Below are 72,089 nucleotides of genomic sequence, written 5' to 3' on the forward strand. Positions count from 1 at the left end.
AGTGATAGCATTAGAATGGTCGTAAATTGTATCCTGCTTGTAATAAGGGGTATATTAATTGGTTTCGTAACTGGGAAATTGAACACATGTGGGCATCTTGATGTTTGAAATATTGACCCTTTACTAGCCATTTTTTCCAGAATTTCGATTTTTGACTGCTTCCAGGAAATAAAGTTTAGCCATTTTAGCATTTTTTTTTATTCTCATATGCCTCTGATTTTTCTTTTTTTAGTGCTCCAGATTTTTAAATGTGAATTTTTTGTTATTTTGATAAAACTTATGCATGCAATTTCTAAGTCATCCATTTTTCCTTGAAGGCTTCCATTAAAATGTGCGGGCTGCCTATAGAAAATAAGCATGTGAAAATTCAAAAAAAGTAACTTCAAAAAGTTATGAAAAAGACTTCTCAGTAAATAAAAAAAGTCTTCTCAGTAAATAAAAAGGTACGTGGAAAAATCTGGTTCAAAATAAGTGTTTACTGCCCTTCAAAATGTGTTTTTTATTCTAAAAAGTTGATATTGTTTTACAGCAAAAAAAAATCACAAAAGTTAAACTTTTGTACATTAAAAATCGAAGCAATAGTTTCCGAGATACCGTAAACCGGGGTGACATTGATATGATCTCAATATATTTTTTGAATATTTTCCGAATGTTAAAATTTTTCTCAAGATTATTATTTTTAAAACATGTAGGGGAGAGTGGGGAGACTTAATCCCCTTTTTTGTATCGCACATAACTCTGTCAATTTCTCACAAAACTGTAAACTTTTTGCATGAATTGAAAGCTTAAACATTCATCTATGTTTGACTAATAAGGGTATTTCATCAGATTAACTCTTCGAATCATGCCAGGCGTTTTAAAAAAATATTTTAAACGGGCATTTTAAAAATGTTAGGGGTAACTTGATCCCCCTTTCAACATTTTGAAGAAATCTTAAGCAAAATGTTTCTTATTCATCCAAACTTTTAATTTTCTATAAGTTACAGCAATTTCACATAAAACCTGTACGTTTGTGTTCAAAATATAACAAGTTTAGTATGTAAAATATTTAAAACTTAAAATATTATTTTTTAGACCAAAATTAAGCATGTTTACAAAAGCTGGAAATTTTTGTTTACAAAACTTTTGAAAAAAGGTTCAAACTGCAGTAAGTTATATGTACAACTATAATAAAGGAAACTATGTATGAAAACCCAGCCCAATCAATTAATCTTGAAGCTGATTCCAATGACTGTAAAAATGCAGGGATCAAGTCTCTCTAAACGCACTTTTTTAAACAATTTATTGTAAAAATATTATGACGATAAACTTAACATCAAATGCGTAAGGGGTTTGGAGTTGATCAGTTTATCAAACAATTCATGTATGAAAAATATTTTTGTGAATAATTTTTGAGTGTTTTCAATACATATCAAAACAAAGAAAAAAAGATCTCTTGAAAGTTTTTTGCTGCTCGTTTCAGAAAAATGTGTGTAACTCAATATAAACATTTTTTAATTTTTTTCTTTGTTTTGTACAATGAGTTTTAGTTAATTTCGCACAACTTTCTAGAACAAAGCTAATTGTTTTACCCACATGCTGAAGAGATACAGGCTTGGGATCAAGTGTCCCCGGGGATCAAGTCTCCCCACTCTCCCCTACTGGGGTAGGCCACACAAGGTCCATGCACTATCTTTGAAAAAAACTTTTTTCAATAGTGCTTCAAAAGATAGTTGGGTTGAAAATTTTTATTTTGAATTCAGCGGTGGTTTCTTGTTAAAATTAAATTTTAGGCGATAACATTTTATTTCTACCAAATTTCTACTTCAAATTTCAAATTTTTATGGTTGGAAATATTGTCTTAAAAAAACAATGTTTTTATTTAGTTAACTTAGTAACTAGTTTTGTTTATAAAATTATCGATTCATATTGCATTTTAAACTCAATTTGAAGCACGAATCCAAAATTTTCACATTTTATTTGAAATTTGTTGTACTTAAAATGCTTATAAATTTAAAGTTTTTTTAATTCTGTTTCAAAAACATATAATATTTATTATTTACAAACTTTTGTTTCCTAATGGAAAATTGTTCAATAAATCCGAAAGTTTAATTTTTATTGAGAATATCATGACACTTTGGGAATATCAAAATAATGCTATCCATCAACATTTTCATACTTAACTAACAATTTAAACTTTTTCAAATGTTATGAAAACTTCTTCTTGAAGTACTTTGAACACTTCTTTGCCATGGTCAGTATGATTCCATAGCATTTCATGCGTAGTTAATTTGTACTCTCCCTTTTGCGGAAAAATCTCAAACATATCAAAGTCACCCGGTTTTACGGTATCTTAAGTTAAGAAACATGAGCTAATATGATGACGATGAGAACAAAAATAAATTTTTCACAGATATTCAGCTCTGTCTTAGCAACCAGCAGTCCAGTTAACAAAGACAAGTTGAAGGAAATTTTATGAAGCGTCATGCAATATTCATCATTGATTTTTTTTTAATTTCACATTTAAATACATTTTGAGCAACTCTCTACGAAATCGGCCGATTTCGACCATTTTTATTTTTTTTTTTTTGTATTTATTTAATTGACTCAAACTTTATGGGGGCCTTCCCTTTGACCAAATATGCTAATTTGTGTCATTGGTTCACCCATACAAGTCTCCATACAATTTTGGCAGCTGTCAATACAAAAATGGTATGTAAATATTCAAACAGCTGTAACTTTTGAGTGAATTTTCTGATCAATTTGGGGTCTTCGGCAAAGTTGTAGGTAATGTTGAGGACTATTGAGAAAAAAATAGGTACACGGAAAAAAAATTTGAGGATTTTTTATCAACTTTTTTTTTCATTGAAACTCAATTTCCCAAAATACGTATTTTTTTATTTTCGAGATTTTTTGATATGTTTTAGGGGACGAAAATCCGCAACTTTTGAGCCATAGAGAAACATGGTCAAAAAATCTGCCGCCGAGTTATGAATTTTTGAAAAAATAGTGGTTTTTGGAAAAAAAACGAAGTTTCATGCAAAAACAAGTTTGACATTATTTTTTTCGAAGAGATCGGAAAATTTCACGATTGTTTCATGTAATAACATTGAAAATCGGACCATTAATTGCTGAGATATCGTCTTTAGAAAATGGTGGGCTGTTTGGGTGAGATTTAGAAAACTTCAATTTTCGTGTTTCTTTTTCTTTAAGCCGCTGTATCTCAGCAACCAGAGGTCCAATCTTCAATGTCTCTTAGACAATTTTATAGCAAATTTTCTGAACTTTTCAAAAAATATATTTTTAGAAATGGTCACTCATGGTCACTATTTTTAAAAATTGAAAAACTGCAAATATTTCGCTAAAATCAAACTTTCGGTGGCTATATCTAGAAAACGGAGCCCTTTATCAAAAATATGTAAAGTACTTTTCGATTGTAAATTCAATTTTGCATTAAAAAATAATGTCAAACTTGTTTTTGCATGAAACTTCGATTTTTTCCAAAAATCACTATTTTTTCAAAAATTCATAACTCGGCGGCAGATTTTTTGACCATGTTTCTCTATGGCTCAAAAGTTGCGGATTTTTGTCCCCTAAAACATATCAAAAAATCTCGAAAATCAAAAAATACGTATTTTGGGAAATTGAGTTTTAGTAAAAAAAAAGTTGATAAAAAATCCTCAAATTTTTTTTCCGTGTACCTATTTTTTTCTCAATAGTCCTCAACAATACCTACAACTTTGCCGAAGACACCAAATTGATCAAAAAATTCACTCAAAAGTTACAGCTGTTTGAATATTTACATACCATTTTGCCTTCCTCACTGAGGTAAGGCTATAATCCTGCTCTAAAAATGAACTTCGTATAAAAACGTCGTAGACCCACCTTCATATATACATATCGACTCAGAATCGAAAACTGAACAAATGTCTGTGTGTATGTGTGTGTGTATGTGTGAGTGTGTATGTGTGTATGTATGTGTGTGTGTATGTATGTATGTGACCAACAAACTAGCTCATGTTTCTCGGCACTGGCTGAACCGATTTGACCCGAACTTGTTGCATTCGACTTGGTTTAGGGTCCCATAGATCGAGTTTTATACAGATTGAAGTTTCGATAAGTAGTTCAAAAGTTATGTATAAAAATGTGTTTTCACATATATTTGGATCTCACTTAACTGTATGTAAACTAGTGCAACGAGTGCAAAACATTGAAGATCTGGCAACCCTGTCTCGAGATATGGCCACTTAAGTGATATTGATGTACTTTTTTGAAGCCGGATCTCACTTAAATGTATGTGTACTATGTCCGGATCCACCATCCGACCCATTGTTGGTTAGGTTATCAAAAGACCTTTCCAACGAGTCCAAAACATTGAAGATCTGGCAACCCTGTCTCGAGATATGGCCACTTAAGTGATATTGATGTACTTTTTTGAAGCCGGATCTCACTTAAATGTATGTAAACTATGTCCGGGTCCATCATCCGACCCATTGTTGGTTAGGTTATCAAAAGATCTTTCCAACGAGTGCAAAACATTGAAGATCTGGCAACCCTGTCTCGAGATATGGCCACTTAAGTGATATTGATGTACTTTTTTGAAGCCGGATCTCACTTAAATGTATGTAAACTATGTTCGGATCCACCATCCGACCCATTGTTGGTTAGGTTATCAAAAGACCTTTTCAACGAGTGCAAAACATTGAAGATCTGGCAACCCTGTCTTGAGATATGGCCACTTAAGTGATATTGATGTACTTTTTTGAAGCCGGATCTCACTTAAATGTATGTAAACTATGTCCGGATCCATCATCCAATCCATCGTTGGTTAGGTTATCAAAAGACCTTTCCAACGAGTCCAAAACATTGAAGATCTGGCAACCCTGTCTCGAGATATGGCCACTTAAGTGATATTGATGTACTTTTTTGAAGCCGGATCTCACTTAAATGTATGTGTACTATGTCCGGATCCACCATCCGACCCATTGTTGGTTAGGTTATCAAAAGACCTTTCCAACGAGTCCAAAACATTGAAGATCTGGCAACCCTGTCTCGAGATATGGCCACTTAAGTGATATTGATGTACTTTTTTGAAGCCGGATCTCACTTAAATGTGTGTGTACTATGTCCGGATCCACCATCCGACCCATTGTTGGTTAGGTTATCAAAAGACCTTTTCAACGAGTGCAAAACATTGAAGATCTGGCAACCCTGTCTTGAGATATGGCCACTTAAGTGATATTGATGTACTTTTTTGAAGCCGGATCTCACTTAAATGTATGTAAACTATGTCCGGATCCATCATCCAATCCATCGTTGGTTAGGTTATCAAAAGACCTTTCCAACGAGTCCAAAACATTGAAGATCTGGCAACTCTGTCTCGAGATATGGCCACTTAAGTGATATTGATGTACTTTTTTGAAGCCGGATCTCACTTAAATGTATGTAAACTATGTCCGGATCCATCATCCGACCCATCGTTGGTTAGGTTATCAAAAGACCTTTCCAATGAGTCCAAAACATTGAAGATCTGGCAACCCTGTCTCGAGATATGGTCACTTAAGTGATATTGATATACTTTTTGAAGCCGGATCTCACTTAAATGTATGTAAACTATGTCGGGTCCATCATACGACCCATTGTTGGTAAGATTATCAAAAGACCTTTCCAACGAGTCTAAAACATTGAAGATCTGGCAACCCTGTCTCGAGATATGGTCCCTTAAGTGATATGATGTACTTTTTTGAAGCCGGATCTCACTTAAATGTATGTAATCTATGTCCGGGTCCACTATCCGACCCGACGTTGGTTAGGTTATCAAAATACCTTTCCAACGAGTCTAAAACATTGAAAATCTAGCAACCATGTCTCGAGATATGGCCACTTAAGTGATATTGATGTACTTTTTGAAGCCGGATCTCACTTAAATGTATGTATTATGTCCGGATCCACCATCCGACCCATTGTTGGTTAGGTTATCAAAAGGCCTTTCCAACGAGTGCAAAACATTGAAGATCTGGCAACCCTGTCTCGAGATATGGCCACTTAAGTGATATTGATGTACTTTTTTGAAGCCGGATCTCACTTAAATGTATGTGTACTATGTCCGGATCCACCATCCGACCCATTGTTGGTTAGGTTATCAAAAGACCTTTCCAAAGAATGCAAAACATTGAAGATCTGGCAACCCTGTCTCGAGATATGGCCACTTAAGTGATATTGATGTACTTTTTTGAAGCCGGATCTCACTTAAATGTATGTAAACTATGTCCGGATCCATCATCCGACCCATCGTTGGTTAGGTTATCAAAAGACCTTTCCAATGAGTCCAAAACATTGAAGATCTGGCAACCCTGTCTCGAGATATGGTCACTTAAGTGATATTGATATACTTTTTTGAAGCCGGATCTCACTTAAATGTATGTAAACTATGTCCGGGTCCATCATACGACCCATTGTTGGTAAGATTATCAAAAGACCTTTCCAACGAGTCTAAAACATTGAAGATCTGGCAACCCTGTCTCGAGATATGGTCCCTTAAGTGATATGATGTACTTTTTTGAAGCCGGATCTCACTTAAATGTATGTAATCTATGTCCGGGTCCACTATCCGACCCGACGTTGGTTAGGTTATCAAAATACCTTTCCAACGAGTCTAAAACATTGAAAATCTAGCAACCATGTCTCGAGATATGGCCACTTAAGTGATATTGATGTACTTTTTTGAAGCCGGATCTCACTTAAATGTATGTGTATTATGTCCGGATCCACCATCCGACCCATTGTTGGTTAGGTTATCAAAAGGCCTTTCCAACGAGTGCAAAACATTGAAGATCTGGCAACCCTGTCTCGAGATATGGCCACTTAAGTGATATTGATGTACTTTTTTGAAGCCGGATCTCACTTAAATGTATGTGTACTATGTCCGGATCCACCATCCGACCCATTGTTGGTTAGGTTATCAAAAGACCTTTCCAACGAGTGCAAAACATAGAAGATCTGGCAACCCTGTCTCGAGATATGGCCACTTAAGTGATATCGATGTACTTTTTGGAAGCCGGATCTAAAAAATAGATGAAACTTGCGTACAGCCATTGTTGTGAGGAAGGCTCCAACCACATAGGTGGATTAAGTTAGTTTTTGTATGGACAGCTGCCAAAATTGTATGGAGACTTGTATGGGTGAACCAATGACACAAAATAGCATATTTGGGTATAGGGAAGGCCCCCACAAAGTTTGAGCCAAATCAAAAAATACAAATAAAATCCATTTCCGGTTTTGGTAAAGAATTGCTCTTTTATTAACTCCGGTTTAATTCTTTTTAATTCTCAATTTCTAAAATAAAAATTGTGTATAAATCAAAAACTCTCCGACCGGCATATTTGTAATATAAATTCAATGCGTCTACAAAATCTGGTTTAAAAAGTTAGCATGAGATGTTCGATTTTGCAACATTCATAATTTATTATTCATCTTTAGTATTAAATTTAAACGAAAATTCATAACAAACAATTGCAATACAATTTAAGCACCCATTCAATCATCAAAATCATTTACGCACGTCTCCGAAAATCCAACGTGACTCACTCATTCAATCACCACTCCCGGCAGGAGATCATCATCACACCAAGAAAGACTTGTATGGACCGTGTCACGTCAACGACGAAGAAGCAATTTAACGGCTATCAGAGTCGCGCTATATTTTGATGAATTATCGCATTACGAAGATTATGTATTTATTCGACGTTTTCATTTCCAGTTTTCGTCTCGGGTGCCCGATTTTCACCCTTCACCCCGAAACAACAGATGAAAAAAAAAATCTATCTGTTTTTCACCCTAAGCAAATAAGAACGCGAGAACTTCAAGGGGTTGTAAAGGCAAGGGGTGCAACTTGGCCAAAGGATTTTGTTATTACTGTGGAAGCTTACGGAGTTGAGGATTTTCGGGACTCGTGCTGTTCGTTGAGCGCTTATGTCCCTTCCGTGGCGTAGCGTCAAGGGCTTGATTGAGAGTCAGTTCCACACTGCTGTAAAGGGCCAGGCAGGGGTCGTCGAAAAATCCGTGCTGCGATATGCAATGAATATATATTTTAAAGTCGGATGAAAAATAGAAAGCATCTCTATTTCGTTGTGGAATGGTGTAAGTTTGAATATTTTGTGGCTGATGCAATGAAATAAGAAGATGTTTTCTGACAATATAATGCTTGAATGTTTTTTGAATATTTTTTCCAAAATTTGCAGAACATCGAACGCGTTTGTTTGGATGACCATTCTCTGCATTTTCCAGAAGTTTGGTTGAATTTGGTTTCCGTAGTCCCAAGTTATGATTACAAATGTTTAGGTAGTCGGGCATCTACGTGTGTCAAACGCGTTTCGACCTGAAATCCTTTTGGCCAGTTGTCGCACTTACATCAGTTTTCAGGGTGTGTCAAGATTTAAACTTCTTCATAAGAAAAGTGACAACAATGACAGCAATTTGCTTCCTTTTACGGTGAAAACGGTGCACCAAACATAGCTGAAGCATTTTCCCGAGAAAAACATATCGACAGCAGCATGGGATCCCAACCCTGTAGAAGAGTGTATTTGAATGAAAACATAAAATTATTGCGCGCCGTGGTTCAGCGCCAGAGATTGAAATTCCGCGCTGCGCTACCCCCGGGTGGTGATGGCCAAAAACCATAGAAAATTCCGCCCGGGACACACTCCCCGCCACTCTTCCCGCTGCAAACCAAGCCACCATTCCAGGAATTTATGGTTTATTGAAATTGAAAATAGAATTAAGGCTTAGCGGGTGTGTTTTGCAAGTGCTCTCTCACTCTCTACTATTATTTTGAATTTGAAAAAGGGGTTTGCGAAGTGATTTTTTTAAGCTATTTGGATCACCCCTGAAGTTAGGCACCGCACCACTTTTGCTGGTGGTGATAATAGTTTTGAGCGGCTTTGGCGTGGATCGGAGATTTCGGCGGTGCCAATCGCGTGCCTCGGTGGATACATTCCTGGTGGTGGCAGCTACTCAGGGATCGTTCACACAGGAATTAGGCGTTGGTCGCTTTGAAGTTGTGGATTTTTGCGGTGGTTGATCCAATTCCCCCCGAGGGTTAGTGCAATTGGATTGTACTGGTGAGTTCAAAAGGCTAAACAAAAATGTGCGAGGCTTGTGGTGGATTCAATTGATTGGATGAGCCAATTGTGAATTTATTCAAATCATTGAAGCATACAATATCTATTTTTGAGTTATGCTTTCCAAGGTTGATTGGTTTCCAGGATGATTGGTAATATTGGTCAAAGAATTTCAAAACTACTCACTTTAAATTAGAAAAAAATGTTTTGATTTGATCTGTGAGTAGACTCAGTTATTTTTTTAAATTGTCCTACTATTTTTTTTATCAAAATCCAATCTGATAACCATTCATGTGAATCGTGGCAAGATGAAATTAGCTCAGCCTTTCCCGAGATGCGTATTTTTGAAAAAAAAAATAGTTTATGTAAAAATCGTTAACACGCTTTTTTTACGTGAGCTTTTCTTTACGAAATTGACCGATTTCGACCATTTTTATTTTAAGATTTTTTTATTTGGCCAAACTTTATGAAGGCCTTTCCTATGGCCAAAGAAGTCATTTAGTGTCATTTGTTCAACCATACAAGTCTCCATACAATTTTGGACAGCTGTCATACAAAAATGGAACGTAAATATTAGAAAATCTGTGACTTTTGAAGTAATTTTCTAATCAATTTGGTGCTTAAGGAAAAGCTGTAAGTATCAATGAGCACTTTTCAGAAAAATAACAGGCACACGGGAAAAAGTCTTTCCAATTTTTCCAAAATCCCTATTTTTTGATTTTTGAGATTTTTTATTTATGTTGGAGGAAAAAGCCTGCAACTTTTGAAAAATTGTGATTGTTGTAAAAAAATCAAAATAACACAAATTGACCAAATTGTTTCTGTAAATTTGTTTATGTAAAATTTATTTAACAATCGAAAAGTACATTTAACCTTATTTCATAAAGAAACCCGTTTTAAAGATATATCCACCGTAAGTTTGATTTCAGCGAAATATATTGACTCAGCAACCAGAGATCCAATACTCAATGTCACTTGCACAATTTCATAGCAAATTTTCTGACCTTTAAAAAAATGATTTCAGAGATAATTAAATATTTCGGTGAAATCAAACATTCACTGGCTCCCTAGTAACATTTCTATGGCTCAAAATTTTCAGGGATTTGTTCTCTAAAATATTCAAAAAAAAATCTCAAAAATATAAAACACAGATTTTGGGAAATTGAGTTTTTATAAAAAAAATATGTACGTACCATTTTTTATGGAAGTTGCCAAAATTGTGTGGAGACCTGTATGTGAGAACCATTATTACAAAATAGCTTCTTTGGTCAAAGGGAAGGCCCTAAAAAGTTTGAGCCAAATCCAAAAATACAAACAAAATCCATTTCCAGTGTTGGTAGAGAATTGCTCACGTTTCTTACAATTTTGGGCAGAAGCTGCAATTCTATTCAGGTTCTGGAAATGTCAGGATAAGTCGAGAATTTGAAAATGGGATATGAGTGGCTCAAATGTAACAAAATTGAACAAAGTTTTAGAGCATCAACAGAATTTATTAGAATTTTTTTTAATACTTAACGAAATTTTACTTTAAAAAATAATTATGACAAGACTGATTTTTTTATCATTTATCAAAATTTCAAAGGGTTTAGTTGCGTACTGAAATAATTCACCTCTGAAAAAAGCCTTTGACCGTTAAAAAAACTAAGATTATTTGAAACAAAGTGCAGCAAAATTCTCATGTTAATTAAGCTTAGCTTAATCCAGCTCAATTTTAGTAACTTTAATTACTTTACCTTCATTTATTTTAAATAGAAAATTTATTGATTATGGAACTATTTCCAACACTGATAATAGTTGAATAAATAACAAGAAATATTTGAAAGTAATTTTATTTGCAGAATTGATAATTCACATACTACGTTTAAAGGCAGGAAATTTCTCATAAAACTTCAGACTTTTCTAGTTAAACTACGCAGATACAAACTTTGTTCTAGTAAAAAAAAATACTATTTCCTTCAACAGATTAAAAATAACACATCTCGACAATTTTAAAGTTGATGACAGTAAACGCATCAGTTTTGCCAAGGTATGATAGATTTGGGCCCCCTGAACACGCTCCGATCGACAGAATTGAATTTTAGTGATTTTTTTTTGCCAATAAATAAAATTATAAACTTCCAGTATGAATGTATAAATTATCATATAAAAGAACTATGTGCACTCTCTTTTATAAATGGGAGTAGAACAAATAAGGGCGTGCGCACGATTGCTTAAGATGATTCTATACCATTTATAATCGAAATTTTTAATTTTGTTTATTGGCAAATTATTCACTAAAATTCAATTTTGTCGATAGGAGCGTGTGCAGGAGGCCTAAATATATCATAATTTGTCAAAACTGATGCGTTTACTGACATCAATTTTAAAATTGTTGAGTTGTGATATTGAAGAATTCAAGAAATATTTTTTTATCCTAGAGTTAAACGTTTTTTCCGATCCAAAGTTCAAAAAAAATGTTCCAATAGATTAAAAGTTGAAAAAACATAAAAAGGCTAATATAAATTTTAAAGATTTTTCAAGTTTGAATACTGAAATATTAATATTTAAAAAAAAAACAGAAAAGACAGCTAGACATTTTGAAGTTAAAGTCAGTAATTATTTCAGCTACCTCAAGGTATGATAGATTTGGGCACCCTGAATACGGTCTAATTGACAGAATGGGATTTTAGTCAATTTCAGGCAGATAAATAAAATCTGAAGCTTACGTTTTAAATGTAATGCAATAAGCTGAAATAACCATGCGCACCCACGTGAATCTGTGAGATAAGTAAAAATTAGTAAATTTAAAATTTTATTTCTGGCCACGAAATACACTCACATTTGATCTATCATACCTTGACAATACCGAAGCGATTACAGTTATCAACTTCAAAAATGTCAAGTTGTGAAATTTGTTGTCAATGCTTTTTTCCAATAAACATAAAATAAAATAATTTTGTATCTCTGAAAAACGCTAGCTCGCGCCTGGAGTTATACAGCCAAGACAGTGCAGTGATGGAACGTGCCGGTGTGTTCTCGGTTCGCCCATCATGTTCGTTGAAACGAACACACACACATCCTGTCAATTATCATATTTCTAGCTCCTGACAGCAGAGCCTGCGGCCGCCCCACAGACACCAGTCTTGGGCTACTAGATGTGCGATGACAGCACCATACCTGAGATGGAGGTACCTGCTGCACAGGACGTGACAAAGAGTGCATAATTAGACAACACCTTGCCTTTGTCGGCAGTAGGCGTTGGAGTAGGCGGCTTGCTCCTGGTATCTCGCCGTTGTTGTGTCAAACATTGTCTCCGAAGAACGGGTCTTCCAGGGGTTTTAGAGGGAAGGTCAGACACAATCTAGGGGTTTTGGATTATGTAATTTTTTTTAAATCAATCAAAAGTTCTCACCATCAAGTGTAAATAGATCTCGAAACAATATTTTCGAAGTAAAACAAAACTATTCCTACCTTAACACTAATCAACCTTGACCGGAGTAGGCCGTTTGGGCTCGTGTGTCGCCAGAACCACGTCGCACACGCCAGCTTCGATGACATTGAAGGGCCCGGCGTCGGGCTCCGATGCATACTAATATGTGTTCTGGGGTGTTGACACTGATGGGCCTCACGGCTCAATCTGGAAGTTTCCAACTTCCGTTCGGTTGTCAAACCGAAAGGTGTCGGAACAGCTGTACCGAGGTTGTCAATCATCGATCGCATCGCGATTTGTTCGTCCAGCATGAATCCATCGCTAATAATCGAATCGGCTACCAAGGGAAGGGAAATTTCACGGAAATTGCCTTTTATGGAACCCCGTTCGAGCTTCCAATCGATTCTGACAACCTAAAAAAAACAATTAATCAAACCGGATCGGCGTTTCAGCTTTGATCCCGCTGGGGCCTTTTCATGTTCGATAGTCGCGGCCGACCCCTTCCGTGACGATCAAGACATCATAAAATGCCCAACCGGCAATAAATCCAGAAGTCGTGATTAGTTCCTTTTATTCGGGCGCTCGGGGTTCGATCATTATGTGGCGGCACGGTGTGCCATTGGTGGTTGTTCTGGGAAGAATTGGACGGCTTTTGTGCCGTCCCGAAAGCCGCCTTTGTTCGAGCTGGGTTGGACACGTTCCGGAGCTTTTTTTTTTTGAAGTTGTTAGCGGTATAATTGAATCGTTATGAAAGTTGTGGAGATAGTATGGGGGTTTTAAGAAGAAATTTTGATATTTTGATTGTGGCAATTTGTTTTGAGTATGAAATCGAAAAAATAGATTTGAAATGTTTTAATATGAGTCTGTTCTAAACTAAAAAGAAATTCATTAAGGATAAAGTCAATTCAGCAAATATTGATCAATTGTATTCCCAGCCAGCAGAAGAATCTTATCCGGCGTCGTCGGTGCCCCAAGCGGAATCCACACATCCGGCAACCCGGCGTCCTTCCGGGCCGATCGCAGTGCATTCCTCAGTGCAAACAACACCACCACCGTCGTATTGAACGGCGGTTCGGCCGTTGCCTTCGACCTCAGCACTCCCAACGGGTTCGAACTCCCGCGAAGAAAGTTGATCCGAAAATCCACGGGAATATCCTTCGCCCCCGGTGGTTTGTAGTTCGCGGACCGATTCGTCAGCAAGGCACCGTTTTTGACGTCGTAAACCAGGGCTTCGGTGAGGTAATATCCGATGCCCATGACCAAAGCTCCTTCGATTTGACCCACGTCGATTCCTGGGCTCAAGCTTTCTCCAACGTCCTCTAGAATGTCGTACCGCAGCACCTGAACATTCCCGGTGAGGATGTCCACCTCGATTTCGGCGCAACCCAGTGCGGGGATAAGGTATTCTGGAATGTCCAACTGGCTGAAGGCCGCCTCCGCGCAGAGATCGATGTGTTTGGCGTAGGACTTCTGGACGATCGTCTCCCATGTGGCATTTGGGTTATCCTTACGGATGGGCTGCATACGATCTAGCAGCATTTCGCAAGCTTTTTTCACAGCCTGAAAGAAAGTTATTTTTCAGTCTCATTACCTTAGAACCGTTGAAGAACTCTTACATAGCTGACGGCTTCACTCGTGATGCTACCACCAGTCCCAAACGAGTTCGGCGACGTAAAGCTAACCGACGGCTTCACACTGACCTTCTCCAGTGGAATCCCCAATACAAAAGCCGTGACCTGCGCCACCTTCGTGTTTATACCTTGACCCATTTCGATGCCACCGTGAGTGACCGACACGGTTCCATCGCCGTAGAAGATCGACACGATTGCGTTCAAAGTGCCAAGAAATTCAGTAACGAACTGCGCCGGAACGATCGCAATGCCACGTTTCTTCCAGCGATTCGAGGCATTGAAGTCCTCGATGGCACGCTTTCGACTATCATATTCGACGTCCTTGCGAAATTGTGGAAGAAGTTGGTGCATTATGTGGTCCTTCTGAAGGTTAATCATTCGAACCTCAAGCGGGCAGTGTCCCGTTTCATGCGCGATGTGTTCCATGATGTTCTCGATCATGGCTATTGCTTCGGTGGAACCTGGTGCCCGACACCAAGTATTGGTGGGGGCATCCGTTTTCACCGACTTTCCAGTGTTCTTCCAGTCTTTGGAATCATAACAACTGGCAAAGAATCGATAGATAAGGTACTCGATGGTATCGTTGATTGAGTTGCCGTAGTCCTGGATGAAATCGTTTTCCAGTTTGATGATCTTCCCGTTATGATCAACCTCAACGTTGTAATCCGCGATGTTCCCGATGCGCTTCCCGATCATGGCCATGTTGGTCTCCATGGGTAGGACCAACCTCACCGTACGACGACTAAGATGGGCTGCCAAGGCACAAGCACAAGCCACTTGTGTAGCCCGTAGGGCCTTACCGCCGAAACTTCCACCCAGGCGACGAACTCGTACATTGATACTGTTCATCGGGATCAGCAACGAGTCAGCGATCGCAATCTGGACCAGATCCATCCACTGAGTTGAGGAATACACGTCCAACCCGTCCTCCAAGGGGACGCAAATACAGGTCTGGGTTTCCATATGGTAGTGATACTGACCGGCAAGCTCTAATCGTCCCTTCACTATTTTAGTTCCAGACAACTCCCCACTCTTCTTGGTAGCACTCTCAACAAACCGATCTCGATTATCATTATCCATGATCATCTTTACCGTTGCGTACACCGGCCTATCGCTGACCTTCTCGTAGCTTATACGAACCAATTTGGCCGCTTTCTGCGCCAGCTCGAACGTTTCAGCCAATATTATCCCAACGGCTTGTCCGTGGAACAGTACTTCACCGCTGCAGAAGATTTCTTCCACCTCGGACAGCTGCAACTTGGCCGTAGCAAAGTTATTGACGCCCGGAATGTCCTTCGCCGAATAGAATAACTCTACTCCGGGCAATTTCAGTGCATCCGACGCATCTAAACCGACCATTTTCGAGTGCACCTCGGTGGCCAGTACGACCGCAGCGAACAGCTCGCCCGGTTGCGGAGCAAGATCGTTGATGAACTGCGCCTCGCCGGTCGTCTGCGGCAGCGCTTCGATCTTGGGCACGTATTTCGTGAGCGGCCAGTTCTTCTCGATCGTGTCAAAGCTCTGCTTTCCCGAGGAAAGGGGACGCTGCAGCATTTGTCCACCAGATTTGTACGCTGGCCGAAGTGGGAAGCGGCCGTCTTCCGTGACGATCGAAAGGACGCACTTGTAGAACAGCGAGACGGCTAGGTTTTTGCGATACTCGATGGAGGTGTCCGGAAGGACCCAGTCGGGGTCCAGTTCGTTAGCCAGCGTGCCCAGGGCGGCTTGAAGGGTGTTGTTGTCGAAAAGGTTCTTGCCGATAAGGAGGTTTTCGGTAGCGACTGCGTGGGTGAACTGTTCGAAAAACCAACAATTATTTAACAATTACGATTTGAATCAAAGATTACCTTTGGATTAATTCCCCCGAAGCAAATCCTAGCTGACTCAACGCAATCCTTGCTGGAATTAAATTTAATCAAAAAGGCTCCATTCACGTAGGCGCGAGCATTCTGCACGGTTGCCATCACTTTGAACGACTTGAAAACAAACACGGACGGATCCAGCGCGGGAAGTGCCACATTTTTGATCACCTTCTTGGTCATGTTGATTGCGATGAAATCTTGCACGTTAACGCTGAACGACTCGTCGTTTGATTCAGCTTGAAAAGAAGAATTTAAGGTACTAATTAAATTACAAAGATTGTTAAAATTACCGATCGTTAAAGTAGCTCCAACGGCATCCAAAACGAGAAAGCAATCTGAAGGAAACTTATTGTGTTTATTCTTGATCATGAGATTCCCAGCTATTGTTCCAATATTCCGCACAGTTGTGTTGGCAACCTTGCCGATATGATCAGCCAAATCTGCACAATAGCTGAAGTTACTGTTTCTATTTGCGGTAGTTTTGAGAATGGTTATGAACTCAGCTAGCGAAACATTCGCGCCAATGGTCAACTTCTCATCCAGAGCAAATGTATGCAGATCGTAAACAGAGTTGACATCGATGAAAACTTTAAGTTGGTCGCTTCTACGGAAGAGTCCTAAAAAGAGGTTGCAGTGTAATTATAAGTCCAGGCCAAATAAAAACAAATGCTCTGATCAGAAAGTATATGAGATTTCCCGAAAGAGTACTCAAAATTGACCCTCCGCCTAAATGTCAACCCATTTGTTTGATTTTTGCGCAACTTTTGGTCATCGTCGTACCTTGCTACGCCACCGGCGCTATTTGAATTTACTGGCCGAATTTGCAAGACTTGAAGGCCTTACATACCAAAAGTTGCACAAAGATCTGGCCTACACGCCACTGATAAAAATCCTTCAAAAGATACAATTGGTGAGTGCCTCGAAATACTTGTCAAAATGGAGTGATTATCGTAAAAATCCTGATTCCTGATAGAGGATTTTTGAAAAAATGTGTTTTTTCCTTCAAAATCTACATTTTTTAAAACTTATGCCGGATTCGGATGAGAAAAATCATTTCCAACAATTTGGTGTACAATTTTCCAATAATTGTTTGATTTGTCTATGAGAAAACTGTAAATTTAGAAAAAGATAGTAATTTGAACTATTTGGCGGATTATAATCGTATTTGTGGCAAATATGCCTAAAAAAGTTGCATTTCCGAAAAAAAATATATTTTCGTGTTAAATGCCATCAAAACTTGTTCCTGCTATCGGCAAGCAAGATTTCAATGGACAGAAAATTGGAAACTTCGGCAGAATTCTGCCGAAATCAGAATAATTTTTCGCTCGGCAGAAATAAATGCCGCGATTCGGCAAATTATGAGACATTCTGCCGAATTCTCAACGAAAACTGACAGTTAATTTTCCAAAGTTTTGCATTTTTCTGCCAAAAAAATCATTTGTGCTGTTTTCGACAAACTCGAACATAAAAAAATAGTGCGAACTCTTTTGGGAAATCTCACATACACTCAACCCCCATTGGTTGGTCACTTTTTCGTTTGACACTTTTTTAGTTTGTACCCCGTTGGTTGGTCAAAGTCAAACTAAAAAGTGACGAACTGTCACTTTTTACACGGCGCTCACGCACATTATCAAAACAATCGTTTGGTAGTGAGTGTGAACTCCGTGTAAAAGGGGTGTCAAACTAAAACGTGACCCCGTTCGTTTGACAACAGTTGATCTGAGCAACTTATTTTATTTTGTTAAGTTTCTATAAGAACGCACCGTGAGCAGTGTTGCCAGCAACCAGCATGTATGGTTTCTCGCCAATTTGACTGAAAATCGTGAATATTTCGCTCACGTTGCACACCTTGTGCCATTCTCTTTGATCCGCAAAGATCATTCGAATCGATTGTTGGGCTTCACCAGCAGTTGGGCAACTTCCAGCGCATACTTGTCCAGACTTTGGACAGACCTTGCCCAGATCTTCAATGTCTCGACAAGCGTCCACCAGCTTCTCATTCGCATCAACAGCCAACGATTTGAACGCATCCAAAATCGAACGGTATCCGGTGCACCGGCAGATATTCCCTCCGAAGGAATTCTCCACTTCTGCCATCGTCACCCGACCCTCCTTGGCCTCCAACAAGCTGTACATGCTCATGACCATTCCCGGAGTGCAGTAACCACACTGAGTCCCGTTGAAGTGGGCCAACCTCAGCTGAGCCGGATGGTATCCGTCCGCCTTGTTGCCGAGTCCCTCGACCGTCAGAATGTCCAGACCGTGGCAAGCCAACACCGACAGGAGGCACTTGAAAAAATACACTTCTAAATTTATCAAATCTAAGCTTTAAAATACACAATATTACAGAATTGACCGCCAGAGTGGTTCGCTTCTTGGTCACCGGATGCGGGCCGGACACGTTGACCACGCATGCTCCGCAACCTCCCTCCAGGCACATGAACTTGGTACCCGTGAGGTGGGCATGCTGACGAATGAACGTGTTCAGCGAGGTGTCCACGGGAACGGTACCGGCTTGGACTGCAGTTTGTGGTGTTTGCCACAAAAAAAAAGTTATGGTTTGCACTTTTTCTACTGTACTATGCACTCACCTTCAAATATCTTTTTGTTTATAGTGAAAGTAACTTTTTCAACGGGGCTAAAATTTGTTCAAGACAGTCAGAGCTTGATAAGTAAAATATTACTGCCTTTCAGTATTTACCTTTGAGCTTCTGAAGATGCCCAAATGTATGATCCCAACGATGAAAACATGTTACTTTTGAAATATCAAACACTTTAAGGTATTCAATATTCAATTGCTTAAGCGTACACAGCAACCAAGGAATTTGTTGTCTTCTTATTCCAATCCTGAAAAAATGTGATTATAAAAATTTACAAATTTAGTTGTAAATGTTTATGGAAATTGTAGCTTAGGGAATGAATAAAAAAATATATCTATAATTCCCGTAGTTTTGAAGATACTAAAATGTCTTTAACAAAAATCTGAATGCAAAAATTCTGGTGGATGTGCACCGTTAAGCTTCGATTATTGCTACCAACTTTCCACACTGGCCACTCACTACTGAATGAGATTTACTAGAGCCACACAAACTTTTCGCAGGTACCATGCCCTACCATAACCATCGAAATGTTTTGCAAACTTAGGCACTTCTTGTGGTGACTTGATAGCTTTGTATGAGGTTCACAGTTTCGTGCTCTTTGCAATTTTTTTCCTGGAAGTTTAATTAAATTCTTTAAAACACTGATGAAAAGTTTAAATTTAGTGGTTTATTCTAATATTTTTTTTTTTTAAATTATAATCAAAACATGACTTTTAATGAACATTTTAATGAATGTAAAATATGCCACTTTTTGTATTTGTATTTTATCTTTCAAAAATATACCGAAGGTACAACCTTTTTTGTATACATTGACTTAAATGATAAGGACCTTATGTTTCATTAAAACTAAAAAATTAACAACTAAATTGAAAACTAAAACGAAATAAACTAAAGAAATAAAAATGTCGATAATAATAATTTTGTTCGGTCACCCTGGAATGACCCCTTTGCGCAGTCAAGTATCGTCGTAAATTTATTAACAATGTTTTCAGAGACACCACAAAAAATGCTCAAGTTTGCAAAAAAAAATTACTTCTTGGTGTTAGTCAGTTTCCCATGTGCTGCAAGTCAATTGCAGGTGAATAGTCAATGTGAAGAGTTGAATTATTAAAGTTGCTGCAAATTTACGTTCGTTTTTTTTTTTCATCTAAATCCAATTTCAAAATGTTCTCATCATTGAGTTCGTATATCTGGGAATCAACAAAAGCTCAGAGGTAAGTTTTGAAGATTGTTTTATCTTCGAAAATTTCAAAACAAGGTTTAAAATTTCAGCCCCATCGAAAAAGTAACTTTTACTATCAACAAAAAGACCTATGAGGGTAAGTGCAAAAAACTAGATTTATTTTCAAAACATCACCTATTCCATCAACCCCTCAAAACGTAGTCAACTCAAGCACCATTCCCGGGGACACCTCGCTGAACACGTTCATTCGTCAGCATGCCCACCTCACGGGTACCAAGTTCATGTGCTTGGAGGGAGGTTGCGGAACTTGCGTGGTCAACGTTTCCGGTCCGCATCCGGTGACCAAGAAGCGAACTACTCTGGCGGTCAACTCTGTAATATTGTGTCTTTTAAAGCTTAGATTTGATAAATTTAAAAGTGTCATTTTTGTAGTGCCTCCTGTCGGTGTTGGCTTGCCACGGTCTGGACATTCTGACGGTCGAGGGACTCGGCAACAAGGCGGACGGATACCATCCGGCTCAGCTGAGGTTGGCCCACTTCAACGGGACTCAGTGTGGTTACTGCACTCCGGGAATGGTCATGAGCATGTACAGCTTGTTGGAGGCCAAGGAGGGTCGGGTGACGATGGCAGAAGTGGAGAATTCCTTCGGAGGGAATATCTGCCGGTGCACCGGATACCGTTCGATTTTGGATGCGTTCAAATCGTTGGCTGTGGATGCGAATGAGAAGCTGTTGGACGCTTGTCGAGACATTGAAGATCTGGGCAAGATCTGCCAAAAATCGGGGAAAGTTTGTGCTGGAAGTTGCTCAGCTGTTCAGAAACCGATTCGAATGATCTTTGAGGATCAAACAGAATGGCACAAGGTGTGCAACGTGAGCGGAATATTTACCATTTTCAATCAGATTGGCAACAAACCGTACATGCTGGTTGCTGGCAACACTGCTCACGGTGCGTTCATGCAAACAATCTTGTTTAAAATGATTACATAGAATCATCTTTTTAGGAGTCTACCGCCGAAGCGATCAACTTCAAGTTTTCATCGATGTCAACTCCGTTTACGATCTGCATACATTTGCTCTGGATGAGAAGTTGACTATTGGCGCGAATGTTTCGCTAGCTGAGTTCATAACCATTCTCAAAACTACGGCGAATAGAAACAGCAACTTCAGCTATTGTGCCGAGCTGGCCGATCATATTGGCATGGTTGCAAACATCCCTGTGCGGAATATTGGAACAATCGCTGGGAATCTCATGATCAAGAATCAACACAATGAGTTTCCTTCGGATTGCTTTCTCGTTTTGGATGCCATTGGAGCTACTGTAACGATAGGTAAGTTTATCAATCTTTATGATTTAATTAGTAACTAAACTATTTTTCTAAGCTGAATCAAACGAAGGGTCGTCCACTGTCCACATGCAAGATTTCATCGCAATCAACATGAACAAGAAGGTGATCAAAAATGTGGCCCTTCCCGCGCTGGATCCGTCCGTGTTTGTTTTCAAGTCGTTCAAAGTGATGCCAACCGTGCAGAATGCTCGCGCTTACGTGAATGGAGCATTTTTGGTTAAGTTTAATGCCAGCAAGGACCGGGTTGAGTCGGCCAGAATATGCTTCGGAGGAATTAATCCTAAGGTAATTAATTTACGATACAGTCGTTGAACAACTTTTGAACAATATTTTTCCAACAGTTCACCCACGCAGTCGCCACGGAAAACCTCCTTATCGGCAAAAACCTTTTCGACAACAACACCCTTCAAGCCGCTTTGGGCACGCTGGCTAACGAACTGGACCCCGACTGGATCCTTCCGGACACCTCCATCGAGTATCGCAAAAACCTAGCCGTCTCGCTGTTCTACAAGTTCGTCCTTTCGATCGTCACGGAAGACGGCCGCTTCCCACTTCGGCCAGCGTACAAATCTGGTGGACAAATGCTGCAGCGTCCCCTTTCCTCGGGAAAGCAGAGCTTTGACACGATCGAGAAAAACTGGCCGCTCACGAAATACGTGCCCAAGATCGAAGCGCTGCCGCAGACGACCGGCGAGGCGCAGTTCATCAACGATCTTGCTCCGCAACCGGGCGAGCTGTTCGCTGCGTTCGTACTGGCCACCGAGGTGCACTCGAAAATGGTCGGTTTAGATGCGTCGGAGGCGCTAAAATTGCCCGGAGTTGAGTTATTCTATTCGGCGAAGGACATTCCGGGGATCAACAACTTTGTGACACCAAAGTTGCCGTTTACAGAAGTGGAGGAGATTTTCTCCAGCGGAGAGATTCTTTTTCACAGTCATCCGGTTGGTTTGATTTTGGCTGAAACGTTCGAGCTGGCGCAGAAAGCGGCCAAATTGGTTCGTATAAGCTACGAGAAGGTCAGCGATAGGCCGGTGTACGCCACGGTGAAGATGATCATGGATAATGATAATCGAGATCGGTTTGTTGAGAGTGCCACCAACAAGAGTGGGGAGTTGTCTGGAACTAAAATTGTGAAGGGAAGATTAGAGCTTGCCGGGCAGTATCATTACCATATGGAGACCCAGACCTGCATTTGCGTCCCCTTGGAGGACGGATTGGACGTGTATTCCTCAACTCAGTGGATGGATTTGGTACAGATAGCGATCGCAGACTCGTTGCTGATCCCGATGAACAGTATCAATGTACGAGTTCGTCGCCTGGGTGGAAGTTACGGCGGTAAGGCCCTACGGGCTACACAAGTGGCTAGTGCTTGTGCCCTGGCAGCTCATCTCAGTCGTCGTACGGTGAGGTTGGTCCTACCCATGGAGACCAACATGGCCATGATCGGGAAGCGCATCGGGAACATCGCGGATTACAAGGTTGAAGTGGATCAAAACGGGAAGATCATCAAGCTGATGAACAGATTTGTTCAGGATTATGGGGCATCGGTCAATGATAACATTCAATACATGGTCTCCAGATTCTTCGGCAACTGTTACGACTCGAAAGGTTGGGATAACGCCGGAAAATCGGTGAAAACCGATGCTCCAAGCAATACCTGGTGTCGGGCACCAGGTTCCACCGAAGGCGTAGCCATGATCGAGAACATTATGGAACACATCGCGCATGAAACGGGACTCTGTCCGCTCGACGTTCGAATGATCAACCTTGAGAAGGATCACAAAATGCACCTACTTATTCCGCAATTCCGCAAGGATATCCAGTACGACGAACGAAAGCGCGCCATCGAGGACTTCAATGTCTTGAATCGCTGGAAGAAACGTGGCATCGCGATCGTTCCAGCGCAGTTCATCACTGAATATCTAGGAGTACTGAGCACTATCGTGTCGATCTTCTACGGTGATGGCACCGTAGCGGTCACTCACGGCGGCATCGAAATGGGTCAAGGTTTAAACACGAAGGTGGCGCAGGTCACGGCGTTCGCACTGGGGATTCCACTGGAGAAGGTCAGCGTGAAGCCGGCGGTCAGCTTCATAACGCCAAACAATTTTGCGACCGGCAGTAGCATCACGAGTGAAGCCGTTTGCCATGTATGAGTTCTTCTACGTTCACAAAATAATGAGACTTGAAAATAACTTTCTTTCAGGCCGCTAAAAAAGCTTGCGACATTCTGCTTGAACGTATGCAACCCATCCGTAAGTATAACCCGAACGCCTCCTGGGAGACGATCGTTCAAAAGTCCTACGCCAAACACATCGATCTCTGTGCGGAGGCGGCCTCCGGCCAGGGAGAGATCCCCAACTACCTGATTCCTACGCTGAGCTGTGCCGAACTCGAGGTGGACATCCTCACCGGGAACGTTCAGGTGCTGCGCGTTGACGTTCTAGAGGACGTCGGTGAAAGCATCAGTCCCGGAATCGACGTGGGACAAATTGAGGGCGCCATGATCATGGGCATCGGATATTACCTCACCGAAGCCCTGGTTTACGACGTCGAAAATGGTGCCCTGCTGACGAATCGATCCTGGAACTACAAACCACCGGGGGCGAAGGATATTCCGGTGGATTTTCGGATCAACTTTCTTCGCGGAAGTTCGAACCCGTTGGGAGTGCTGAGGTCGAAGGCAACGGCCGAACCACCATTCAATACGACGGTGGTGGTGTTGTTTGCACTGAGAAATGCACTGCGCGCGGCTCGGAAGGACGCCGGGTTGCCGGATGTGTGGATTCCGCTTGGAGTACCGACGACGCCGGATAAGATTCTTCTGCTGGCTGGGAATACTATTGATCAGTATCTGTTGAATTGATTGATTTGGTTTGGATTTGGTTTTATTTATATTATATCGTCGCCATCGTGCTAACTTGTCGTACGTGCATTTTGGGCCAAATTGAGTTAAGAACGCCATTTTGTGCAGCTCACAATGCCTCACTTTTTGACCTTCACAGATCCCCAAAATTCGATTTCAATCCTGAGATATTCAACAAAAACCGAAAAAACTCCGTGCATTTTTGTCACTTTACATATGAAAGTAGTTTCAATCTTGTCGTGCTATCTTGTCACTCCCTGAAAATTGTTGTAAGTGTGACAATTGGCCAAAGGGATTTCAGGTCAGGATTCGTTTGACGCACGTACAAGTTAGACTACCGTAAACATTTGTAATTACAGTCGACTCTCTGGTTGTCAATATCCAAGGGACCGTCGAGGAAGAGAATCATCAGTTTACAGAACGATGCAAAATGAAGACTCGATTGAAAATATGTTTTTCTTGATACCCAGCTATGGGAGAGAATCATGGCAACGTCCAGCAAACAAAAACAAGCTAATGTCAAACTCCCTTCAAAGCTTCGTTTCGCAAAGAAAAATGTCTAGGCAAGCCATGAGATAGTGAAAATATGGACAACCGGAAGAGATTTTTAAAGCAAACAGAACCCCAGGGACCGTCGAGGAAGAGATCCTTCAAGCAAGAGAAAATATCGAGGAATAAAGACAATCGAAGTATGCAGTTTGAAGGGACTGAAGAATTCATCGATAGATGGAGCAATATTGATATCGAGAAGATCGACAGCCAGAGAGTCGACTGTATAACTCAGGACTCCGGCAACCAAATACAACCAAACTTCGGGACAATGCACAGAATGGTCAACCAAACAAAACGTGTTTGTTATTGTTTACAATGCGTGCTTTCGTTTTTGTTTATTCAAGGTCAAACATTAAAACGCGTTTTTCTCGGAACGTCAAAATGGCGGGTGCGACAAGATAGCACGACGACGTCGAATATTGTAATATCTTAGATAATATGGTGAAAAGGGTTAATGAAAGTGTTGTTAAAATAGTGGGGGTAAAATTTTCAAATTAAAAAGAATTAGTAAAATGATTTCAAAAAAATCCACCATCAAACAACTCTTCCCGATCATCGGCCTTCCTCGTCAGAGTCACCTCAATTTTTCCATTAACCCCAATTTACCTTTTTCGCTAACTGGGGCAAATTGTGGCCCCATCTGGCACAGTTTCGCAAGTTCACCGGTCTCCATTAACCTTTTCTCGTCCCCCCTTTTTCTCGGTCCCAAAATACGCACCCTGTCCAAAGTCCAAGCGTCCTGTCAGCGTACTTTTGCTTTACTCGAAGTGAGGAAAAATGCCTTCAAACGGCGAATTTAGTTTAACTCAATTCGAGGAAACACCTTGTCGACCTTTTCAGAAGTATTTTTTTCAGTTAAATTTTTTTTTCTGAGAAGTTTTTTTGTGAAAGAAAAATTGATTTTGTGAAAAAAAAATATTCAAAAAATATTAGATTCTTCGAAAATCTGAAAAAACTGAGAAATTTCAATAAAATTGAGTGGAAACAAAATTTATTAAACATTGCCAGAAATATCCCACCTGTTCCACAGCGTGGCATGTCCAACAAAGTAACAGGACATCCCACCGAACATCAACCACCCCCGGCAGGACACAAAAGGGCTCACCCACTTGAGTGTGTGTGGGTAAGTGTCAGAAGGTAGGTGTGCGAGTTGGTGGCGATGATTAATGTTTTCGGTTCGTGAAATGTCAGATGACAGATTTATGGTGTTTTATTTCACCTTTTTTATTGCTCACTTTTTTTCACGGCCATGACGAGTTTTTCCTCTCTGTGGGTGTCGTGTCCACCTACTGGGAAATGGAGAAATGGGAATTTTCGAAGTGGGAAAAAGTCACTACTACAAACGGACTCTTTCAAATGTAATTTTGAAATAACTGTTAACCTTTAAGGCAAATTTAAGTTTTACAAATTAGGATAAGTTTCATCTTGGAGCAATTCTCAACAAAATCGGTTTTCTTTCAAAATTTTAATTCTTGTATTTTTTAATCCGGCTGAAACTTTTGTGGTGCTTTCGGTAAAAGATGCCAGTTTGCAAAATAAGTTTGTCCATATAATTTTCCTTACAAATTTGGCAGCTGTCCATACAAAAATGATGTATGAAAATTCAAAAATCTGTATCGAATCGATCCATTTGAAGGATTTTTTTGATCGATTTGAGTATTGATTTAAAAAATCATAACTCGGTCAAAGATTTTTTGCACAACCTGAAAATTTCTGAAAAGTTGGCATTTGATGTCCCCTAAAACAAAAAAAAATAAAATAAATAGTGTTTTTATGCAAATCAAGTTTAAGTAACAAAAAGTTAAATAAAAAATCACCAATTTTTTTTAACGACACCAAATCGATCAAAAAATTCCTTCAAAAGATACAGATTTTTGAATTTTCATACATCATTTTTGTATTAACAGTAGGGTGCCCAGAATATGGGACTTTTTCTCAAAACCTCGCTCCACAAGCAGATTATTGTTTCTTAAGCTATTTTAGGACCCTGGGCCAAATATGAGCAAAACCGGTCAACATTTACCCATTGATACTCGAGGGTGAAGTTTGTATGGGAAAAATCGAAAAAATTTACACAGAAAAAAATAATGTAAATTTGGAAGCTGTAATTTTGGAAGGTTGAATATTACCTCTTTTATGATGTAATTTTACCTCAATTAAGACTGAAAAAGTGACATTACACCAGAAAAGTGGTAAAATTACACATTTCCAGAGGTAAAATTACACATTTTTTCTGACATAAAAGATGTACCCCTTCCCAGATGTAATATTACCATGTTTTTTTTTTCTATGTATGAAAAACTCAATTTTCTTACGGGTTTGTCTGTAGGGTGCGCTATTTTCATCCAAATATTCCCAAAAGTGAGATTCTTATTGAAAATTTAAGCCTCTACAACTTTGTAGAACATACCAAAGCTGTGAAACTTAATCCTGAAAAGTTATTAGCGATTTAAAAATATCATTTTTGTATGAAAACTTGTTTTTTCACCAACTTTAGGCTCGAGTATCAATGGGTTAATCTCAACCAATTTCGCCCAAAATTTACACTGATGCTTAAAATAACCCAAAAAACTGTTTTCCGCTTGTGGAGCAGGGGGTCATTTTTTCTGGGCACTCTAATGGACAGCTGCCAAATTTGTATGGAAAACTATATGGACAAACTAATAATGCAAAATGGCTTCTTTGGGCATACCGAAAGTACCAAAAAAGTATAAGGGGTTACATACATGTAAATCGGCAAAAATGTCAGAGGTCGGTTAAAGCACACAATTAAACTTTTTTCAAAATCTGTTTTCAGGGCATTAAAATAAACATTTTCATCTATTAACAAAACAAATTTGAAGACATTTGGTTGTATCATTGCCGAGATATAGCTATTTGAAGTTAGCAGTTTTAGAAAACGGGTGCCACGATATCTCAACATTGCTTCGACCAAATCGGCTCAAAATTTTGGTGAAGACTCGTTAAACCGGTCCCGTGTGCATGACGAAGGCCGATTTTTAAAAAGATTATTTAAAAAAAGATAAAAATATTTTTCTGTTTTTCATATAAAAAATCGCCAATTTTTGATTTTTGTATTTTTTTAAATTTCAAAATCGGGATTCGTCATTCACACGGGTCATGTCTTGGGAGTCTTCACCCAAAATTTCAGCCAATTTGGTCCATCCCATTTCGAGATACCGTGGCAGCCGTAAATCAACTTGGTGTTCAGAGAAAAACGCTCAGAAAGTTAGACAGCTGGCTTTGCGCATAGCAAAATTCTGAGCTTAGGGGGAGAGGGGGTAATATGCATCCCTGGGGCAAAATGCACCTCCTGCTTTTCTCGGTATTTGGAAGAATTTTCTGGGAAAAAAATCATAGAAATTGGAATCTTAACATTGTAAAACTATGCTGGAAAAGTTTGAGCATGGTAGGATAAAAACAGCCAAAGTTATTTGCAAAACTTTAAAATGTTGTGTTTTGATCTAATTTTTATTGAACTTTCAATATGATTTTTGGACAATATAAAAAGCATTTATTGATATTGTAAGTGTTGAGGTATATAGTTTTTGCCAAAATTTTCATTATTCTGTAGATAGATGAGTCCAAAAACATCAAAAAATGCATTTTTAATTAAATTTTCTGCAAAAAGCGTGGTCGGGGCAAAATGCACCGCTGGGAAGCTCCTTTGTAAAAACAGCGGTGTCATCTAGTGGTGACTAGTGGAAACTGCTTTTACCCGGTGCATTTTGCCCCATATTGTGGTGCATTTTGCCCCGTTGTTGTTGTGCATTTTGCCCCAATGTTGCGGTGCATATTGCCCCGCATGGTTGTTTGAAATGAATCAAAAATGTTTTTAGAAATTTGATATTTTCAAACAATTTTGAGGTTTCTTAAAACTTTTTTCAAATGGATGACGAAGAATAATAGTTGTTTTAGAACATCGAACAAAATTCTTCCACAGTAATGCTGTAATAGTTGAGAAATCACAGTTTTCCCTTAGGGGGTGCATATTACCCCCTCTCCCCCTAAATCGTCTCTAACTCAGTTAAATCATGAAATATCTTCATGAAACTTTCAGGAGTGATTGAAAATCATATTTCAAGTGGATTTAATAAATTTTCTGTAATATGAAATTTTGTGATTTTCTACATGTATGTAACCCCTTAAGTCGGATTAAAAAATACAAACAAAAGTCGAATGACCGAAATCTTAGAGAACTGCTCCTTGATAGATTTTGAAAAAAAACAGCAAACAAAATTTTTAATATCAAACTTTGTTATGCCTTCTAAAACATTCAAAAAGTCATTTTTCATACAAGTCATTTTTCTCTCCTAAAATCCCATGTGAAATATCCCACTGGGCCAGAAACCCCAACCATGCTTCTGTATATCATCTCAAACTTGCTTAAAAAAAAAACGACAAAAAACCCAGGCCAGTGTCTACGTGACAAGTCCTCGAAGTCATCCCCGAGGGAGGTGTGCCTGAGATGACCCCCATTTTTCACCGTCACTGGCTGGCTCTCCAAGCCAGCGACGAAGGGCGTGAACTTCTTGTGTCGTGTGTCTCGAGTAGTCATCATCGTTCATCACCCACGGTGACGAAACGTGAGTGGGATGGATCCACGTGGGATGTCCCACCTGGTCGGGGAAAGTCAGGATACCTGGAATTTTTTCCGTGTGATAAGTTAATGACCCCGGGGAAATTTGATAGATGAGCACGAATTAATCGGGGAAAATCAAAGTCATGCGTCCTCCAGACAAGACAAAGATTCCATTTTGCAAATTGCATAAAAAACCTTCAAGTCTACAGACAAAAAACCCTTAAAAAGCCACCCAACAATCACGATGACAATTTCAATCGATCCAACCCAACCCACAGCAGCAAAAAAACGAGAATCCCATTCAATAATATTTTTCAAGAGCGAACAGCGAATTGGTCAGCGCCGACAGGCCAGTTGAAATTGGAAATTGATTAAATAAATGATAGTGTAGCAGCAAGCGCAAGCGAGTGCCCATCAGACCATATCGGAAAGAAGCGGAAAACTGGTTGGTTAGTGAAAACTTTTTTTTTATGATGCTGGTTTTCCCTACCCCATCTCCAGGGAAAAATGTTGCGTTGCGACTATCGGCCGTGGGAAAATTGAATGGGAAAATTGGGGAGCAACAAGGGTTTGGTGATAGCCGTTATCACTTTCGGTGGAACTGTCAAAGGGGAATAAATTGAATTAGGCCGTTGCAAAATATTTTTTGAAGCTTTTATGTCCCTAAACTCTCACAAATGTCGAAGATGCTTTCGAGACTGTACATTAGTATTTCACAAAAATTAAATATATTTTTAAATGAGTTCAAACAAACTAAATACGATTATAATCGCAGGAAATTGCAATTCAAATGGATTTCAGTTGATTAAATTACTGTTTCCATAAAAATTTTGAAGTTTATCGATAAAAAAAATCTTTGCCCACTTATTTTTAGGGCCGATTTTAAATGGTGAGGGGGGTTTACTGTGACATAAACTTTAAAAAATCTTTGCAACGGCATTTTTTAATTAAAAATAAATAAGCTTTGATTTTTTTTTTTGTTATTTTATATAAATGCAAGCCTTTTTTTAATAATGATTGAGTGTTCCTCCAGAATTTGACCGAGATTTTAAATTTTGTATTCGATTTTTTTAATCATTATCCTTGCATTTCCTATGTTTAAATAAGCCATATTGCATCGATAGTTTTTCTATACAAATCTCCATACAATTTAGTGGGCTAAACCGGATGACATTGGTACAACTAAAAAGTGGAGCGTTTAGTACGGTATGTCCACGCATCCTTCCTCCCCTGTAGATTCCCTGAAATGTGATTCATTCACATAATCCTCTCCACGGTAAACACAACGCAGTAGGGCTGGACTTCGGACAAGTCCGGGACAACAATTATTTTAGCACGTTTTGATTTGGATGAAACTTTGTGAGTACTTTGTCTAAAGAAGTACCTTTGCATCACTGGTTCGTTAAATCAAATCCCCATATAATTTTGGCAACCGTCCAAACAAAAAGACTGATAGAATATTCAATAATCTGTATCTTGGGAACGGATTAACGCTTATTTTAATGTTTCAATGTTTAAACCTGTTACGGAATAGGCCACATCTACTGTGTTTTCAGAATAGTACTCAATTGCTAATTTCAGATTAAAAGTTGGGTAATTGTGAATAATAATTAAAATGTTTTGTTAACCCTCTAATGCCCAATTAATTTTTCCTCAATTTTTATTTTTCTTGTGTTTAGGAGGCCATTTTGAAAAATTTTTGTTCTACGAAAAACTTTACTTCTCTTGTTTTATATTTTCTATTTTCATTTTTAGTATTTTTTTTTTTCGCATTTACAGTCATGCCTCGGTTTAGCACCGCATATGGGGGATGCAAAACCGAGGCGTGCATCTGCATAACCGAGGCACAGAGCTTATGTGATTTTGGCTATATGGGAGACATTGGCTTTAATCGTACGAAAAATCATGCAAACATCAAAAAATTATAGTGTTTTGGAATCGGGAAAATTTCAGCTATCCATTAAAATTATTATTTCATGAAAATTTTCTCAAAAATACGTATTTTTCCTGTATTTCGAAAATGCATTTTTTTTCTCTAAAGAAACCAAAAATATATTGTTATTGCAATATGGGTATCAAATGATCAGGTTTTTTCATACATTTTGGATGTAATGACAACATTTTTAGAAAATACTCCAAATTTTCACAAAACTACGTCTTTTCGAAAAAATACTCAAAATTTCAATTTTTACAGTATGGGTATCAAACGATCGGGATTTTTTCATACATTTCGAATGTAATAACAACATTTTTTGAAATACTCCAAATTTTCACAAAACTACGTATTTTCGAAAAAAATACTCAAAATTTCCGTTTTTACAATGTGGGTATCAAACGATCAGGATTTTTTCATACGTTTCGAAAGTTATAAAAAAATGAAAATACTCAAAATTTTCACAAAACTACGTATTTTTGAAAACAATTGATTTGATTATTTGATACCCATAATGTAAAAACTGAAATTTTGAAAAGTTTTACAAAAATACGTAGTTTTGTGAAAATTTTGAGTATTTCCAAAAAATATTGTTATTACATTCGAAATGTATGAAAAAATTCCGATCGTTTGATACCCACTTTGTTAAAACGGAAATTTTGATAATTTTTTTCGAAAATACGTAGTTTTGTGAAATTTTTTAGTATTTTCAAAAAATATTGTTATTACATTCGAAATGTATGAAAAATTTCCGAGCGTTTGATACCCACATTGTAAAAACGGAATTTTTGAGTATTTTTTTTCCAAAATACGTTGTTTTGTGAAAATTTGGAGTATTTTCAAAGAATATTGTTATTACATTCAAAATGTATGAAAAAATCCCGATCGTTCGATACCTACATTGTAAAAACGGAAATTTTGAGTATTTTTTTCGAAAATACGTAGTTTTGTGAAAATTTGGAGTATTTCCTAAACATGTTGTTATTACATCCGAAATGTATGAAAAAAACCTGATCATTTGATACCCATATTGCAATAACAATGTATTTTTGGATTCCTAGAGAAAAAAAAATGCATTTTCGAAATACAGGAAAAATACGTATTTTTGTGAAAATTTTCATGAAATAATAATTTTAATTGATAACTGACATCATCCCGATTCCAGAACACTAAAATTTTTGAAGTTTGCATGATTTTTCATACGATTAAAGCCAATGTCTCCCATATAGCTAAAATCCCATAAGCTCTGTGCTTCAGTTAAGCACTGGGCCGTGCTTAACCGAGGCAGCTGAACGGTGCAAAACCGGGGCAGTGCAAAACCGAGGCGTGCAAAACCGAGGCATGACTGTATGTTGTTTAGTTTATGTTTGCTTCTGATAGTATTTGGCTTATCTTACCACCTCCTATCATCCTCTTGTCTATTAAGTTTATTCTTGTTTTCAGTTTTTTGCTTGTTTTCACATTTTTAACTTAAAAATGAAACCATTTTCTTTTAAAATGTTTAAAAAGCGTAGAGGCATAGTCTCTGACAAAACAAAATTACTGCATACTCATGTTTACATATAATAAAGAAAATACAGGTTAAAAACACAGCCAAAGTTGACCCAAGAAAAACATATATTTTTTAAACATTAGCAAAGTGACATAAAGCAAGTCACAATTTGCAACCCTATAATTTTCTTAAATTTCATGAGTTCTTTTTTTCAATGCTTTAAGGTCACAAATTGGTTTAAAAATTGATTTTTGGCGAATTTTAAGATCGAAGCCCACCTGGAGGGTTTACTAACTATGTTAACTTTCAGTATGATACTTATAAATTGGACGTTCAAACCTAGAGTTTTTTTTTTAAAAAAAAAAAAGGTCCAATAAACAAAATTTTCATTTTTTGCTTTTTGAGTGTTTTTGATTTTCCCTGACTCAAGGCGGTTTCAAAAACATCTAAAAAGCGAAAATTGATTTTTTTTTTATTGGAACTTCAAAAAAAAAAACTCTAGAAATGATGAAAATTTAAAATTTTGCTTGAAATTCTATAGAGTTGATTTTTACCACAATGATTTCGGTTCATATTGCCATTTAACCCGAATTCGAACTCACTCATTTTGATACCAAATCATGAACTCTAAAAATATCTTGCGTTTTTTACTTCTTTATGCGACTTTGCAAATATTTCGAAATAAAAAAGTTTTTTTTTTCAATTGAGGGGCTACATACATGTAAATCGGCGAAAAAGTCAGAGGTTGGTATGAGCACACACTTCAACTTTTTTTAAAAATCTGTTTTCAGGGCATTAAAATATACATTTTCATCAATAAATAAAACAAATTTGAAGACATTTCGTTGTATCATTGCCGAGATATAGATATTTGAAATAAACAGTTTCAAAAAACGGGTGCCACGATATCTCAACACTGCCTTGACCAAACCGGCTCCAAATTTTGGTGAAGTCTCGTTAAACCGGTCCCGTGTGCATGACGAAGGCCGATTTTCAAAAAGTTTATTTTAAAAAAAGATAAAAATGTTTTTGTGTTTTTCATAGAAAAAAATCGACAGTTTTTGATTTTTGTATTTTTTTAAAAAGCAAAATTTAAAAATCGAGCTTCGTCATGCACACGGGATTTGTCTTAAGAGTTTTCACCTCAAATTTCAGCCAATTTGGTTCGTCCAATCTCGAGATATCGTGGCACCCGTAAATCAGCTCGGTGTATCGAGAAAAACGCTCAGAAAGTTTGACAGCTCGCTTTGCGCATGGCAAAATTTTGAGCTTGAATCTGTAACTCAGTTTAATCATGAAATATCTTCATGAGACTTTCAGCAGTGATGAAAGTCATCTTTTATGTGGATTTAATAAGTTTTCTGTAATATGAAATTTTGTGATTTTCTACATGTACGTAACCCCTTAATAACTCCAATTTAATTATAATTTAAAAAAAACTGACTCGAAAGTTATAAAACAGCTAATATGTAAAAAATAATAGTTGAAGGTTATAGAAAAGGAAAACTGCATATGTACAAGAGAGATACAATTTATCATCGAACAAAAGTTGCTCAAAATTACTTTCTAAACAAACAAAAAACAAAAATGGGAAACAAAGAGTTAATCAGTATTTATCGTAATCTTTAACCTATCGAATTTTTGAGCAAAACTTAAAGTTTGAACAAGCAGCATAAACATATTTTTTATGTGTTATATCTACAGAATCAACATTTTATGAACTAAAAGTTTATGTAGGAAAAGGATAAATAAAAATATTTCCAACATTTTGGTTTACAATTTTCCTATTTTTTTATAAAAAATATATCGATGCCTCTGTTCTCTCTTATGCTCTTATGATAGGATAATCAGCAAGCTTATGAAGAGAGAGCACCGTGGCATCGATATGAAAAAAATGTAATTTAAGTTAAATATAGTAATTTGCTTTATTTTGCAAGAATGTCTTTGAAAAATCATTTCAAATTGTTAGATAAACATAAACACATCTGTTAAATTGTTTGTTTCATTGATAAATAAATTAATAAATAAATTTGAGTATCATCACATGTTTTTAATTGGAAAAAACTAGTTTTTGAGCGCCAGAAACACTTTTGCAACTGGTTTCAAAATTGATGCAAGAAATCACGAAAAAAAAGCGAATATGTTCTTCAAATTTAAAACGAAATCTGAATCTAAAGAAGGGATTTTCTGGTCGAATTTTAAGACAAAAACAAACAATTATTGTAATTGTGAATTGTGGTTGAATAATTTGAAATCACTGTTCATGATTTTTGAAATTGTTGTTATTTCCATGTGATTTTGGCAAAATTTAAGGTACTTATAAGTACTTTTCAAATAAATAGGTACATTTTTGCTCGAGAAATTATCAGGTTAAAATTTCAACAAATCTAATTATGTTTGAAATTTAAAGAAAATCATGAAAAGTACCCCTGAAAACAATATTTTCAAACAGCTAAAAATTAGCTTAAATATAAAAAAACATGACCGGATTAGTTGTTAAAATAACAAAAAATAATGACAAAGATTTGTTCGAAGAATAACTAAAAATGTTATAAGTCTGTTATTACAATAACAATCCAATAACAAAAAAAAATCATGACGAAGAATAACAAATCTTGTTATAAATAACAAAAAATGTTATTGGCCTAGTATTTTCAAATGTCAAAAAGTGTTATTCCCAAGTTATTTCCATCTGCTCGGGTAACCTTTTCTTGAATTTTTCAGACTCTTCAACAAAAATGGACTAAAGCTACCTCACTTCACGGTACCGATACTGTTGCTCTTTGCAACAACCCATTCTGTTCAGTGTTGTTTTCTGTTGTTATTGTGTTGTTGTATCACCCGTCAACACACACCCACACCCACAGGTAACAATTGGTGAAACATCCACCCACTCACACCTGTTTTGCTCAAAACGTAAAAAGGTAACGTCATGATTCGAAATCCGGACACTTAGTACCATATTATTTTTGTTATAGCTGGCAAAAAATCATGTAATAAGTTGGAAATGTAGAAATATCATCAGGATTTAGTATAAACAGTCAGTTTTAAGAAAATGCATGCAAAATATGTCTTTTCTAACAATTTTTCATCAGAATTTGAAAATTAAAATGACTTGTTGTGCTTCGAATCCCGGACACTGTTAAAAGCTGATTCGAATTCCGGACACTTTTGCTTCGAATTCCGGACACTCGATTTTGCTTATGAATCGCACAAATTTGGACTGAAATGTTAGTGAATGGCATTCTTTAGGTCTCAAATAAGCTGTTAACATCAAAACAATCGATAGTTTATATAAAAATTTGCTAGAATTTAAGGAAATCAAAAACATAAATTTCTTCTTTGCCTTCCCGGTGCTTCGGACGCCTATGAAATATTTCAGTTGAAATGTTTCGCATTTTTGGTAAACTTATAATTTTATTTTATTTAATTGTTTTGGCATTAACTACAGCGTTCAAACAAACTTTAAATGAAAGTTGATGTTAGAATTCATCAAATAACACAGTTTTGACATTCATAATGCGAACTTATATCCAAATAATTGATAATACAAGTTGCAGTGTCCGGGTTTCGAAGCGTCCGGGAATTCGATTCATGACGTTAGGTGATGGTGTTGGTGTTGGGTCCCGCGAGCAAAAATTATGGTTTATGTTTATGTTAATGTGTTAATATTTTTAACGATAATGGGGTTCACGTGGCGAAAAACGGCGACTTCGCAATGGGTCCATTGTTTATTGTTATTACCGTCAGCGGGTGTGTAAGTGAGACTGTGTTTTTGTAGAGCACATTTTGCTGAAAAGCTCTCTCTCACTTTTTGCTGTCGCGATTGTGCGTGAAAATCGTGGGTGTGTGAGTAATGAAATTTAATGTTTCGAATGATAGCAGCAAATTGCTTACGCGCGCAAGCTTTGGAATTGTTTCGGTTTGCAGTTTTTTTTTCAATTTCAGTGCGGCCACTTTGCTGTACAAACTATTTGTGCAAATGAATTCCAACGGGTTTGGGTGGTTTCGAATGGGGTCAATCGGAAAAGGGTGGCGGTCAGTGTGGTCAGTTGGGGGTGGAGGGTAGTGACATAATAGGTTCCCATTCAATTTGCATGCGATTTATTGTTGCTTGTTACTGTATTCAATTTCGTTACAAATGATGCCGTTTTACGTGGTAATCAGTTTTCATACTTTTGAATGGCTGATGTTGATTGAATGGGGCTATGAATTGTTAATGTTGCTTATTTTAAGTGGCTCACAGCTTGAAACTAGAACAATGCCGATTAATCATGCATAGAGATTTATGGACTAATTATGAGTTGAGGAATTAAGTATGTAAATTTTGAGATGATTTTTGTTTTAATTATAATTCCAGGAAATTGTCAATAAAACACTAAAGTTAAATGTGAAAAATGAAAACTGAAAACTGAAAAATTGAAAACTGAAAACACAGAATAACCTCATAATTTGAATTTTCCTCCTTGTAGACTAGGCCGTCCCAAAAAAAATGAAAAGTTGTCAAATCTTTAGTGCTCACCCCTAGAATGATAAATCAGGATGTCAGGAACAATGTTTTCAAACAACAAAAAAATCCCAAAAATGGTTTAAGGGAACGTAGGGCAAGACGACCATATCGGGCAAGAGGAACAATCGCTCGTGCGGCCGTAATTTTTACAATTTTGATTATTTCCAGTATGAGGAATTGTTGCTAGCAATGCAATTAGCTGATTCTACTACCACATAACCGCCAAAACGACGTAAACGCCACGGGGCATACGATTGAATGAAGTTTTTGCCTTCCTCACTGAGGTAAGGCTATAATCCTGCTCTAAAAATGAACTTTTTATTAAAAGCTCAAAGACCCACCTTCATGTATACATATCGACTCAGAATCGAAAACTGAACAAATGTCTGTGTGTGTGTATGTGTGTGTGTATGTGTGTGTGTGTATGTGTGTGTATGTATGTATGTGACCAAAATTCTCACTGAGTTTTCTCAGCACTGGCTGAACCGATTTTGACCAAACCAGGTGCATTCGACTTGGTTTAGGGTCCCATACATCGCTATTGAATTGTTTGAAGTTTCGATAACTAGTTCAAAAGTTATGTATAAAAATGTGTTTTCACATATATCCGGATCTCATTTATAAGATGTAAACGATGTCCGGATCCATCATCCGACCCATCGTTGGTTAGGTAATCAAGAGACCTTTCCAACGAGTCCAGAACATTGAAGATCTGGCAACCCTGTCTCGAGTTATGACCACTTAAGTGATATTTATGTACTTTTTTGAAGCCGGATCTCACTTAAATGTATGTAAACTATGTCCGGGTCCATCATCCGACCCATCGTTGGTTAGGTTATCAAAAGACCTTTCCAACGAGTCCACAACATTGAAGATCTGGCAACCCTGTCTCGAGTTATGACCACTTAAGTGATATTTATGTACTTTTTTGAAGCCGGATCTCACTTAAATGTATGTAAACGATGTCCGGATCCATCATCCGACCCATCGTTGGTTAGGTAATCATGAGGCCTTTCCAACGAGTTCACAACATTGAAGATCTGGCAACCCTGTCTCGAGTTATGACCACTTAAGTGATATTTATGTACTTTTTTGAAGCCGGATCTCACTTAAATGTATGTAAACGATGTCCGGATCCATCATCCGACCCATCGTTGGTTAGGTAATCATGAGACCTTTCCAACGAGTTCACAACATTGAAGATCTGGCAACCCTGTCTCGAGTTATGACCACTTAAGTGATATTTATGTACTTTTTTGAAGCCGGATCTCACTTAAATGTATGTAAACGATGTCCGGATCCATCATCCGACCCATCGTTGGTTAGGTAATCAAGAGGCCATTCCAACGAGTCCACAACATTGATGATCTGGCAACCCTGTCTCGAGTTATGACCACTTAAGTGATATTTATGTACTTTTTTGAAGCCGGATCTCACTTAAATGTATGTAAACGATGTCCGGATCCATCATCCGACCCATCGTTGGATAGGTAATCAAGTGAACTTTCAATGAGTCCACAACATTGATGATCTGGCAACCCTGTCTCGAGTTATGACCTCTTGAGTCATATCTGTGTACTTATTTTTCTGGATCTAAAAAAAATAGCTGAAATATGTGTCCAAACCACTCATATTACCCATTGTTGGTAAAAAGTGAGGAAGGCATCAACCACATAGGGGGATTAAGTTAGTTTTTTTTTTCAAAACCTTTGTTTTCTTATAATATTTGGAAAGTACAAAATAAGGCTTAGGGTTCGTTTTAAGGCTCATTTTATAAAAATGCTATTTTTCCTAGATCAGTAGTATCCCTTAACTTTTGGTTATTTTTGTTGAGAGCTTTTAAAAAATCTTGTTCAGGTGGGGCAAGTGTACCATATGGATTTTTAGAATGGAAAAAATACGAATTGCTGTAACAACGTATTTTATTGGGAAATAAATACATAAAAGTACTTTAAAACTGATAAACAATTGTTAGAAAAATGTTCATAAAAAATATAGTGATATTATGATAATTTACTATTTATCATCAAAGTAATTTTTTTTCGTAAAAACGATCAAATTTTCAATTAAATATTATTTTTTTAATCTAAAAATGAAAGAAACGTTTCAAATACAATCTAATCTGATGTATCTAAGTGATGACTGTTCAATTGTTAGCAATTTAGCATGTTGTTTCATGCATTGTTCCTCTTGCCCAATGGGTTGTTCGTCTTGCCCCAATGGGTTGTTCGTCTTGCCCCACTAGTTGAGTAGAACGTTCGGAAAATCAAAAATTTTAATATCAATTGTTTACATTAAAAAAAGATTTTTTTTTAAACTTGTTCTATCAAAGTCTTATTCAAGACTTGAACTAAGACGATCATAAAAAATCCGACAGATTTTTTAACGTTTTTAATGGGTTATAACGAGCATTTCCTTAGCTTGTTACACTTGCCCTACTTTCACCTACACCCCGCGCGCGTATTTTTTAGCTAAAAAATTTCAAAAATCACTCCCCAAAACGAGCCAAAAAATTTAGCAGCCAAAACTAATGCATTCAGCTCATAGGAAATTTTTCATTTTGCTTTTTTTTACATTCAATTTATATCCACGCAAAGCCGAGATATTTGCATTTTAGTGAACAAAAAGTGACGAATTTTCAAAATTCTTAGTATATAAGCGTTTTTAGCATAAAACATGGGCTACTATGATTACAAACGAAAAGGTATATATTTTGGATATTTTTATTTTGCTCGCTCTAAAACGATATTTATTGATAACATTTCATGAAAAACATGAAATTTTCTCACAATGAGACGTAAACGACAAATCTGGAGCAACACCGCCCCTTTCAAATGTTGCTCTGGAAATGATCATAAATCAAAATTAATTTTATTAAAGTTCATATCTCCAAGCTGTGAACGTGATTTTTTTTTGCATGTACATTCGAATGGAACAAATTCATCTACAATTTTTTGTTTTTTCAAAAATATTTACCCATAAGAGCTTTATTTGTTCATATCGAGAAGATCACAGAGCAGTACTTATACAGCAATTCCATTTGAAAAGAGCCTAAACCGAAAAAAAAGTTCTCCGATCGGGCTCAAAATTTTTCTGGGGGTTCCTTGGCCAAAATAATTAAACCCGTATTTTTTTGTTTGGCCATTAGGGTGACCTACATCGTGCTAGGGTGGTTCGAAAAATGGCCATTTTCGTCATTTTTCGCAAAAACCACTTTTTTCGAAAAATCATATCTCCGCGTCATTTCATCAGATTATAGCTGTCTTAGACGCAGAAGAAAGGTGATTAGTTTGGCTATTTGAGAAAAATAGTAAGATGTTTCAAAAATCTAGCTTAACATTTGAAAAAGTCGTATGAAAACTTAAAATGGCGTTTTGACCGTGTCTGAACCAAAGGGCCTATGTCTGAAAATATTTTTATTGGATTCCTCGGAAAATTTCACATAAAAAAACGAAAAATTGACGATGTCGAACCGTACGTTTCCGAGACATGATTTTTTGAAAATAAAAACTGAGTTTTTCGACGCGCCACGCGCAATCGGCAAAAAATCAACTTTTTTCACGAAAACTGCGATAACTTAAAAATTTCAGCAATGACCTATGCATGTTAGGGTACCATAATTTTCGTAATTAAAATACGCAACTTTTGGTACCAAAAATTGCCATTTTTCGAACCACCCTAGCACGATGTAGGTCACCCTAATGGCCAAACAAAAAAATACGGGTCTAATTATTTTGGCCAAGGAACCCCCAGAATTGAGCCCGATCGGTGAACTTTTTTTCGGTTTAGGTTCTTTTCAAATGGAATTGCTGTATAAATATGTCGATTAGGGATGCGGGTTCGGATATCCGGATAATTTTTTGATTGATTATAACAACAGGAAATTATGGTTTAAAATTATCAGAATAGCAGGGAATAGTTAGTAATGCTAAACAGAACCAAACATTCTCGTTTCACAGATATCCGGATATTTTTTCTGGGGTTAATAAAGACGGATAGAACTATCCGGATAATTATCCGGATAGTGCTACTATAAAGAATATCATGAATTGACTATTTTAAATATCCGTACCACATTGGGGCTTCTTTTAGATGATAACTTCTGACCATTCTAAAAGAAAATAGTTATAAATTTGCGTTGTTTTCTATTTATTAAAACTGATTTAAAAATTATCCGGATAACATAAACCGCACCCCTAATGTCGATACTTGCTAAATCCTTAAAACGGGCTTGATCAGAAGTCTGTGAACCCCAAAAGTCGAAAGGATTAAAATTAGATTAACTTGCCGGGGAGCTTCGGTTCGTTCTTGAGAAAAGCCCCATTAGTCTGGGCTCGGGCCAGTCCAATCGAAATCGAGCCCCTATTTCTGTTCAAGAGCAGCCTCTGAACGCCCTTTTCCGGAAGGATTTTCAACTCGACCACCCGTTTGTGTACATCGTAGCCATACGTTAAACGTGGATTACGGCTAGAACATGGTGCTGGCTTGGTTGAGAGACTAAGTCTAGACAGGCATTAAATGCAATAAATTTTCGTCGATTTGATTAAATCATTGGACGGGTATGTTGAGTGAGAATGAGGTGCCGTCTTTTATGGTTGCAACCAATTGGGCAGGGTTGAACTTTGCAGAACGTGTGATTTCTGTGACACATTTGCGACCAAAAACCGCAACACTTGCGTTATTTCCGCACAAAATTGTGACCGCAAAAATTGTTCTCACGGATTTGAGCCTGAGTTCAATCTTGCACCGAAACAGTAGAGCTTCAATTTTAAAACCGATGTTTGTAACTTGATTGTTATAAAAAAACACAATTATGTAGATTCATAAAATTGCGCATTCACTGTGACTGTAAACCATTTCAACTATATAAACAAACATTGATAAGTTAGTGCGTTCAGTGCAAGATATCAAGTCACCATGGCGGTTCGCGACTTTCTCAATTTTTCATTGGCCTTGGTTGTGATCTGTAAATCAGTTCGCACTCTCGATACCAACATCAGTTCGGTTGAACCTGTCAACGCGGGATTCGGATATGAACTTGTCCAGGCAAGATTGGATAGTTTGCAGTTTAGGTCAGTTCTGTTTTAGATAAAACTATTTGATACTAAAAATATTTCTTATCCCACTTAAAACAGCTTCCTGGAACTCTTCGTGCACGTCAAGGAGTTGGGCGAAACGGTTCTGAACAATCAACGAACAATCGAGCAGGGTCAGCTGCAGAGCAATCAACTGGTTCACCGTAACCAGAAACAGATTACAGATCGCGTTGACGATCTGGAGAATGGCGTTTCGGCTAACGTATCCCTGATTTCCAACTATGCAAAGTATTGTTTTGGCGATTTAATACTTCATTTAATTTCATTGATTTTTTACTTTCTTTTTAAGGCAAATTTTGGACCTTCAAACTATATGTGCAAATCATGACTTGATCAAGGAAGAACTCTACAAAATTAAACAAAATGTTACCTTTAATTTCGAAACATCTAATAAACTTAGCAATAACAACAACTTTAGTAACATCGAATCCTGCCAAACTGCAAACTCAACAACCTCAGGATTGTACAAAATGACGATCGCGAACATTGTCGATCCCGTCACTGTGTACTGCGAGATGCAGCGATTCGGCGGTGGATGGCTGGTGTTTCAGCAAAGATTCGACGGATCGGTTGACTTTTACCGAGGTTGGAATGAGTATAAAGCTGGGTTTGGCTCCGTTGGGCAAGAGTTTTGGTTGGGACTGGAAGCGATCCACCAAATTACTAAACAAGGAAAATATGAAATGATAGTAGAGTTGGAGGATTTCAAAGGAAACTATTCGTACGCTCGTTATTCGGAGTTTGCGGTTGGAAGTGAAGCGGAAAAGTATGCACTGCAAAAGCTTGGAAGTTGCTCGGGAACGGCAGGAGATTATCTGAGCCATCATAAGGGGATGAAGTTTACAACACGTGATAGTGACAATGATATCAATTCAGAAAATTGCGCTGTCAAATATCATGGAGCTTGGTGGTACAAAGGCTGTCATTGGAGGTGAGCATTTTTTTATTATTTTATTACCGTCATCAGGGGTGACATTGGGTCTGGGGGGTGAGATTGGGTCATACAAATTTCAGCATTTTTGTATGACCCAATCTCACCCCCCAGACCCAATGTCACCCCTGATGACGGTATTTATTATTTTTGCTGCAAGTATACTTTTGTTTTCTATTTCAGCAATTTGAATGGTGAACACTCAAAGGAGAACAATTATAAAACAATCAATTGGTTCAACTCTGGAGTTGGTCTGAAGTACTCTCGAATGATGATTCGAAAAACATAAGGCGGACATTCAGTACGTGATCAATATGATAATTTTATTTAAGTTGTTTTTTAATAAATGTGCTGCATCTTAAAGCAATCGAGCAATTCATCCCTGACCCAACATTGCACGGTGGTCCAAGAATTCAGTAGTGAAGTGATTCTTTACGTTTTCACAAATCAATTTTTTACCATCCTTTATTACACATACAAGTCAGCATACCACTTTGAAGTTGCTTATTTAAGTTCAATTTGAAAGTACTTTCATGGACATTAAAGAATTTACTTCGTGTTCAAATCAAAATAAATTAAATTTTGAAGTTTACCTGAAAAAAATTGAAAAAAATCCGCAGTTCTTTCTACGACTCTAAGCTTAGACTGTACAGTAGGGTGCCCAGAATATGGGACTTTTTTTCAAAACCTCGCTCCACAAGCTGATTATTGTTCCCTTACCTATTTTAGGACTCTGGGCCAAATATGAGCAAAATTAGTCATCATTTACCCATTGATACTCGGAGGTGAAGTTTGTATGGGAAAAATCGAAAAAATGTATGGAAAACCCAAGTTTCTTACGGTTTGGTCTGCACGGTGCGCCACTTCAATCCAAATATTTCCAAAAGTGAGATTTTCATTGAAGATTTAATGCTCTACAACTTTGTAGAATATAACAAAGCTGTGAAACACGATCCTGAAATTATATTAGTGATTTAAAAAAGTCATTTTTGTATGAAAAGCTTGTTTTTCACAAACCTTAGGCTCGGGTATCAATGGGTTAATCTCAACCAATTTCGCTCGAAATTTACACAGATGTTTAAAATAACCGAATAAACCGTTTTCTGCTTGTGGAGCAGGGGGTCATTTTTTCTGGGCACCCTACTGTACAATTGTAAAGTAATTTTCACCTGAAACTTCATCAGATAATGCAGTCCAATAAAGGCCTTCCGTCGGACGGGAAGTAAATGTTGGCCCCGGATTAACCTAAAACAAAAGGTTAGGTCGTTAGCACAATCCAGGTGTAGGAGTCGTCTCCCTGGGCCCTGTCTCGGTGGAGTCGCTGGTAGGCAGTTGGACTAACAATCCAAAGGTCGTCAGTTCGAATCCCGGGGTTGATGGAAGCTTAGGTGTAAAAAGAGGTTTGCAATTGCCTCAACAATCAAGCCTTCGGACACCTTGTTTCGAGTAGGAATCTCGCAATCGAGAACGCCAAGGCAATGCTGTAAAGCGAATAATTTGATTTTGATTTTGAATTTGAAATATTTAAAATTTGAAAAAAAAAAATCTCTTAAGTAATGATATGTATGCACTATTATGAAGCCATATTTCAATAATATTTATGAAGTTTATGGCACAACTTATCATGACACTCGTTCTAGGAAGAGGTAGTCGAAATTCTTGCCAGATAATTCTTAACCTCGAGTCTTTTTTGAGCTAGTTATGATTTACGTAAAACTTAGCATCTCAAAATAACAATAAATAAGGCGTCATCCATAAAGTATGTAACGCTCTAGGGAGAGGGGGGTCTGAGGAAGTGTGACATTGCATGTTATAAGTATAGGAAAAGCGTGACAAAGGGGGGAAGGGGGTAAATTTAGGCTGAAACTGCTTACATGAAAATAAACAAACAAAAACTGGATTTAAAAAAGGGTTATCGAGATTATTGTTTAATCATTTTCTGAAAGCGAGCAAACCTAAGGCGTCCAATTTTCCCGGGTTTAGAATTTCCCGGGAAACGGGAGAAATATTTTTTGAATCACGGGAATTTCCGGGTTAATTCTTGATTCATGAGATTTGAAAGCAATAAATTTGGACATAATTTTGTCCTGTTTTAACCGAAATAAATAAAAAAAATATATAAAAAAAGGAAAAAAAAGGATTGAACAGCTGTCTTGACTCGTAGCATTTTTGTGCTAATTTGTCAAAAATGCTGGTGTTTGATGGAAAATCATTTAATAAAATTTAGGATTGTAAATATACGTAAACATAATAAATTGTTCTTTTAAAAATATATAAAATTAAATAAAACATATTTAAAGCACTAGGCATTTTGCGGATCTGTAAACTACAATTTTAACATTTTTTCCTATTAAGGTAAATTAATGCTGATATGTGCCAAATACAAATTTTAATGCTTTCAAATTCGTATCGATTACTTAATATTCAACTGTTTATCTATTTTCACAGCCAAATCTGATTTTCCAAACTGAAATTTGTTTTTTTTGAATTTCGGGTATTCCCGGGACTAAACATACAAATTCTCGATATTCGGGAATTCCCGGTTTTGAAAGAATCCTGGGAATTTTGTCCCGGGAATTCCCGGGATGGACGCACTAAGCAATCCTCTACCAAAACCGGAAATGGTTTTTATTTGAATTTTTGAAGTAGCTCAAACTTTGCCGGGCTCTTCCCTATGACCATAAAAGCTATTTTGTGTCATTGGTTCACTCATACAAGTCTCCATACAAGTTTGGCAGGTGTCCATAAAAAATGGTACGTAAATATTCGTAAATCTGCAACTTTTGAAGGAATTTACTGATCAATTTGGTGTCTTGGTCAAAGTTTAAGGTATTAATGAGGGCTTTTCCGGACTTTCTTGCCGATTTTTTTTATTAACTTTTTTTTCATAAAATCCCAAATTCCCTAAATTTGTATTTTTTAAATGTTTGACATTTTTTATATGTTTAGGGAACAAAAACCCGCAACTTTTGAGCCATATAGAAGCATGGTCAAATAATTTGCTGCCGAGTTATATTTTTTCAAAAAGGGTGATTTTTGGAAAAAATTAAATCATGTACTTTTCAAAAAAATGACTTGAGACTCGAGCCAAAATTCTCGCTGGGAAGTTTGCAAAAGATCAATGAATTTATAAAAATATTGTTTTAACAGTTTTATGTCTTTTTCCGATTTGCGGTCCCAAAATTCAAAATTTGAAAAAAAAAATCTTAGAAAGCCGAACAAATTAACATCAAATATACAAGTTTTTTTAATTAATTTTTCCCCCTTTTTTATTTTAATTTAAAACTGTAAAAAATTGAGCGGTGATATCATTGAGTAAAATTTATCTCAACTGATCGAAATATATCAAATCATAATTTTGCGAAAACCTAGAGAACTGCTCAATTGGTTTCACTCCCTCTTTCCAGTCGAAACGTGCAAATTTATTAATGGGCCTGATTTACGGTCTCACAACCAACCAGCGGCTCAATCGCATAAGATCCTCCCAGCCCTGGTGCGCTTCTTGTACGGTGGAAGGGTTGAACCCAGAACGCAGTTTTCTACTCCACTCCTGCTGGCCGGTCAACAATCTGTTGTTTGGTGGACAAAATGGCCATCACAAAGCCCGGCGATTGGCAGGACTCTCGAATACATCGTGTTTGTGCAGTACTAGCAGCCCCGTTGAAGGAAAGGGGGACAGAGGACTTTCAAGGATCATGAATTGGCCTGTCTGTTTGACTGTCACTTTCAATAAGCGATGGTGAGCTGTACGGTGAGGGTTTTGAGATCAAGGTGGGGTATGAAAAGTGGAAATTAGTTAAAATTTATTTTTTTTTAATCAGAAAGTGAAAAAATTAATTTGAACATGCCAAATTAATTTTGAAAAATCCAATTTAAGAGCACACCCTACGAGTCCCAGCTGGTCAGCACGTAACAAAATATAACTTGCCAGCAGTATAGCAAAACGCCAGAATCAGGATTAAATGTCTGGAAATCGAACGCCGAGTTATGGACGAGGACGACACACACGTTTTGTTGGCATTTTGTGCAAATCTCGGTGCCCTCTGGATTCAAGCTGTCTATCCCCGGGGCGACACCGGGACTGACAAGGTGCAGAAGTCCGGGAAGGAAATTAATTCCAGAAGCCGATTAAATCTTCGCCAGGGTAGATTCATGGCGGTAACCCACGTCATCTTCTGGCTGTCTTGTTGAGAGTAACTGGAACTGACGGCGATTTGCTGCCCATGGGTGATTTCTGTGGTTGAATATGATGATGACACCACGTATCGATTTCAGTTGGGTTGCGAACTTCACATGTGATAGTGAATTAATTTATTTCAAAATTGCTCCAAAAGAATAATTCAATTCAGTCGTTTGACCCAAAACCAGCTTCGAGGAACTTGATGTTAGCAACCATGTTTCCAGAATTTAAATCAAACTCCACCACTTTGTCACGCTAATGCAGTGAGTTTGGTAAACAAACAATAACAGTTTCATTGCGACGATACCTTCTTGCAAACATGTTCGTAAACTACGTGGTTACTAATTAAAGTTAAAATGATATTATAAACTTTTGTACAGTTGCGACCATAAAAATAAAAAATATCAAAACAAATTCAAATCAAAAAAATAAATGTCGTAATCTACGGCCAACCCCCTACCCCCCATCATCGCAATTACTATGTAGAACATGGTCTGCTCCGTAAACAGGAACCAGCGGAAACGGAAACAGCTCAGTTTCGGCGACTAAGTACGTGACTCCTTGCCTTCTCCCACTGAAGCAAATCCCGGTCGTCCTGAGATGAACGTTGAGGTTGGGGGGAGGGTCCTTTGGTTTAGATAAATTGTACCACCCCGCAACACAACTCACCAAAACTCAACTCCAACAACTCAACAACAACATCAACATAAGCGACTGAGTGTGTTTGTGTGTGTGTTGTGTTTAGCGCGATTGTGTACTCGCAAACATACACAAACACACACACATAGCAACTGGGGGGGAGTTGACAGTGATCATTCGTGCATACTATTTGCGCAGGAATTAGGTTTGTTTCTGGTAAATTTAGTCAGTGTACCAAACTGGTGCGGATTCTGGAAATTTCAGAGTGATGATGCTGACTGGTTTGACATTTTGAATCAGTGTTGTTCAGAAATACAATCTTGAAATATTTTAATCATTTAGCTATAAAAATAACTTTGATTTAACCATTTACCTAATTTATAAAACAAATATTTTGCGGCAAAAAACAAGATTATACATCTCGAAGTTTCGTCAAGGTATGATAAATTTGGGCTTCTTGAATATGGTTCAATCGACAAAAAAAATCAATTATAGTTTCTCTGCCAATAAAGAACATTGCAAATTTCAGGTGTTAATCGTATGGAAACATCATAAGCAACCATGCGCACCCACGTTTATGTGTGGGGTAACAAAAATAAGGGGGTGCTCATGGTTTGCTTAAGATGATTTCATAACATTTTCCAAATTTTAAATTTTATTTAACGTCATGATTCGAAATCCGGACACTTAGTAGCATATCATTTTTGTTATAGCTGGCAAAAAATCATGTAATAAGTTGGAAATGTAGAAATATCATCAGGATGTAGTATAAACAGTCAGTTTCAAGAAAATACATGCAAAATATGTCTTTTCAAACAATTTTTCATAAGAATTTCAAAATTAAGATGACTTGTTGTGCTTCGAATCCCGGACACTGATAAAAGCTGATTCGAAATCCGGACACTTTTGCTTCGAATTCCGGACACTCGATTTTACTTATGAATCGCACAAATTTGGACTGAAATGTTAGTGAATGGCATTCTTTAGGTCTCAAATAAGCTGTTAACAACAAAACAATCGATAGTTTATGGGTAATTCTCTACCAACTCACACGAAATCGGGAAAAGTTGCCCCGACCCCTCTTCGATTTGCGTGAAACTTTGTCCTAAGGGGTAACTTTTGTCCCTGATCACGAATCCGAGGTCCGTTTTTTGATATCTCGTGACGGAGGGGCGGTACGACCCCTTCCATTTTTGAACATGCGAAAAAGAGGTGTTTTTCAATAATTTGCAGCCTGAAACGGTGATGAGATAGAAATTTGGTGTCAAAGGGACTTTTATGTAAAATTAGACGCCCGATTTGATGGCGTACTCAGAATTCCGAAAAACGTATTTTCATCGAAAAACACTAAAAAGTTTTAAAATTCTCCCATTTTCCGTTACTCGACTGTAAAAATTTTGGAACATGTCATTTTATGGGAAATTTAATGTACTTTTCGAATCTACATTGTCCCAGAAGGGTCATTTTTCATTTAGAACAAAATTTTTCATTTTAAAATTTCGTGTTTTTCTAACTTTGCAAGGTTATTTTTAGAGTGTAACAATGTTCTACAAAGTTGTAGAGCAGACAATTACAAAAATTTTGATATATAGACATAAGGGTTGCTTATAAACATCACAAGTTATCGCGATTTTACGAAAAAAGTTTTGAAAAAGTTACTTTTTGCGTTTCTCTTTGTTTCGTCGTCCGTGTCTGTCGCGGGTGACCATGAACGGCCATGATCGATGACGACCAACTTTTTCAAAACTTTTTTTCGTAAAATCGCGATAACTCGTGATGTTTATAAGCAATCCCCTTATGTTTATATATCAAAATTTTTGTAATTGTCTGCTCTACAATTTTGTAGAACATTGTTACACTCTAAAAAATAACCCTGCAAAGTTAGAAAAAACACGAAATTTTAAAATGAAAAATTTTGTTCTAAATGAAAAAATGACCCTTCTGGGACAATGTAGATTCGAAAAGTACATTAAATTTCCCATAAAATGACATGTTCCAAAATTTTTACAGTCGAGTAACGGAAAATGGGAGAATTTTTAAAACTTTTTAGTGTTTTTTCGATGAAAATACGTTTTTTCGGAATTCTGAGTACGCCATCAAATCGGGCGTCTAATTTTACATAAAAGTCCCTTTGACACCAAATTTCTATCTCATCACCGTTTCAGGCTGCAAATTGTTGAAAAACACCTCTTTTTCGCATGTTTAAAATGGAAGGGTCGTACCGCCCCTCCGTCACGAGATATCAAAAAACGGACCTCGGATTCGTGATCAGGGACAAAAGTTACCCCTTAGGACAAAGTTTCACGCAAATCGAAGAGGGGTCGGGGCAACTGCTGTGTGAGTTGGCGGAGAATTACCCTTATATAAAAATTTGCTAGAATTTAAGGAAATCGTAACCATAAATTTCTGCTTTGCCTTCCCGGTGCTTCAAACGCCTATGAAATATTTCAAGTGAAATGTTTCGCATTTTTGGTAAACTTATAATTTTATTGTATTTAATTGTTTTGGCATTAACTACAGCGATCAAACAAACTTTAATGAAAGTTGATGTTGGAGTTCATCAAATAACACAGTTTTGGCATTCATAATGCGAACTTATATCCAAATAATTGATAAAACAAAATGAAGTGTCTGGGTTTCGAAGCGTCCGTGAATTCGAATCATGACGTTATTGGCAGAGATTTCACCAAAATTCAATGCTGTCGATTGGAACTTGTCCAGGGAGCCTAAATCTATTGTACCTTATTTTATATAAAAATGACGAGTAAAGGCGTAAATAAATATAATTCACTAAAATGCGATTTTTTTTAAAAGCATGTTGTGTTTGAAATTATGAGTGTTCAAAAACATGTTTGAAAGTTTTATAGTTCTTTTCATATCGGTTGACAACAAGTTTATTTTAAGCCATATTCAGCTTTTATTCTAAAATTTTAGAAGAAACATCAGCGAATTTATAAACAAGCCTCAAATGTATAGGCATTTATGCCAATTTTAAATTAAAAGTGTTTATTTTAAACGCCAGTTGTAAGGTTTTAAATTTAATATTTGAAATTGAAAAGCAGATTTCTTTAAATAGTTTGAAAAAAATGGATGATATGCAGAAGTCTACCTTCATTTTTTTGTGTGGTGTGGCTATTTTACAGAATTTTTTTAAAGTCCAAATCGTCAGTTGTGTGCTATCTTGTGACATAGACCATTTTGGTCGAAAATGAGTTAATGATGACGTTTTGCTATACTTAACAAACACTACAAGATGCTTTAACCCGATTTTGGAAACTCGCTTCCGTTTCCCGGATATCGCAATACACACTTGTGACATAGACCAATCTAGCATCAAAATGATTGTGCACACTTGTGACACGTCATACATGTTGTTGGAAAATGTGGAAATTTTTTCTTGTTTTTCACAAATTTATGTTGATACACACTTTCTAAAGGCAATGCAATCTTTTGTTTTCGGAAATATAGTGATTAAGTCGGCTAAACTATTGATTTAAGCTTATTTTAGTTTGTATGGGAATTCTGTGCACACTTGTGACACGTAGTACAAATTTACTTTCGAAACACACTTGTGACACGTGCTTTTCAGATTTTTGTTTCCATTATTTACTGTATCGTTTGACTGGTGTAACCAAATTAGTTGAAACTTGGAGCGTTTGTTAAGCGATAGTATACGAACCGATTGCCTCAAAAAATTTGGCTCTATCATTCATAGTTTTGAAATTATTTACCAACAAACTTTAAAAATCGATTTTCTCGAAAAGTACTAAATGGTCGCTGTCACAAGATAGCACACAATTGACGAAATCTAGAGAAATTTGAATCAAATGTCGAAGATTTTTCTTTTGTTTTTTTTTTCAGTTTGCACATCATAATTTCAGAAACATTCGAGTACACTTTCACTTAAACTGCCATTTTTATGTTTTCTAATGATATTTTAAAAATAATCTGCTCTTTAATTTAAAATGTTTGCAACTAGCTTGTAATATAAAACTTTTTATCTTATGATGGCATTATTGCGCTATATTTTAAGCATGTTTATAAAATCGCTGATGTTTCTTCTAAAATCTCAGAAAAAACTTAAATATGGCCTAAAATAAACTTGTTGTCAACCGATGTGTAATTTTAAGTACCTTGAAACATTTTTTTCAATACCTAATCATAATTCTAAACTACATATTTCTGAAAAATAATTTTACATTTTAGAGAATAATATTTATCGGCACATTTTTTTATCACTTTTAATTGAAGATATCAACAATTTCGTAACAGGAGCCCTGACATAAATTTGAAACTATTCATATTAATTGAAAAGATCATTGAAAAAAAAGTTATCACATGAATGTAGAGTTTATATTTGAATGCATAATTGCTATTTTAAATTATATTTTCAGCAAAATCTTTTAGGTAGACTATTAATGAGGATTCACAATAATTATATTAAAAATAATGAAAAGCTCTTTTCATACAAAAACTTGTCGAAACATTCTAATGTGACAGGAATTCAAACTTATCATAAGATCAAAATATGGTTGAGAATATTCATCATGTTGATAAAAAAAACGAAAGCAGAATCATAGTAGACTTTAATGTCGATAAATAAAAACCGAAACTATATCATATATAATTTAAACTTTTTCATGACAATCATCAGAAATAAGACGTCCGAGAATTTTATTTTTAGATTCCTGCATATTTTTGGAATGGTAATAAAAAACATTTCTCAATATTTTGGAATGATTTTCAAGCTGGAAACCAAAAAAATAATATTTTGTGTTTTAAAAAGCTTGAAATAATATAATTATTTGATTATCTGGCCATTGCAAATATTATTTAAGGATTTTTTCCCTCCTTTAATTTCTCAAATAAAGAGCCTTAGAAAATACAAGAGAGAGAGCAAGAAAACAATATTTCATTTGAATGAAAAATCTAGTAAAATGATTCTGAGTTATTTAGACACGCTTATTATTGCACAATAAATCAAATAAAAACTTTAAAACCTTTTTACTCATTTTTTATTTTAATTTCACAAATTGGTACAAATCGTAAATGTTTAGAAAAAAAGATTTCATAAAAGTTTTCATGTATTCATTATTTTTTTAATAGTGTTTTATCTGTAATAATGTATAAATCATTTTTTGATACTTTTTTTTTAAACTTCACACATTGAGCTTGAAATTAAGTTCTTTTAATACTTTGTTTAGAATTTAGTTTTTGTAACGAAATATTTTTCAAATTATATTTTATCTCCAGTGACTTAACCTACAACTAGGACTAAACTGGACTAGAGTCGGGATAGGGACATTTTATTTACAGCATTATATTTGAAAAACACCAAGAAGATGAAGTTGCCTGAAATAAACGACCAAACAACAACTATTTTTAAACAAAAATCAAATGAAAATATAAAATTATAGTGCAAAACAGCTATCCCAATTCGTTTCATTTGTCCTGATTCGCCCCAAATGCCTGTAACCAAGAAGCCATATTGCCGATATTTTATTCAATTTCGGGAAAACAGGGACAACATATTAACATTTTCGGGATTAGGGAATTACCAGTGTTATACAATTCTCTGGAAAGAAAAAAAATCATGATGGTGATGATTTTTTACTTAAATTAATTTTGAATTTATTATTTTTATTTTTTGTACAACATAAGCCATATTTAAAATATTTTAATCTCACTTGTACAGTCCAGACTTAATTATCCGTATTCGTTCGAAAAATAAATCACCTCGTATGTTCGAATCGAATTAAATTTCCCATTGCCTTATTTTAGGTGGTTGAGCCAAATAATAAGAGAAAATGCATTTTCTATGTAACAGGCAATCAGTGTTGCGTTCCTCACGCGCTCACGCGCTCGTGAGCGCTCACTTTTCGCTCATTCGTGAGGAGGAGCACTGCGTGAGCTAGCTCACGTTTGCCCTCGCTCACGTTTGCTCCGATTTTTTCAGCTCGCGTTTGCCCCACGCTCGCGCTCGCGCTCATTTTTCGCTCACGGAGCGCTCACTTTGGAAGTATCGCGAATCGTTTAACTTTTTGAGACAGTACTTAAGGCGCAGCATGTCAGTGGAAACAAGGGAAGCGTATGAGCGCGTGAACAAAAAGGACTGTAAACCTTAGAAAAACTTACAAAACAATGAAATAATTCAAGAAGATTTATGCTGGGGTACGTTCGGTTCAATGTTATATGCTTGATTGATTAAAATATAAAATTAAACTGTTTTATGTAACTAAACAGTTTGTTGACTACCATTCCAGCGTTCGGATCAGAATGAGCAATAATTAAACAAAAGTCATTCCATTTAATAAATCATTCAGCGCTTGGAAACGGCTGATCATTTTTATAAAGTTTATCTTTCTCTTTCTCATTCTAGAAAATAGGGTAAAATTGTTGAAACAGTTCTCTTTTTACAAAAAAGCCTCCAAATTGCTAGTGTTTGAAATAACCCATTTGAATGAAATAATATAAATTGTCATTGTTATGTTTTAGCACATAAAGAGTGGCTCCTCTTCCGTCAAGTAAATTATATCTAACACTTCCGCTACCAAACCTCTGAAAATATTCAATTACAGATTCAATAAATGATTTTGTGAATATGGACATTCTCTAATATCCGAATAATAGGGATGATTATAACTTTAATAAAGCTCACTGCTGTTTTTTTTAAAGTTCCAACAAAACAAATTTTATTTTATTTTTGTGTTTTTAAAACCACCTTGAGTTGTACATATCAGTGCATCTCTTCACGTCAATGATTTTTTACATTAAGAATGAGTTAGCTCTTTGTTAGCACACTCAAGAGTGAATCATTCTGCCCCTTGACTAATTCTGAATTTAAATAGAACGTATAATTCGGTTCGCCCACTAAATCCATTTTATTGCTTTCTTTTGTTTGTTTGACCACTTTCTTGTTTGTTTTTGCTGCCTGTGCTGAGATAGTTCTAGAAACTTCGTTTCAAACAGGCAGATGCTTCAACAGGGAAAACAACTACCTACTTTGGCTCACCAGCTCACGTGAGCGCAAAACGCTCCGGTGAGCGTGAGCGAGCACGAGCTACCTGATAAAAACTCACGCTCCAGCTGGAGCGAGCACGCTTTCCGTGAGCGCTCGCTCATTCGCAACCCTGCAGGCAATCAACAACTATAATTTAACTTAGAAAAAAGTAAAAGTAAAATATGTTTTCATGATTCAAATGTCCGAAACCTTCGGATTTTCGAAAGGTCGAATAAACGAAAATTCAGATAATTGAGTCTGTACTGTACAACTGTACAATGTATAAAAATAATATTGATCAATTCTGCCATGCAAAAAAAAAGTGATAGTATGTTTTTTATTGATGCTCTTCTTTTATTTCAAAAGGGTTTCATCAGTAAAACTTGAAATTTTTCGCTGATTCTAAGCTGTTTTACAGTCGAATTTTTGAAACCTCTGCCTCCCCCAAGCCGTCACATATTATTAGGCTCTTTTGCAATAAATATTGACAAAACGATACATTCCAGGTGGTTGCCGGCATTGCGTGAAAGAAATCGAGAAAAAAAGGCAGTCCTCTTGATTGCCGAACGAAAATTAAAACAAATGGAAAATTTTCGAAGCGCTGTGGAAATCTACCGCCCATTTACCCTCCGGGGCACGTCCCCAATTGACCTAGTTTTGGAAAACATTCCCCCCCGCGTCCCACGCACGAAAAATTCCTTTGCCTTATCCCCACTCCCCCAAAAATGTGTCCCTTTTCGTCCCTTTCCCAGCAGTCGTTCAACGTTCTCTTGCGTGGCAGATGAAATGTTTGGAGATCCGTTATCCGATTACACCTTCATCATCGCATCAGCAAACTGTTACGCTCCTCTCCTCGGGCAGTTTTGGGGGAGTTTCTGGACTCCGGTACTCAGATATCCATGACATGAGAAGACAAAGATAATCGAAGCCCTTTGAATCGCATCACTTGCATGGAAGTTTGTATCTAATTTTGTAACCCCACAGAAAATCAACAAACCCCAACTAATAAAGTGAGACAAAGTTTGCGAAACCGTTTTTCGAAGCAAGTTGCTAAAATTGTTTCAACTTTTTCAACCTTTCTGCTCAATTATTCTGTATTCATACTCTTAACCCTAACATCAGCACAAATTTTGTGTCATTGAATATTCAACCCCCCTCTTCCTTTTTTAGGTTGGAAAATTGTGCCATGGCTTAATTACCAGTTGTATATTTCACCCCGAGGTTTTTCGTCATTTTGCCGAGCCCGAGACTTAATGTTCCACTTTCGAACGAAGTTACATGAATAAATGACGAATCCTTTTTCCCTCCATTTGGCAAGCCAGCAGAAATCGAGCAGCGCGGGATCGAAAATTATGTCACCAAAGGACCTGCAGTTGGGGCGGCTGCTTCTGGAGTGTCTTTTAGGTGAGCCATAAAGCAAAAATTTATTAAGTTTTCAGAAACACATTAAATCAAGCTTCGCAACTGCTGCTGCTGCTGCTGGTGGTGGTATGGCGTTACATATGTATGAGGCGAAAAAGCTTTATGAGATACATATTTCCAGTTTTTCCACCGCCATTTGGGGTAACAGTTTCAGCATTTACATCGCTATAGGGTGAGTTTGGAAGAGGGTCGTGAAAAGGGGAGCATTGAAATTTTGGATTTTCTCATTGAAGAGTTTGTTGAAGGAAAAAAATATATTTTTCTCCATAATGTTAAAAAACCATTATCAATTTTAAATCAAATATTTAAGTGAAATATCATAATACAGTAAAAAATTACATTCATAACATGGAAAATATCGCTAGAAAATTTCAAAGAGAAATTACATAAAGCAGCAATTCCACGTCGAACAGGAAGGATCAGAATAATGTTAAATTTGGCTTGGAAGCACCAACTGACCAAAATAAAAAGTCCCGTATTTTTATTATTTGGCAATTAGGGTGTTCCGATATAGTGTGCTCCCGAAAATGAAGTTTTTCGTCGATTTTCACAAAAATTACATTTTTCAAAAAATCGTAACTCCGAAACGGCTAAACCAATTTTCGAGCGCCATGTTTCAAAAGAAAGGTTATGAAATGGGCTTTTGTGGAAAAACATAATGAGGTTCGAAAAACTAGCTGAATTTTTGAAAAGGTCCTACGAAAATTTCATTTGCTGGTTCCAAGGTATCAAAATCAAAAAGCTCATATTTGAAAATATCATTCTATAATTCCTTGTAATACTTTGCACAAAACGTTCAAAAATGGAAAATATAAAAAACGGGTTTTTTGACGTGCCTCACCCAAAAACAGCAAAATGAAGAAAACTATAAAAAATTATCATTTTTACTAAAATTGAGATAACTTGAAAATTTAACCAATGATAAAAATTAAAATTAATTTAAGTAATTTAAATACGCAATTTTGGTAGCAAAAAAAAATGTAGATAAACGCTTCTATTTTCAAGTTGCAGTCCTGACTCGATTATCCGAATAATCGAATAATCGATAATCGAATCACGAACAAAAAATATTTTTTATCGTATTTTTTATTTTCTTACTTTAAACATCCAATTCGCGTTGCATGTAAAATTAAAAAATGTATTTTTTTTCAATATTTCATCATCGCCATTTTGGCCGCCATCTTGGATTTGAAAATTCTAAATAACTTTAGAGTAGTTTAAGGGTCATACTAAAGCTCAACAATCAAAAATATGACAACAAAAAAAATGTTTTAATCGTGATTCGATTATCCAAAGTGAAATTTTGGCAAGGCCTTCGGATAATCGAGTCTGGACTGTATTGCAGTTTTAGTGAAAAAGTTGATTTTTCTCGTGTTCGCAACTTACCGTCATCAGGGGTGGGTGACATTGGGTCTAGGGGGTGAGATTGGGTCATGCAAAAAGGCTGAAATTTGTATGACCCAATCTCACCCCCCAGACCCAATGTCACCCCTGATGACGGTATTCGTTTTGGGCGAAGAGCGTCGAAAATAACCCGTTTTTTATGTTCATAAAATCATATCTCCGAGTCCTGTAAATGGATATTCGCCACTTTTGAATATTTCTTTTCTCTGAATTTTCTGAATTCTCTACGAAATCGGTCTTTTTCATGAATTTTAATTTTTGTATTTTTAAATCCGGCTGAAACTTTTATGGTGCTTTCGGTATGTCCAAAGAAGCCATTTTACATTATTAATTTGTCTATACGATTTTCCATACAAAATTAGCAGCTGTCCATACAAAAATTATGTATGAAAATTCAACAATCTTTATCTTTTGAAGAAATTTTTAAACGATTTGGTGTCTTTGGCAAAGGTATGGATAAGGACTACACTGAAAAAATGATACACGGTAAAAAATTTTTTTGGTGATTTTTAATTTAACTTTTTGTCACTAAAACTTGATTTGCAAAAAAACACTATTTTTAATTTTTCTCATTTTTTGATTTGTTCAGGGGACATAAAATGTCAACTTTTCAGAAATGTCCAGAATGGGCAAAAAATCTTTGACCAAGTTATAATTTTTTGAATCAATACCGATTTTTTCAAACAAATCGAAATATTGGTCGCAAAAAAAAATCAACTTCTTTTTTCGATTTAAAATCGACTTTGCAATCAGAATGTATTCCAGTGAAATTTTGATAAAGTGCACCGTTTTCAAGTTAAAGCCATTTTTAGGTCTTTTTTTCAAATAGTCGCAGTTTTTTTTTAAATGTTTGCCCACCTTTGAAAAAAAAAAATTTTTTAAAAGCTGAGAAAATATATTTCTCTTTATTTTGCCTTTATGATCTTTGTCGATACGACCCTTAGTTCGTGAGATATTGCAAATGTTTAAAAATAGGAATATTGATGTTTTCTAAGTCTCATCCAAACAACCCACCATTTTCTAACGTCGTTACCTCAGCAACTAATGGTCCGATTCACAATGTTAAAATATGAAATATTCGTGAAACAAGAAAAAAACAAGACCAAAGATAGTAAAGCCAAAATTGAATCAAGTTAACATAAAGCACAAAAGACAAGTCATGAGTCATCTATGAAATGTTTTTGGATTAAATTAAAAAATAAATTCTAATTTGTCAAGAGTCTGTGACATTTTACTTCCATACACATCACTTCACTAAAACCATCACCGTACACTAAGATATCACATTTGACTTCACTGCGAACCTTAAGAATCACTTTGTTTCGCACATTTCCGTCGAACTAGGGCTAAAATAATTTAATGGTTTATGCATATTAGTATGATGATTATATTCTATTCAGCCAGCTTCCATGTACCACAACACTACATAACAATGCCTCAAATTCCTTCCCAGTGCCAGTGTACGCTTAAGCAATAAAATCTCGTTCCTCCCCGATAAAAACCCACAAGACGTGCACGAAAGACGTGTGCCATTTTGGAGATTCAGTTCCTCAGGATGGCGTCGTAGAAGGCGGGGAAAGGATTCGTCGTTATAACCAAAAACCCCAAGAGCCAAGAACGCGTCGGCGTTTTGTGGAGCACTAAGTATCTTCCTGTTATGAGTCTAGTTTTCTTTGGGTGGTTATGATGATATGTTGGCACATTTTTTCATTTATGAAGAATTTTTATAGAAACATTTTTTTAATAATTGATAACAATTGATAATTGAATAATAGAATCAAAATTTCAAAATCAATCAAAAATTGAAAATGATTTTTGTACGTTTTCCAAATATCTTTTTTTTTCAAATTCGTATAAATTCAAAAAGATTTCCATCAGAAAAATAAAAAGAAAAATTTACAAACTACGATTGTGTCAAAGTACCTCTACAGCAATGATATGAAAACGTCATGTTTAAACTACGACTACGTGCTTTACTGATTAAGTATCATAAAGGGATGGTCAATGTTCAAACTATATCAAATAGTATCAATAGAAAATTACAATGTCACATATACCTTAGAACTTTAATTCGTTCGAAGATTTTTTTTTTTTTGAAAATTACATGAATTTTTAAATTTAATTTTAAGCACTAAGCACCCCTAGCAACCACCCAAGACGTTACCAACGCGTCATCCACAATGTCTGTTCCCGCACTGATAGACGTCGATACTCGGAACCACACAATGGCATCGTCATAACTGTACACACAAGTCCTCCTCAGGACGCTGCTGCCTGCTAAACACCTCCCAAGCTCACACATCGTGTCCTTCGAGGAAGCTCGCACGCAGCACTTCCGCCGCAGAATCAGACAATTTCCGAAACTCTCCTCCTCTTTTCGGGAGAGGAAGTCTCAAATTGGTCCATTTCCGAACAGGAAGTAACGGGGGGGGTGAGGGAGGGCATAACCATCAACCTTTTATGTGATTTAATCACATCCATACAGACAGACAGCCGAGTTCGGGACTGGCAACACTTGTAATTATAACATTTGTGCGCACGGGATTCCATTAATGAATTGATGTTCGGTACGAGGTTAGAGTTGGGCTAGGAACAGAGGAGGGTTCGAGAACAAGATACTAAAATTGTGATTACTTGAATTAAGTATCGAAGGAAACTGTCAGCGGGGTCAACCATATAATATTTATTTGTCATTGTGGTGGAAGATCTTAATGATGGTTCATTGAAAGGGATCTTAGGGTTATTGATCATATCTGAATAGAAAATTTGGGTTTATATTTTTGTATTTTTGTATTTTTGTATTTTTGTATTTTTGTATTTTTGTATTTTTGTATTTTTGTATTTTTGTATTTTTGTATTTTTGTATTTTTGTATTTTTGTATTTTTGTATTTTTATATTTTTGTATTTTTGTATTTTTGTATTTTTGTATTTTTGTATTTTTGTATTTTTGTATTTTGTATTTTTGTATTTTTGTATTTTTGTATTTTTGTATTTTGTATTTTTGTATTTTTGTATTTTTGTATTTTTGTATTTTTGTATTTTTGTATTTTTGTATTTTTGTATTTTTGTATTTTTGTATTTTTGTATTTTTGTATTTTTGTATTTTTGTATTTTTGTATTTTTGTATTTTTGTATTTTTGTATTTTTGTATTTTGTATTTTTGTATTTTGTATTTTGTATTTTTGTATTTTTGTATTTTTGTATTTTTGTATTTTTTATTTTTATTTTTGTATTTTTGTATTTTTGTATTTTTGTATTTTGTATTTTTGTATTTTGTATTTTGTATTTTTGTATTTTTGTATTTTGTATTTTTGTATTTTTGTATTTTTGTATTTTTGTATTTTTGTATTTTTGTATTTTGTATTTTTGTATTTTGTATTTTTGTATTTTTGTATTTTGTATTTTTGTATTTTTGTATTTTTGTATTTTTGTATTTTTGTATTTTTGTATTTTGTATTTTTGTTTGTATTTTTGTATTTTTGTATTTTTGTATTTTGTATTTTTGTATTTTTGTATTTTTGTATTTTTATTTTTGTATTTTTGTATTTTTGTATTTTTGTATTTTTGTATTTTTGTATTTTTGTATTTTTGTATTTTTGTATTTTTGTATTTTTGTATTTTTGTATTTTGTATTTTTGTATTTTGTATATTTTGTATTTTTGTATTTTGTATTTTTGTATTTTTGTATTTTTATTTTTGTATTTTGTATTTTTGTATTTTTGTATTTTTGTATTTTTGTATTTTTGTATTTTGTATTTTTGTATTTTGTATTTTTGTATTTTTGTATTTTTGTATTTTTGTATTTTGTATTTTTGTATTTTTGTATTTTTGTATTTTTGTATTTTTGTATTTTTGTATTTTGTATTTTTGTATTTTTGTATTTTGTATTTTTGTATTTTTGTATTTTGTATTTTTGTATTTTGTATTTTTGTATTTTTGTATTTTTGTATTTTGTATTTTTGTATTTTTGTATTTTTGTATTTTTGTATTTTTGTATTTTTGTATTTTGTATTTTTGTATTTTTGTATTTTTGTATTTTGTATTTTTGTATTTTTGTATTTTTGTATTTTTGTATTTTGTATTTTTGTATTTTGTATTTTTGTATTTTGTATTTTTGTATTTTTGTATTTTTGTATTTTATTTTTGTATTTTTGTATTTTTGTATTTTTGTATTTTTATTTTTGTATTTTTGTATTTTGTATTTTTGTATTTTGTATTTTTGTATTTTTGTATTTTGTATTTTGTATTTTTGTATTTTTGTATTTTTGTATTTTGTATTTTTGTATTTTTGTATTTTGTATTTTTTATTTTTGTATTTTTGTATTTTTGTATTTTTGTATTTTTGTATTTTTGTATTTTTGTATTTTTGTATTTTTGTATTTTGTATTTTTGTATTTTGTATTTTTGTATTTTGTATTTTTGTATTTTTGTATTTTGTATTTTGTATTTTGTATTTTTGTATTTTTTTTGTATTTTTGTATTTTTGTATTTTTGTATTTTGTATTTTTATTTTTGTATTTTTGTATTTTGTATTTTTGTATTTTTGTATTTTTGTATTTTTGTATTTTTGTATTTTGTATTTTTGTATTTTTGTATTTTTGTATTTTTGTATTTTTGTATTTTTGTATTTTTGTATTTTTGTATTTTGTATTTTTGTATTTTGTATTTTTGTATTTTTGTATTTTTGTATTTTGTATTTTGTATTTTTGTATTTTTGTATTTTTGTATTTTTGTATTTTGTATTTTTGTATTTTGTATTTTTGTATTTTTGTATTTTTGTATTTTTATTTTTGTATTTTTGTATTTTGTATTTTTGTATTTTGTATTTTTGTATTTTGTATTTTGTATTTTTGTATTTTGTATTTTTGTATTTTTGTATTTTTGTATTTTTGTATTTTTGTATTTTTTGTATTTTTGTATTTTTGTATTTTTGTATTTTTGTATTTTTGTATTTTTGTATTTTGTATTTTGTATTTTTGTATTTTTGTATTTTGTATTTTTGTATTTTTGTATTTTGTATTTTTGTATTTTTGTATTTTTGTATTTTTGTATTTTTGTATTTTTGTATTTTTGTATTTTTGTATTTTTGTATTTTTGTATTTTTGTATTTTTGTATTTTGTATTTTGTATTTTTGTATTTTTGTATTTTTGTATTTTTGTATTTTTGTATTTTTGTATTTTTGTATTTTGTATTTTTGTATTTTGTATTTTGTATTTTTGTATTTTTGTATTTTGTATTTTGTATTTTTGTATTTTGTATTTTTGTATTTTTGTATTTTGTATTTTTGTATTTTTGTATTTTGTATTTTTGTATTTTGTATTTTTGTATTTTTGTATTTTGTATTTTTGTATTTTTGTATTTTTGTATTTTGTATTTTTGTATTTTTGTATTTTTGTATTTTGTATTTTGTATTTTTGTATTTTGTATTTTGTATTTTTGTATTTTGTATTTTTGTATTTTTATTTTTGTTTTTGTATTTTGTATTTTTGTATTTTGTATTTTTGTATTTTTGTATTTTTGTATTTTGTATTTTTGTATTTTTGTATTTTTGTATTTTGTATTTTGTATTTTTGTATTTTGTATTTTTGTATTTTTGTATTTTTGTATTTTGTATTTTTGTATTTTTGTATTTTGTATTTTTGTATTTTTGTATTTTTGTATTTTGTATTTTTGTATTTTTGTATTTTTGTATTTTTGTATTTTTGTATTTTTGTATTTTTGTATTTTTGTATTTTGTATTTTGTATTTTTGTATTTTTGTATTTTTGTATTTTTGTATTTTTGTATTTTGTATTTTTGTATTTTTGTATTTTGTATTTTTGTATTTTTTATTTTTGTATTTTGTATTTTTGTATTTTTATTTTTGTATTTTTGTATTTTTGTATTTTTGTATTTTTATATTTTGTATTTTTGTATTTTGTATTTTTGTATTTTTGTATTTTTGTATTTTTGTATTTTTGTATTTTGTATTTTGTATTTTGTATTTTTGTATTTTGTATTTTTGTATTTTTGTATTTTTGTATTTTGTATTTTGTATTTTTGTATTTTTGTATTTTTGTATTTTGTATTTTGTATTTTGTATTTTGTATTTTTGTATTTTGTATTTTTGTATTTTTATTTTTGTATTTTTGTATTTTTGTATTTTGTATTTTTATTTTTGTATTTTGTATTTTTTATATTTTTGTATTTTTGTATTTTTGTATTTTGTATTTTTGTATTTTGTATTTTTGTATTTTTGTATTTTTGTATTTTGTATTTTTGTATTTTTGTATTTTTGTATTTTTGTATTTTTGTATTTTTGTATTTTGTATTTTTGTATTTTTGTATTTTGTATTTTGTATTTTTGTATTTTTGTATTTTTGTATTTTTGTATTTTTGTATTTTTTTGTATTTTTGTATTTTTGTATTTTGTGTTTTTGTATTTTTGTATTTTGTATTTTTGTATTTTGTATTTTTGTATTTTGTATTTTTGTATTTTTGTATTTTTGTATTTTTGTATTTTTGTATTTTTGTATTTTTGTATTTTGTATTTTGTATTTTTGTATTTTGTATTTTTGTATTTTTGTATTTTGTATTTTGTATTTTGTATTTTGTATTTTTGTATTTTTGTATTTTGTATTTTTGTATTTTTGTATTTTTGTATTTTTGTATTTTTGTATTTTTGTATTTTTGTATTTTTGTATTTTTGTATTTTTGTATTTTTGTATTTTTGTATTTTTGTATTTTGTATTTTTGTATTTTTGTATTTTTGTATTTTTGTATTTTTGTATTTTTGTATTTTTGTATTTTTGTATTTTTGTATTTTGTATTTTGTATTTTTATTTTTGTTGTATTTTGTATTTTTGTATTTTGTATTTTTGTATTTTGTATTTTTGTATTTTGTATTTTTGTATTTTTGTATTTTTGTATTTTTGTATTTTGTATTTTTGTATTTTGTATTTTTGTATTTTGTATTTTGTATTTTGTATTTTTGTATTTTGTATTTTTGTATTTTTGTATTTTGTATTTTTGTATTTTGTATTTTGTATTTTGTATTTTGTATTTTGTATTTTTGTATTTTTGTATTTTGTATTTTTGTATTTTGTATTTTGTATTTTTGTATTTTTGTATTTTTGTATTTTTATTTTTGTATTTTTGTATTTTTGTATTTTTGTATTTTTGTATTTTTGTATTTTGTATTTTTGTATTTTGTATTTTGTATTTTTGTATTTTGTATTTTTGTTTTGTATTTTGTATTTTTGTATTTTGTATTTTGTATTTTTGTATTTTTGTATTTTGTATTTTGTATTTTTGTATTTTTGTATTTTGTATTTTTGTATTTTGTATTTTTGTATTTTTATATTTTGTATTTTTGTATTTTGTATTTTTGTATTTTGTATTTTTGTATTTTTATTTTTGTATTTTTGTATTTTTGTATTTTGTATTTTGTATTTTGTATTTTTATTTTTGTATTTTTGTATTTTGTATTTTTGTATTTTGTATTTTTGTATTTTTGTATTTTGTATTATTTTTGTATTTTTGTATTTTTGTATTTTTGTATTTTTGTATTTTGTATTTTTGTATTTTTGTATTTTTGTATTTTTGTTTTTGTATTTTTGTATTTTGTATTTTTGTATTTTTGTATTTTGTATTTTGTATTTTTGTATTTTTGTATTTTGTATTTTTGTATTTTTGTATTTTGTATTTTTGTATTTTGTATTTTTGTATTTTTGTATTTTTGTATTTTTGTATTTTTGTATTTTTGTATTTTGTATTTTTGTATTTTGTATTTTTGTTTTGTATTTTTGTATTTTTGTATTTTTGTATTTTTGTATTTTTGTATTTTTGTATTTTGTATTTTTGTATTTTGTATTTTTGTATTTTTGTATTTTGTATTTTTGTATTTTTGTATTTTGTATTTTTGTATTTTTGTATTTTTGTATTTTGTATTTTGTATTTTTGTATTTTTTATTTTTGTATTTTGTATTTTTGTATTTTTGTATTTTTGTATTTTGTATTTTGTATTTTTGTATTTTGTATTTTTGTATTTTTGTATTTTGTATTTTTGTATTTTTGTATTTTTGTATTTTTGTATTTTTGTATTTTTGTATTTTTGTATTTTTGTATTTTTGTATTTTTGTATTTTTGTATTTTTGTATTTTTGTATTTTTGTATTTTTGTATTTTTGTATTTTTGTATTTTTGTATTGAGGGGTCCGAACAATAAATTAATTGTTGTAACAGCTAATTTCATTAAAATCTTGATTCAGATGATGGATGAAACTAGGAAGAACATCTTTTCTATCTCTCGTCAACAATCCTCCCAGATTATCTCCAAGTTTAATTGATGCAATCCAGAAGAGGAGGCAGATTCCTTCCGGGTCAGTTGTCTTTGGAGCAGAACGTCACAACGTTCGGCACACAATATGCGAAGTTAGAAGAGTATCATTCTTCTAGCTTTCTCCAAGAAAAAGGGGGAAACTGGAAACACTTCAAACGTTTCTCCCAGTGTTCAAGACGTCCTCGTCGACGATAGTGGATGAGCGCCACTTCTTGGAAATTGAAAATTAAATGGGAATTTCACTTCTCGCCTTTCACTCGATTTCACACCTTTGAGCGAAATTTATTCTCGAAGAAAAGGGGAGAAGTGACTTTTTCACTTCCAACCCCCCGCTTTCGCATTGACCTGACTGCTGGCAACACTCCAATTTTCAATAAGCGCCAACCCGATAAATATTCATTATGGTTCTTGGGGGCAGTTATTTTTTCCGAAATTGAAAAACCATTAAAGGCCAATTCCGACCAAATGTTTGGCTTCCTGAAAGTGGGCCCACAGGGCGTTAAATATTTATCACCTCTACTCACTTGGAGAGGGCGTTCTTTTTTCCTCTTTTTTTGGGACGATCATTCAATCAGAGAAGAGCGGGTTGTAATCTACCTTTCATCCCCAGAGTGGCGCGTCAAGGGTTCTTATCCCCTGTGTTGCTGCTTTTGGATCTGATTCCGGGTTGCTTTCTCAGAGAGCCCCGCCCCGAATCCATCCAATTGGGGAATCGGTGACCGAAATAAATTGGGGATTATCCCGGCTACGTGACGATTTGGTTGAATGATATTTGTGCGTTTTGGTACGTGTGAACGTAAACAGAAATATACAAATACTCACACACAATGATACACGTGTGACTGAAGTTAAGTCAGGTGAATCCTTCTGGTTCTGGTTGAGATTTTTATACAGTTCTTAAGCAGTTTTTTTTGTGTTTTCGAAAACAATCTGATTATAATATTTGTATTAATTTATTGGAGTCATCTCGGTCTACTGAATGTTCCAACTTCAAGGACTCTAACTTCGCAATCCTAACAGAGTTTCTGAATGGTTTAATCGGGATTAGAGTATTCCATTTAGTTCAACTGTCAATCACTGTTCAGTTCAATTGATTCGAGTCACATACATGAAGTCCCAATTCACAACCAATTTCTGAGAATCCAATACCAATACAATGTGTTCAAATGTCACTTCTACGAAGTAATGAATCTAGTTCGTTATGACATTCCGACATTGATTACAATATCCTCTCCAGTCCTCACCCACCGTACACCTGGTACGCCATTTCAATTTACAAACTGATCAACAAATCATCCGTCAGTAATATCGCTCTCTCTCTCTTCAAATTGCATAAATCCACACTAATGGAAAGTAAATCCCATAATCGTGTGAATAATCCATCGCTCGAACACCGGCACACAAGAGTGTATGTGTCCATTTATCCATATTCTCACACTCAATCTCACTTACACAGCAGCCAACATTAGGGGCCACCTCACCCCACATTTCCCCCCATTCATAATGATGCCCAATTTCCCCCTCCATCGGCGTCGAGCGAGCGAGTGATGCTAATCATAATAATTTTCAATATCCTGGCATCCTGGTGGCGTTTGTCTAACTTCTAGTTAGTTCTATAGTTATGCTATGGAAACCATGTGCAGGCCTCACCAACCAGGTGGTGCTCTGTGTGCACGTGAGCGGTTGATTTGTTTCGAAATTAGCCACATTTGCGACGGGTCAGCGAGTCGGTAGGGTCACCAGGAAATTTGACCTTGGGCACTACCTTTTGACCTTGGCAGAATTCGATTTCAATCCTGAGATATTATATAAAATGACAGAAGTTTGAATCTTATCGTGCTATCTTGACACACCCTAAACATTGCTGTAAGTGCGACAACTGGCCAAAGAAATTTCAGGTCAGAACGCGTTTGACACACGTACAAGCCCGACTAACGTAAACCCGTGTATTTATAACTCGGGACTCCTGCAACCAAATACAACCAAACTTCGGGACAATTCACAGAACGGTCAAGCAAACAAAACGAGTTTATTATTGTTTACATTGCTTGCTCTTGTTTTTTGTTTATTCAAGGTCAACCAAAAAGCGATGTGCGACAAGATAGCAAGACAGCGTCGAAAAAATATGATTTGAAAAGAAATTATTTTCCGTCTTTTGTGAATCATGGGCAGTGCCCATTGGACACCATATTCAGCTAGTCTTAATGACCACTCGGCTTTACGCGCTGATTAACGCGGTAATGTATGTTAATTTTGTTGGTCTCACTATGAAATAGTATGAGTTATAGACTATTTTTAACATTTTCAATTAATTTGTAAAACTCATTTTTTTTCAAAAGGTTTTATTTTTCTGGATTTGTTTTATTTAGCTTGGGCTAAAAGTGATCCGAAAGGTTTTATTTTTCTGTGACTCGATTTTGATTTTACCATCAGGGTGATCCTAGTTATTTTTTGTCAATTAAAGATAAAGATAATTGGGTACTAAAGCCCTATGTCAATTTTTATGTACAACGGAAAAACACGATTAAAAACCACTTCTAATCACTTTTTTTTCATTTTAACGCAAAATTTTTTTTTGACAGGGCAGCATTTTTTTCGATGGATCAACGATGACCCCATTGAAACGAGCTGTCAGGTAGGAGCTTTTCTGTCAAGAAGGACAACGAGGTTAATTTTTCAAAATTGATTTGAAAATACATTTTAAACTCTTTGTGGTCGTACAAAGGGTCATTGTACTCAGAAAAATAAGCTTTATCGCTGTAAACATTAATATCAGCAATCTACGCTTCATTTTAGGACCCAATTCCATGCCAAATAGGAAATCGGTTGCACCTATTCTCTTCGATATCAATGAAACTTTGTGGACATATTATCCTAAGGTTTATATAAGGAATTTTTGTGTTGCACTCGATGATGACATTTGAGAAGGGTTGTTTATTTATTTATTTTTTGTTTTTCATAGTTAAGATATTGCTTTATTTCGTTGCCGTTGCATCGTTTCAAAAAGTGGCCAAAGACAAAGTTCAAAGAAATTTAATGAGCTTTCTGATAAAATATACTGAACTAAAAGTACAAACTATTTTTGTTACATTTTTGAACTTTACTGATAAAAGTAAAATTTAATAGTGATCCGATTTTTTCGCTAATTTTTTGGGGACATAGCCTAAGGACAATGGTCAATATGAAAACTTTTGTATAAAATTGTCTGTAAAATCGATTCTCACAATCGGCTTAGAAAATTTTGACGATTAGACTTTCAGAGTTTAAAAAAAACGGGTTAAATAACTAATACCTAAACTCCCAAGCTCGAGAAAAAGGGGGAATTCCCATACAAATTCCCCCTTTTTCTCGAGCTTGGGAGTTTAGGTATTAATGTATATTTTCAGGAGAGACATACAGTCATGCCCCGGTTTTGCACGTCTCGGTTTTGCACTGCCCCGGTTTTGATTCTTTCAGCTGCTTTGGTTAAGCAGTGCTATTTTCAAAAAAATACTCAAAATTTCAGTTTTTACAACATGGGTATTTGAAAAAAATGTTTTATAATTTTTTAAATGTATAAAAAACCCGGTTATTTGATTCCCGTATTATAACAAAAATGAAATTTTGAGTATTTTCATAAATACGTAGTCTTGTGAAAATTTTGAGTGCTTTTTTTTGTTATTACTTTCGAAATGTATGAAAAATCCCGATCATTTGATATCCATACTGTAAAAACCTGAAATTAAGAGATTTTTTTTCGAAAATACGTGGTTTTGTGAAAATTTTGAGTATGTTTAAAAAAATGTGTTATTGCTTTCGAAGTGGATCAAAAAATCCCGATCATTCGATACCAATATTGATAGAATTTTTGCAACAAGGCTAAGGCTATCTTCATAAAAAATGAGTAAAATTCGTTGGATCACTTTCAAATTTGACTATCAAACCTAAAAATGTCAAAAAATGTCATAGAAACAGAAATTATACCTCAATTTAGACTGAAAAAGTTACATTTCACCAGAAAAGTGGTAAAAATACACATTTTCAGAGGTAAAATTACACATTTTTTTCTGATATAAAAGGTGTTCCCCTTCCCAGAGGTTATATTAATAAGTGACAGTCGTGAATTAAAAAAATATTTTAAGAGTTGAGAAAATGTTAAGAATGATTTTTTTTTCAACAATTTTAATCTGAATATCGACATTTAAAATAAATATGTTTGGATTACCCTTTGAAAACATCTATTGAAATTTTAGAATTTTCTGAATATAAAAAAAAGCTCCAGCCAATTATTTTTTAGAAATTGGTTATTCATGACCACTCTTTAAATAAAAAAACAGATTTTTCCACAAAATTAAAACATTTCAACAAACATTTTTTTAAGCGTGCAGTTAGTTAGTTAGTTAGCCCTAAAACTTTGTCGAAGACACCAAATAGATCAGAAATCCCTTCCCAAGTAATAAAATAAATACACATCATTTTATATGGGGGTAATTCTCCGCCAACTCACACAGCAGTTGCCCCGACCCCTCTTCGATTTGCGTGAAACTTTGTCCTAAGGGGTAACTTTTGTCCCTGATCTCGAATCCGAGGTCCGTTTTTTGATATCACGTGACGGAGGGGCAGTACGACCCCTTCCATTTTTGAACATGCGAAAAAAGAGGTGTTTCTCAATAATGTGCAGCCTTAAACAACGATGAGATGGAATTTTGGTGTCAAAGGGACTTTTATGTCAAATTGGACGCCCGCTATTGTTTTTTTTTGCATAATAAAAAAAACAAAAATTAAAATTTAATTTTTATGCGTGGTTTAACGGTTCCGGAAAAAATATAAATTAAAAATATCTAATATAAAAGTAAGTACTAAATACTAACTAAAGACAATGTCGCCAAGTTTCCAAATGTTTTCCATTCAAATCAAACTGGCAACTGCTTGTGTTCAATTCCCGCAAATCAATCTGCATATAACTCACTCGGTGCACATTCCAATAAATCCCGATACAAATATCATAATTGCTCATTGACCAGCAAATCGTGCAACCCATTAGCATAGTAAATCATCATCACCGAACGAACGAGAGTAAATCTTATCAGAAAGCTCGCAAGTCCCCGGCCTGTGGGAATGGTAACAACTGCACCATCATCATCCAGCAAAATGCAGATACCGCGCTGTAATTGACTATCACCATTCGGACAGTGATTGAGTCCCATCCCATGGTTATTAGAACGAAACGCCTAACGGGTGGGCACATTTTCCAGGCGTCCAGGTTGTCACCGATGTCAACTATCGAGCACCACGCACTGCGGCGTTGATTGGCGCGCGACAACAATGCGCGATGTTTGTCCTCTGTTCGTCAAAGAGGGGGATTCTGTGGAAAATTAGATGTAAAAAATTGTAATTTAATCCATTATTGTGGAAACTAAGATTTAACAAATGCTAACTCATGAATGTATGAGTTCAAAATAAACATTCAAATTATTTTTAAATAACTATTTACAATTTATATCTTGATTTTACAAAGACCTGCTCTAAAATCAACACACGTATCGATAACTATCGAGCTGATCAACCTGCCGCCAACGGCAGTGCGCGCCCGGTAATTGAATTTCCATTCCACAACAAATTAATTAAAATTCAACATTATAAAGCGCCCAGCCCGGCCTAATAACGTTTATGCATTAGCTGAATTATGCCCATTGCATGCCCCGGCATAGCTAATGATGGATGAAAATGACCCGCGCCTCTCGTGCCCAGTTCTTGCGGGAGAGGTCTTGCCAATCAATGAGGAAGACTTCCGACCAGCCAGCAAGCAGTCATGTAAACACGACTTGGCATTTCCAGGCACGCGTCAACAAACGCGGGTAAATTTCCGGCCAGTCAACCATCAAGTGCTAGACGGTGTGACTACACACTAACTAACTCATCACTGGACCTTTTACTGGGCGGCAATGATGGCTAGAAGATGACGGTTACAATGAGGCTAATGGATCGTGGCTTTTGAACTGGTGTAATAGTTTGTGGAAATTTATTCAAAAATCTGAACAAAAATTTAAT

The 72,089-nt window shown here is 35.1% G+C and overlaps 3 protein-coding genes across 3 annotated transcripts; 2 read left to right on the forward strand and 1 right to left on the reverse strand.

Moving 5' to 3' along the window:
* Window positions 1-13,392: 13,392 nt before the first annotated feature.
* LOC6051751 (xanthine dehydrogenase) lies at window positions 13,393-18,751 on the reverse strand. Its single transcript, XM_001868103.2, has 8 exons — window positions 18,702-18,751; window positions 18,592-18,638; window positions 18,348-18,520; window positions 17,764-18,289; window positions 16,291-16,617; window positions 15,986-16,236; window positions 14,124-15,932; window positions 13,393-14,067 (listed from the first exon to the last, which is right to left on the reverse strand). Exons 1-8 carry the CDS (start codon window positions 18,749-18,751, stop codon window positions 13,408-13,410), a joined length of 3,843 nt encoding a protein of 1,280 aa, XP_001868138.2. The 3' UTR covers window positions 13,393-13,407.
* A 1,013-nt stretch (window positions 18,752-19,764) lies between these two features.
* LOC6051753 (xanthine dehydrogenase) lies at window positions 19,765-23,998 on the forward strand. Its single transcript, XM_038256478.1, has 8 exons — window positions 19,765-19,814; window positions 19,873-19,919; window positions 19,985-20,157; window positions 20,216-20,732; window positions 20,788-21,114; window positions 21,167-21,417; window positions 21,474-23,282; window positions 23,339-23,998. Exons 1-8 carry the CDS (start codon window positions 19,765-19,767, stop codon window positions 23,996-23,998), a joined length of 3,834 nt encoding a protein of 1,277 aa, XP_038112406.1.
* Window positions 23,999-41,972: 17,974 nt separating this feature from the next.
* Window positions 41,973-43,457, forward strand: LOC6051752 (ficolin-3). Its single transcript, XM_038258313.1, has 4 exons — window positions 41,973-42,139; window positions 42,203-42,391; window positions 42,453-43,094; window positions 43,278-43,457. The coding sequence occupies exons 1-4, from the start codon at window positions 41,985-41,987 to the stop codon at window positions 43,381-43,383; spliced, it is 1,092 nt and encodes a 363-aa protein (XP_038114241.1). The 5' UTR covers window positions 41,973-41,984; the 3' UTR covers window positions 43,384-43,457.
* The last annotated feature ends 28,632 nt before the right edge of the window (window positions 43,458-72,089 follow it).

Source organism: Culex quinquefasciatus, chromosome 2 (assembly GCF_015732765.1).
Source record: "Culex quinquefasciatus strain JHB chromosome 2, VPISU_Cqui_1.0_pri_paternal, whole genome shotgun sequence".
Classification (NCBI taxonomy): Eukaryota; Metazoa; Arthropoda; class Insecta; order Diptera; family Culicidae; genus Culex; species Culex quinquefasciatus.

Bases quoted from the DNA above. Each gene is read 5' to 3' on its own strand.
- LOC6051751 (XM_001868103.2), bottom strand. From the start codon at position 18,751: ATGTTTTCATCGTTGGGATCATACATTTGGGCATCTTCAGAAGCTCAA. The intron at 18,290-18,347 runs GTAATATTGTGT...TATTTTTTCAAG, and splicing joins CCACTCTGGCGGTCAATTCT to TGCCTCCTGTCGGTGTTGGC. The intron at 16,618-17,763 runs GTGCGTTCTTAT...ACCTCTTTTTAG, and splicing joins TGCTGGCAACACTGCTCACG to GACTCTTCCGTAGAAGCGAC.
- LOC6051753 (XM_038256478.1), top strand. From the start codon at position 19,765: ATGTTCTCATCATTGAGTTCGTATATCTGGGAATCAACAAAAGCTCAG. The intron at 20,733-20,787 runs GTGCGTTCATGC...TCATCTTTTTAG, and splicing joins TGCTGGCAACACTGCTCACG to GAGTCTACCGCCGAAGCGAT. The intron at 21,418-21,473 runs GTAATTAATTTA...TTTTTCCAACAG, and splicing joins TCGGAGGAATTAATCCTAAG to TTCACCCACGCAGTCGCCAC.
- LOC6051752 (XM_038258313.1), top strand. From the start codon at position 41,985: ATGGCGGTTCGCGACTTTCTCAATTTTTCATTGGCCTTGGTTGTGATC. The intron at 42,140-42,202 runs GTCAGTTCTGTT...CACTTAAAACAG, and splicing joins TTGGATAGTTTGCAGTTTAG to CTTCCTGGAACTCTTCGTGC. The intron at 43,095-43,277 runs GTGAGCATTTTT...TTTCTATTTCAG, and splicing joins TACAAAGGCTGTCATTGGAG to CAATTTGAATGGTGAACACT.